At 55.7% G+C, this 66209-nt stretch overlaps 2 protein-coding genes and 1 non-coding gene across 6 annotated transcripts; 1 reads left to right on the top strand and 2 right to left on the bottom strand.

Annotated features, from left to right (window-relative positions):
• Nucleotides 1-6704: 6704 nt before the first annotated feature.
• TTYH2 (tweety family member 2) lies at nt 6705-45548 on the bottom strand. 3 transcript variants are annotated; one of them, XM_059907890.1, is made up of 14 exons: nt 45380-45548; nt 37668-37840; nt 32171-32282; nt 27629-27849; nt 22872-22967; nt 22305-22377; nt 17689-17758; nt 17365-17420; nt 16781-16873; nt 16471-16563; nt 14740-14882; nt 13913-14095; nt 13369-13447; nt 6705-8492 (listed from the first exon to the last, which is right to left on the bottom strand). In XM_059907890.1, the coding sequence occupies exons 1-14, from the start codon at nt 45506-45508 to the stop codon at nt 8412-8414; spliced, it is 1602 nt and encodes a 533-aa protein (XP_059763873.1). In that variant the 5' UTR covers nt 45509-45548; the 3' UTR covers nt 6705-8411. The 3 variants fall into 3 exon arrangements, with proteins under 3 accessions (XP_059763873.1, XP_059763875.1, XP_059763874.1); XM_059907891.1 differs by lacking the exon at nt 6705-8492 and adding an exon at nt 8517-10529; XM_059907892.1 differs by lacking the exons at nt 27629-27849; nt 32171-32282.
• On the top strand, nt 9152-9280 carry LOC132356270 (small nucleolar RNA SNORA35). The gene has a single exon (XR_009499794.1). It is a non-coding gene; the product is annotated as a small nucleolar RNA SNORA35 (small nucleolar RNA).
• Nucleotides 45549-50886: 5338 nt separating the features above from the next.
• RPL38 (ribosomal protein L38) lies at nt 50887-55257 on the bottom strand. Of its 2 annotated transcripts, none has more exons than XM_059906886.1 (5): nt 55190-55257; nt 54945-54978; nt 54728-54788; nt 51709-51831; nt 50887-50961 (listed from the first exon to the last, which is right to left on the bottom strand). In XM_059906886.1, exons 2-5 carry the CDS (start codon nt 54945-54947, stop codon nt 50936-50938), a joined length of 213 nt encoding a protein of 70 aa, XP_059762869.1. In that variant the 5' UTR covers nt 54948-54978; nt 55190-55257; the 3' UTR covers nt 50887-50935. The 2 variants fall into 2 exon arrangements, with proteins under 2 accessions (XP_059762869.1, XP_059762870.1); XM_059906887.1 differs by lacking the exon at nt 55190-55257 and adding an exon at nt 55096-55149.
• Nucleotides 55258-66209: the final 10952 nt, after the last annotated feature.

Here is a 66209-nt window from a genome sequence, read left to right as displayed (position 1 = left end):
CTCCTAGGGGACACGAGGGGTCCTAAGAGCATGAGGAAACCCCAGGAAGACAAAAATATCCTCTGTAGCCCAGGTCACATCTTTAACAGCTTTGCTTTCCTTCTGGGTGCTTCCTAAGCCAAGCTAGGAGCGAGAACAGAGGCATTGTTTTCTATCTGGAGGCAGACAGAGGGGACATTTAAAGGCTGGCTGGGTGACGGGAAGACAGCTCATTCAAGGACCCAGAGCGGGCTCTTTCTCGCAAGCTGGTGGAGTATGAAGATGAATGGTGAGGTCAGAGCTGGGGGTCTCAGGAGGTCTCTTCCCGCCCTGGTGAGACAAGTCTCATAGGCTGGGCTGCCCCAAGCAGCGCCTGAACGGGGCTGTCTGCAGAGGGGGCTTCCAAGGAAGGCAGGACCAGCATCGCTGCCCTCTGGGAGTTCAGGGGGGGAGATCGTCCACCCGTGGGAACCTCAGACCCAGACCCACAGGCATCTCAAACACAAGAACGCGCGGGATTGGAGACGTGCTGATCTGAATGTCAAATATGCAACCGCCTCCTGCATCCTGGGGCAGTCAGATCAGAACCTTAACCAAACATAAAAACAAAACTTGTCTTGTGCAGTGATAGCGAGCAAAGTAATTCCTGGAAAAGAACTTCCTCTGGCTTAAGAGAAGGAGTGTTTCCCAAGCAGGGAGACCAGGGAGCGGAGGGTAGCTCAGAAGTTCAGTGTGGGGTTTTCGCAGGCAGGCAGGTGGGGGGCGGCACCTTCCCTCACCACGGGACTCCCTGGTGGTACGAAGGACACAAGGTCTCCTCTTCCTCGTGTCCCTGGGGCAGCCCCCAGTCTTTGTGCTGTGTCCGGCTGGACAAAGGACTGCAGGGGGAGGGGCTTCTTGCCTTCTTTCTTCTGTATGTTCACCTTCTGGAATTTGCAGTCCTAAGGGGCTCACTCGCCTTCAAAAGAAGCTGATCTCCCTGAATCCCTTCCTCTGCTTCCCACTGGGTCGACCAGCAGTGATCTCCAAGAGGTGGAGGATGGGGCTTCCCGGGTGACGCAGTGGTTGAGAATCCGTCTGCCAACGCAGGGACACTGGTTCGAGCCCTGGTCCGGGAAGATCTCACATACATGCCGCGGAGCAACTAAGCCCGTGCGCCACAACTACTGAGCCTGCGCTCTAGAGCCTGCGAGCCACAACTACTGAGCCCACGTGGCTAGAGCCCGTGCTCTGCAACAAGAGAAGCCACGACAATGAGAAGCCCGCCCACCGCAACGTAGAGTAGCCCCCCGCTCGCTGCAACTAGAGAAAGCCCGCGCGCAGCAACGAAGACTGAACACAGCCAAAAATAAAAACAAATAAATAAATAAATTTATTAAAAAAAAAAAAAAAAGGTGGAGGCTGAGGATAGCCAGAGGTGGGAGGAGGTCCCCAGAACCGGAGGGTGAGGCGGGACCCTGTCTACATCCTCTGCCCACCAGTGCTGGCCCCTTGAATGAAGACTGAGGTCTTTTATTCATCCCTATCCCCAGTGCCTGGCGCAGAGAGGGGCTCCCTACTCCCTTTGTCACGTGCTGAATGTGTGATGTGACCCCAATCCCCCAGGGCTCTCCCCTAGAGCTCTCCTCCCTCCACTCCTCCTCTTCTGGCTTGAAAAACAAAGCACAGCAAAGGTAACAATTTAAGAGGGGAAAGCACTGGTTCTGAAAGCTTGGAGAAGAGTGCACTTCTGTGGTTCAAGAGACCATGATAATGTTTGAACTTGTTGCAGGAAGAAGGAACTAACGGTGTGACCTTGAGCGTGATACCCTAAGGGGCATAAGTATGCCCTCTCCCGGGTTGAGGAATAAATGAACTGATGCAGAGGGCCTGTCCCCTAGTAGGGGCTCAATCACTATAATTCCCTGCCCTCCGTTCTTACCAGAAAGCTCTCCTCTTCACGGGCTTAGCCTCCCGGCACCCCAGCCCCAGGCTGTATTTTCTATCCATTCAGCTGTAAACCCTTCAGAGGTCTCCCGTCCCCTCCAGGAGACCGATCACATCAGGACCCGACTGGCAGCTAGGGGTGCAGGAAGCAGGGTGTTTAGAACTTGCTGGGTCCCGTGACTCGGGAAGCATCGAGGGCAGCGAGGACTGATGGGGCGGGGGACCCTAGGAGCGCTAGGCCAGGAATCCACCATCCGGCAGAGCTAGTCCCGAAGGACGCCCCTCGAGGAGTTTCTTGCACTAGCGGTGGTTCTCACACTTGGGGGCTCCCCCCCTTCACTCTCCACTCTCCTGTTCAGCCGTGGACGTCCTCCCCGCACCCGCCCTTACCCTCGGTCCGTTCCTGTTGCCTCTGGGCCGCTGGGGAAGCACCCGAGCGGCGGTGCCGGCTTCCCGGCTTCTCAAACGGCTCGGAGCCTTGGCGTTTACCCGTTGCCTAGCAACCCTGGCTGGCCCCGGGCGCGGGGCGGCGCTGCGCAGCGCTGCGCGAAAGGAGATCCCGAGCACGTGACCCCCCCATCCCGCTACGTTGGAAGCGCCTCCGGTCCCTCCCAAGTTAGTCAAGCACCGGTAATGATAAACGTGTGTAGAGTCTTTGCCAAGGCGCTTATCCGAGTCTACAAATATGCATTTGGCAAGATCCTGAGAAAATGCAAATTGTTCTCAGCGCGCCTCCGGGTCCTGCGCCCTGGTTGGGGCTCTGCTATTTATTTGCTCGTGATCCGGCGGGTCGTTTTACCACCCCTTCCTTCAGCTTCCTCGTCTGCTACATGGGAATTATAACCCCCAGCCTCCTTTCTGCCACCATATGTCCTACTCGTTGTATAATAAGCTTAAGTCTGACTACAGCACCAGAATGGAAACTCCTGGAAAGTAGGGACAGGGTGTTTCCACAACTTAGCTCTTGGTTGCCGCGTTGTAAACGTGCTGTTTATTGAATGGATGAATGAATGAATAAAATGAATTTCTCATGGGTTAAGGCAATGAGGGGAAATAATGTAAACTGAAAGAAGGGGATTTGGGGCTAGAAAACATGGGTTTGAATCCCAGTTTGGCCATTTACTAATCGCATGATCTTGGGCTAGTCGCTTTCCTTTTCTGACTCAGCCATCCTCGTTGGCAAAGGGAGGGGACAGTGGCAGTACTTAGCATAATTGGGAGGGCCAGCTGAGCTGACGCGTCAGGGTGCCCAGGCTGGAGCTGACCGCAGAGCCGGCATCGGAAGGCAGGCCAGCTCTGTACCTCCGACGGCAGGGAATCTAATCGGAGTTCAGGGATGGGCGCTGGAGATTTGGAGTGGGGCGGACCATGTGTCATCCAAGAAGTGGCATTTGAGGTTGGAACCAAGCCTTGAAAAACGGTTATGAGCTGCAGGGGGGAAGGAGTGGGGAGAGGATTCCAGATTGGGGGGAGGGCGGGGCTTGTGTGAGCAAAGGAGGGGCGGTTGTCATGGAAGAAAGGCATTTGGGGGGCTGGAGTCCCTGCAGGGGGACAATGAGAGATGAATTTGCAAAGGTCAGCTGGGGCCAGTTTGTGGGAGATCTGAGAGGCAGTTAAGGCGCCTGGCCAGCTTCCCGGGGGTTTTGTGAAAGTACAGGAAGAAAGCAAACATTCCCTCCCTCAGGCTCCCCATCTCCTCCATAAATATGCTTTCACCACTACCGGGCAGGTGCAACAAAATTGCCATTGAGATGGCACTTTGCCCAACTGCACTAACCAAAGGCGAGCCCATAAGTGACTGCTGCCATCAACCGCCCCCTCGACTCCCGCCACCAGTTTCTCTGAGTCAAGGAGTCCCTCAGGGTGGATGCTGAGGGGGGTGATGGGGGCTGGGTGCAGGAGCGTCTGAAAGCCCCACTGAACCGGCTTTGTGTGGTCAGATATGAATCAGACCCGGACAAAACGTCAAGAAGATCGGCTCCACCCTGGAGCCCTGGCTGGTTGGGGCTGCGATCACTGGTGCCCTCCTCACCCCACCCCCAGCTTTGGGAAGCTGAGGCTCCCTACACACACACGTTATGCCCCGGGCAGGGAAGTGAGGCGGAGGAGGTGGAAAAGGGGGAAATGGGAAAAGCTGAAAGGAAAACTGCCGCCTCCTTTCTCCTATTATTGCAATGATTTATTACAGGCTCCCGATCCCCACCCCCCACCCCCCACGCAGAAAGCCTGCATGCTGCCAACCACCAACCTGCGGCTGTGTTCACTGGGAAGACAGGTGGCACCCATGTGCAAGCCCGTCTCGGCCACCCTGGCAAGCCAGCAATGGAGCATATAATTAGAAGTAGGCACAAGGATCCAGTTTAAAAAATGCAGGGTCTCTCAGATCTCTGCTCAATCACAGCAGAATTGGCAACTGAAATTCTTTGCTGAGAGCGGCCCCTGGCCCTGGACATCCCCAAGGTCAGTCCGCAATCCACTGCACTGCTATCCCCCCAACCTCTTTTTCCAATTTTTTATTGTGGTCAAGTACACATAAAATCTACCACCTTAACCATTTTTAAGTGCACAGTTCAGTGGTATTAAGTACATTCATATTGTTATGCAACTGTCACCACCATCCATCTCCAGAGCTGTTTTCATCATGCAAATCTGAGACTCTACTCCGGTTAAACAATAAGACCCCACGCCCCTCCTCCAGCTCCTGGCAAGCACAATCCTACTTTCTGTCTCTATGATTTCGACTACTCTAAGTACATCGTAGAAGTGGAATCACACAGTATTTGTTTCTTTTTTGTAATTGGCTTATTTCACTTGGGCATAATGTCTTCAAGGTTCATTCACGTTGTAGCAAGTGTCAGGATTTCCTTCCTTTTTGAGACTGAGTGATATTCCATTGTATGGATAGAGCGCATTTTGTTTACCCATTCATCTATTGGTGGACTCTAGGGTTGCTTCCACTTTTTACTATTGTGACTAATGGTGCTATGAACATGGGGGTACAAATATTGAGACCATGCTTTCAATTCTTTTGGGAAATGGAATTGCTGGATCATATGGTAATTCTATTTACTTAATAGAATTTATCCATTTTTAACTTTTAAAAAAATTTATTATTTATTTATTTTTGGCTGCATTGGGTCTTCGTTGCTGCACGTGGGCCTTCTCTAGTTGCAGCGAGAGGGGGCTACTCTTCGTTGCGGTGCGCGGGCTTCTCATTGCGGTGGCTTCTCTTGTTGCGGAGCACGGGCTCTACGTGCATGGGCTTCAGTAGCTGTGGCATGTGGGCTCAATAGTTGTGGCTCATGGGCTTAGCTGCTCTGCGGCATGTGGGATCTTCCCGGAGCAGGGCTTGAACCCGTGTCCCCTGCCTTGGCAGGCGGATTCTTAACCACTGCGCCACCAGGGAAGTCCCAAGTTTTAATTTTTTTGAAGAACCTCCATCCTGTTATCCACAGCAGCTGTACCATTCCACATTCCTACCAACAGTGCACAAGGGACCACTCTGTCTGCCGCTCCATAGGGATAAGCGTGAATGACAGCCTCAAACACACGCCTGTTCCCGGCAAAGGCTTGAAACGCGGTCGATTCTGGGAGCACAGCCGCTGCCTGGAAGTCAACAGTAGCTGAGGCCCATGGGCGGGGAGCTGGGGTCGGCCTGCCCAGCCCTCCCAGGCTGGCCCGGGTGTTCAGCGAACAAATGAGATGCTGCAAAGAAAGCTGGAAAGGCGCCTCCCAGGCGCCCAGGCCCAGAGAAGCACCCCGTGCAGGTGAGGAGTTTAGGAAGAGAATGCAGCAAGGCCCCGCTGCGAAGCTGGGAGAGGTGGCCCGCCACACGACACCCGCCCCAAGCCCATGTAATGGCACAGAGGTGCCCAGCCGGGGCTCTGGGTTACACACTCCTGGCTCTGACACTCTCTCTGTTATCGACCAGGGTTCTTGGCCTTACCCAACCAGTAGAAATTGATTAGAGGTCAGACAAGAAATTCAGGCAAGGCTTTATTGGAGCCCCTGCTGCAGCAGGAGAGAGCGAAAACAGGTAACAGGTTCCCTTGCTCGCTCCCCGAAGGGGGGGGGGGGCGAGCTGGTTCCTTATATGGGGTGAGGGTGGGGATGTGTCCGGGGGTCCGGCTGGAAGGGCGGCTGAGGTGGTCTGTCCACCCCACTGGTGGTGCTGTGTGCAGGGGGCATGCGCAGTGCCCTGCTTTTGCTCCTGACACGGTTTTTGCTCCCAGCCCCTCAGAAGTGGCGGTTGGGTTTTTGGGGGTCTTTTTGTCCAGAATTTGCCCCAACTGCACATGCACGCAGTTATTTTTAGTCCCTTATAGTTTCTTTGTATTTTGTTGCTTGAGGAGACGTGTGTCCAGGTGTAAGCACTGCAGCAAAGGGCCCCAGGTCCAGCCTGTCTCAGCTCCAACTAAGTCCTTACTCTCTCTCTGCACCTCTGTTCTTTTATTTACAAAATGACCTCATAAGGTTATTATGAGGTTTAACAATTAATGAATACTTGGGACAGTCCTTGGTACACTGGAGATACTCAATAAATGCCACTCATTATCAGCAACCTTAGAAGCGATGACCTTTAAAGGGAACTTTGGAGACTCGAGCAGAAAGGCCTGTCCTTGGTCCCCAAGAGCAGCAAGGTCACCCGCCGGAGAGGCCCTGTGACATGCATTCAACAGCCCTGTCTTTCAATCCTTCATACTGAAACCTGCTCTGGAGCCCTCCCCGCGCATAACCCAGCCAGAAGGTGCTGTCAGGTACCCTCGTCATTCCCAAAGTTGAGGAAGTTGGAGACAGTGTGCATTTTAGTACCAGTGGTTTATTTCTCCCCCAGGTGAGGGCACACATGTATCAAGCAGAGGTGTGCCCACATGGTCCCTTCAGGAACCACCCAGGGATTCTAGTTTAGTTTACATGCATTAAAAACAACTCTAGTCGCCAACAACAAGTGTTAAGAAGCATCACCCTGATGTCGCCAAGTCCTGTCTGCACGTGACAGGGCCTCACGAAGGTGGGTTCGTGGTGCACGTATGTACAGGTGAATGGGGGGAGACAGAGTCCCGGCGGCCCCGTGGCCCCGCTGTCGTGGAGGCTTGGCTGGGGGCTGAGAACCACTCTGCTGTCGGTGTTCTGACCAGAAGGCGGCGCTTCCAAAATGGAAATGGAGCCCTTGTCCACAGCCACACTACCCTGCGCCCCTGCTTCGGTGTGCAGGGCTGCGGAGGCTCCCGGGCCGTGCACTCTTCGTCGGCAGGAGGTTGGAAGCACCAAAGACCCTAACCCTGGATCCTCAGCGGGAAGGATCGTGGGTCATTATTTCCTCCTGGTCTACAAGCTCCCAGCAGGTGTTGGTCAGGGGCTGGGGGACAATGGGGTGGGGACGGGATGGTGGGAGAGGTAGGGAAGACACCTGTCTTCACATCAAGACATAGTCAGCCCATTCTGCTAAAACCTTTTATGACAAACTTTCCTGAAGACAAAAGGGAGGGGGGAGAGTTGACCTGGGCGTTCAGCCAGTCTCCTGGACCAGACTCTGTTCATGTTCAGACTTGCCTCTTAGAGACTTTGTTCTCTCACAATGCCTCCCTCGGGGTGGGATGAACCCACATCCCCATCAATCAGCATCTTGGGACAGGATGTCTCACTGGTCTTTATTTTGGTAGACAAATCAGGTGGGAGGGATGAACCCCACATCTATAGTAAAAACCGGCTGTGCTGTGAGTTTCAATTCTTTGGATAATCAAAAATCTTTAAAACACTGGCAATAAAGAGTTAGAATTGCTTTCAAAGTGTCTGTGAATACCTGAGACTGTCCCTATCCGCAGTGAGCAAACTCACAGCAGCGATTCTGGAATGGAGGTGAGGCGACAGAGGGTTGCAGAAAGACAGGCCCACCCCTGCCACCTGGAAGCCCACCAGGCACGAGGCTCTGGTCCCCCAGCCTCCTATGCAGAGCCTGCCAATGCCTTCCCTTGGTGGCACAGGAAGAGTCCACCTGTCCCCGGGAGACTGCTTTGGACAGTGTCGGGTCTCATCAGGGATGTCATCTCCTGATCAGCCCTTCCACCTTTACCTGTGGGGAAATGGCACCCATCCAAGCAGCCAGGAGGAGGCACAGTCCAGGCAAGGGGACCCTCAAGCCTGACCTGGTCCCTCCTCACTGTCATTCACCACCTGGTGAGGGTGGGATGCAGGGGCAAACTGAACCAGGCTCCCAGCTTAGGGACGGCCAAGCACCTGGAGGGCATTTCCGGTGTGGAGGGGAGGTCAAAGGAGGGAGAGGCTGGTCCAAGTCATGGGTCTTCTGTCTGCCTGGGAATCTCAGCCAACCCCAGGCCGATTCTCCCTGAATCTCAGCCACTCCCTTGCGCCAGCAGAAGCCTTCCAATCCTGTAGGTCCACTCACAGTCTCTAGATGCCTTTGGTTTCTATGAAAGAAACACGCTTGCATTTGCCTTAGATAAAAACCAAAACGGATCAAGGAGGCAGGAACTCCCGAAAGTGTGTTAGGCTGGAAACTCATTCCCATAGGGCCTCAGGTGTTCATCTGCCACGGACAGGTAGGTGGCCCTCATGCTGGGAGAGTACTGTGGGAGAGAGGGGAGGGGACGGTCAGAACAGGGTCACACATCACCCGTTAAACCAGACACCGCACTAGCAAAAATGCTGGAACTTCTGAGGAAGTGCGAGCTGGGCCAGCCACAGCGGCCGGGCACCAAGTTTCAATGTCAAGGCCTCGTGGGGCTTATCAGAGGATAGTCGAGTGGCCCGGGCAGGCTTCGTGTTTGCCAATGCTGTCAACCCTGGGGCCGTCAGGACATCTGGGTCCCAGCCTCAAACTCAAGATGCACACGCCGACCAGCCACCGTAATGCACCACTGTGCTTAGGAGCCCGCCTAGCGGGCAGGCTGAGGGCACAGGCCCACTGACTCAGAGCTCAAATCCCAGCTGTGCACCGTGCTCATCCCATGACCTCGGCGGAGGTTCTCCTGTCACTCCAGGCCTCCGTTGCCCCACCTGCACGATGGACCTAAGAGCACTCAGCTTTTCCACTGAAAGGATGGAATGATATGAAGCAGGCAAGACCCCTAACACAGGGGTTCTCAAACTTGGCTGTGCATCAGAGACACTGCGGGGGCGGGGGTGGGTCTAAAAGCATCCTGAAACCTAGGCCACACCCACCAGTACTTTTTTTATGTGATAAAACACACATAACATAAAATTAAGCCTTTTGAAGTGCCGCCACCAGCACTGGCAAGTGACCCATTAGGTTCCTCCTTGACCAACGGGGCATCGAGTAGTGCAAAAGCAAATCCCTCCATAAAGCTGGGAGAGTCGTGCTGTGGGCTACACCTGCATGCAGGTGGGTACATATCTCCTGGGTCCTGGGACCCTGCCTAAGACAAGTAAGGAGGTGGAGAGCAAATCGAGCAGCTCAGTATCTGCTACTACTAGATAAAAGTGACGATGTCTGAATCAGCTTAATAGCAGGTGCTCCATAAACGTTATCACTATTATTGCTTATTATCATCATTATTACTAGCTGTGTAGCTCTTAGCAATTCACATTAACCCTCTTAGACTCAGTGTCCTAGTTCGTAAAACAAGCTTGACACTACTGGAATGATCTAAGATCGTCAGGGTGATTATATTACAAGATAAATTCATTTAAATTCGCTGGCAAACTGCTCATTAAATGTTAGGACAGGAGAGATAAGTTGTTTTCTCCTTTTGATGTGAGAAAAATGAGACTATAATTATCTTACAGAAAAAAAAAATAAATTAAGTGCCACCAATATTTTTTTGTAAGTTCTTCCAAGTGCAGCCAAGTCGGAGAAACACAAAGTTTAAGCGTTCATTCACAGGAGATGTTAGCCAGCCTCTGCTCGGAAGTAGAGACGCGGCTTCTTAGGTTAGCACATCCCACATCACACGTAGGACCTGAGATTCTGCATTTCTAGCAAGCTCCAGGTGCTGCTGGGCAGCTAACTCCAAGTAGCAATGCTCCACAGGACCCTGACTGTCTCCTAGCGCCAGGGATGTTTCCGGGGTCCAGGTCTAGGCCGTTCACGCCAGAGATGGACGAAGGCTTCCAGCTGGGGGGCAGGGAGTAGGGGCCTGAGACTCCTTAACCCAGTGGGTCTCAACCAGGGGCAATTTTGCCCCTGCCCAGGGGACATCTGGTTAATGTCTGGAGGCATTTTCAGTTGTCATGGCTGCGGGCTATGGAGTGGGGGTGCTACTGGCATCGCGTGGGTGGAGGCCAGGGACGCAGCTAAACCTCCGGCAGCGCACAGGACAGCTCCCGTGACACGCAAGGACCTGGCTCAAGTGTTGGTACGCCGAGTGAGGAAGCCTGCCCCTGAGCAGGCTTCAGGCTTTACCTGGGAACAGGTCAGAAATGCAAACCCCCGAGCCCCGCCCCAGATATCCAGCGGCCTGTGTTGTCACGAGTCTTCCAGGTGATGGATGTTCAAGAGTGAGACCCTCCTCCTTGAAGCAGTATTTTCCAAACTTGCTTGATGACGAGGTTCACCCGGGCTACGTCTGCAGTGAAGTCCCTGGCCTGGTATTTTTAAACAAGTGCCTGGGTCATTTTTGTCCATCGGGCCCAGGATACGGTGCCTGGAAAGACAGGAGGTGATTCCTAGAAAGCAGAGCTAAGGGAAAACACATTTCTAGCCGACGAGGGAGGAGTCTGTAGGTTCCGATGGCCTGGCTTGATATCACCCACCTTAGTGAAATCCCCAGTGTCCCAGAGATGAAGCTGGCAGGGGGAGGGATTTTCCGTACACCGAATGCACTGGGCACTGATGAATAATATTTAGAGCAGGTGCAGGGGGAGAGTGGGGAGCAGTCAGCTGTGTCCTCTTTATTGGGGCTCACGTCCGTATCCTCCACGCTGTGGCTTCCTTGGTCAGCAGGCTCAGCTGTCTCTTCATGCCTCTTGCATGTTAGGAGGGGAGGGGGGTCATCTCTGGGGCAGGTTGAGCTGGGTAGGGCAGGGCAGTCAACTCTGCCAAAGCAACTGGAGTTTCTGGGCTGGTCTCCATTATAGCGGGGGAAGGTTTAGTCTGTCCTTGTCCTTGCAAATAAGGTCAGTTCTTGATTATCTCTGCTAATGTCAGGGAGAGTGGCCTGGATCTTTCAAAACAGAAGGTAATCCGAAATTCATTTTTATTTGGCATCCCAGTGCCTCGAGTAATTTATTTTTCACAGCAGCGGATCTCCCCTAATTATGTTGTACTGAGATTAATATTAAAATCAATCTGCATTCCTGGGGTCACAGTAGCTGGCGGGAGGAAAAAAGGAACCCAAGAGGCTTCTGGTTTAGAGAGAAGCCAGCTTGGGATTTCAAAGGTGCCAACTCTGGAAGCAGGCTTGGACCAGCCGCTCTCCCTGCCTCAGGCCCCCAGGGAGCAAGGGCAAGGCCTGGGTCTAGTGCTGTTTGTAAAAGGACAGCAGGGAGGCGCTCTGGGCAAAACCCAGAAAGGTGGGGAGAGCCAGAGGGTCGGTCTGGGCACGACACTGCACACATTTGGGGCCGATCATCCTGCATGGTGGGCGGTGCCCTGGGCTCAGCAGCACCCCTGGCCTCCACCCACTAGATGCCAGTACCAGCGACTCCCCCGGTGTGACAACCAAAGATGCCTCAAGACATGGCCAAACGTCCCCTGGGGGAGCAAAACTCCCTCCTGGGTGAGACCCAGTGCTCCAAGGTAAGGCTCAAATGTCACCTCCTTAGACCGCGAAGGAGCAGTTCCTCCCTCTAGGTCCTAAAGCACCGTATGGCACTTGTTACAACAGCTTTCTGAGTCTCTCCCCCCCCCCCCCCGCCCCTGCAGACGATCCACGTCCTGAAGATGGGGGCTGGGTCCCCATCTCTCTTTCCGGGGTCCGGCACTGTGGTTTTCCCCAGGAGCACTTGCTGGATTCCCTGAGTGCACGTGAACATCGTGGTTCTCAGGGCCAAGGTCTATTTCATTAGTCCCCCGTCCTTGGGGCTCCAGGGCTCCTAGTTCACCAACTGGACGGCTCCTTCCAAACTACCTGGATGGGGCAGGTGAAACACCTCGCCCAGCCCAGTGAAGGCAGGGGCTCCTTCCCCGACAGACCCCTGGCTCAAGAATGCAGACTTCAACCTGGTCTTAGAGCCCCCTCTTTCTTACAAAGGCCACGCGTGGAGGAGGTGGGGTGGGAGGAGGTGGGGTGGGAGGAAGCTTGAGTGACAGCAGAAGGAGGGGGTAAAATAAATAGGCGGCTCAGTCTTACGGCACTTACTGCTTCACACAAACATGCTTTTGTAAGGATCAGTTTCTCCAATGCTCCAACCACCTATGTGGTGTGCTATTACATCCCCATTCTACAGATGGGGAAACTGAGGCACAGAAAGGTTAAAGTACTCGCCCAAAGCCACAGAGGTCATAAGCAATGAGCTGGCATTGGAACCCAGGCATTTGGTACTGGAGTCTGTTTTTTTTTCTCTTTTGGCCGTGCCACGATGCTTGCAGGATCTTAGTTCCCCGACCAGGGATGGAACCTGGGCCGCGGCAGTGGAAGAGTGGACTCTGTGTTTTTGAACCTCAGCTGTCTCTATTTGCAGCTCTGTCTCAGCCAGTAGTATGAGGCGACCCTCATACTTCTCCAGGGGCAGACAGCCGGCACACCCCTCACACCCTGATGTTGTGTCTAGGTCCCCTGGCTGGGGTGGAGGGTGGGTGGGAAGTGCGGACCCCACTTGGGCACAGCCTGGGGACGTCAGGAGCTGCGGGGAGGACTTGGGGCAGGCAGGTCTGGTATTAGCCCTCCCAGACCTGGCACCACAGGGGCCCCTGACCCTCTAGCCCAGGGTGTCAAGGTAAACGTAAATCTAAAAAGAAAAAATTTCCCCGGTGCAAAAAGGGAAAGAAATGCTTCTTTGAGCAGCATTTCCTTTAGAAAGCTGATCATCATAAATTACTCCTCTGTCCCTTTGAGAGGTGTATAAACCTTTTAAAGGCCAACGAAGGCTCTCAGCAGTTTTACAATCCAGGAACGTTTTCTTCCGGGGCTGGGAGCCATCTCTGAAATGGTAGCATCAGGAAGACTGTTCCCCATCTCCCTGGCAGTTAGTGAGCCCTGATGGCCACACAATTACCAGGTGGATTTAGGATGAACCAGTGTGACAAATGGTGCTGCCGAGTCCTATTGTTGGCGGACAGGAACCGTTTATCTTGAGGACAGGTATGGAATGCGGTGCGTCTACCTACCTGGGTGTGGAGGATGAGCTCTGACTTTACAGTCCCCTTAGCAGATAGCCTGCGACGTGCATGGCAGTCTGGTCTAATGCTTATCTGGTAACAAGACTGTTTCATTCTTTTCTACCTCTGTGGCGGGGAGTCACTGAGTCCGCAGGAGGTTTTTTCCTTCAATTATTCCCCCCTCCCCACAAGGGCAGTGCCTTTGCCCCGGGAGCCCAGGTTACCGTGGGCGGAGGGGAGCCTCTTCCAATGAGTGGCACGTTCTCGTAGCGTGGGTTCCCACCGAAGAGCACAGCTTGGTTCCTGCAGGGCCGAAAGGAGCGGGGAGTGCTCAGGCTGGGGAGGCCGGGTGGGGGGGTGTCTGCTCAGATTTCTACAGGAGGGTCCCGGGGGTGTGCAGATGGGAGATGGAAAAGGACCACGGATAGACGGGAGGGAGTGAGGGCAGGAAGACAGGGAGGCCTGGGGAGAAGGAGCAGATGGGGTGACGGCGCCAGGAGCAGTGTGGCCTGGAGAAATGCAGCTTCTCGGGCCTTCAACCTGCCCTGCAAGCTTGAGGCAAAAGACCTGACACCTGCAGGGGCTCTTCCTCCAGCACTAGATGCTCCCCGGGGGCCTTCCCACTGGCATCCTGGCTGCAGTGAGGGGACAGCGCTGGCCTCGGATGCCTCCTCCCCACCCGGCTCTCTGGACCCAAACGTGCTGCCCGCAGATCCAGCCCGATGTGCCGGGGGAGGTACCGGGGAGGCCCTGGGAACCCTGCCGTACATGTACTCCGAGACGGGGGCATTGGAGATAGTCTGGGCCGGGGGCTGCAGGCTGGTCTGGCTGCCCAGGCCGCTGCTGTAGCTGCAGAAGCTGCGAAGCTGCCCGCGAGGGGGGTTGTGGGCGGCGATGCGCCGGGCCTGGGGGTTGAAGGGGTCATCGTCGATGTCGTCGTAGTCTCTATCCCTGGAATGACACGTAGGACATGGCCAGCTGTGAGGGGCGAGGCAGGCTCCAGGCAGTGGGGTCCCGGCCCGCTTCCCAATCTTGCCTCTCAGGACTCTCCCTCTGGCCACAGGTGTCTCCTTGAGGTTCTTTGATATTACTCTGCTCCATTCCCAACTGCACATCCACCTCCTCCAGGCAGTCCACCATGCTGACCACAGGCACACGGACCCTCCCTACCCTGCTTCCTTTTCTCATCTACTCTCAAGACACTGAAATACCATCTTGTCTCTGTCTATCTCCTCAGTGAGACTATAGGCGCCCTGGTGCTACAATGTGTCCTTCTGGTATTCTGAGGCACCCCTCCCAGCAGCAGCATCACGCCACAAAGTCCTGCAGAGGAAGAGGCGATAAGCAAAGGATGCCAGGCTGTGGCATGACGCTGTCACCATCCTCGGCCCTGCTCCTGCCCTGGCCCCCTCCAACCTCCTTTTGGGGTTCTGTCTGGACTTTCAGGGATGCTTGGGCAGAAATCCAGCCAGCCTGTTGGGGCTGAATGCCTGGTCCCCCTGCTGCCCTTCTCCATCCCAGGTTATCAGCTCTCGGTTCAGTCACAGAGCTGAGCCTCCCGCCTCCTCCCCCAGGAAGCCGCCCAGGCAGCCCACCTGGTGGCAAAGTGCTTCCAGGCCCCTGGCCCCATGCAGATCATGGTGGAGAAGGCGAGGGCGGCCAGGAGGGAGAAGAGGCCGAGGTACAGCAGGCCCTTGAGGCCGTCGTAGCAGATGCCAGTGAGGGCGTCCAGGTAGTCCTGGCGGAGGAAGAGGGACACATAGCTGGAGGGGGAGTGGGACACAGCCTGGGGTCTGAGCTGGTCTCTGAAAGCCCCTCTCCCCCAGCCTGGACTCGGGATCTCTGCCCCTCCCCCATCCCAAGCACCTAGAACAGCCACTCAGGGTCCATGCTCGGGACCCCAACACCACGGGGCTTCTCGGGTTCTCTCTACAAGCCTTTGCTGAATACCTACTGTGTGCTGGGCTCTGAACAGGACAGATGAGCTTGCGGGGTGGGGGAGCCAGGGGGCGGGGGGCATTTAATCTGAGGCCAGGATGGCAAGGAGTGGAGTGTGCCTTGAGCACCTGAGGCAAAGCAGACAAGCTTGGTGTGCTCAGGAAAGAGGAAAAAGGCCAGCAGGGGACGGGTGAGATGGTACCAGGTCATGCTGGGCCTCGCAGGACAGGCGAGGAGTTTGAACTTTACACAAGGTGATGGGAAGACATGGGCAGGTTTGGGGATGGAAGGGATGTGATCCTATCCATTTTTAAAAGACCGCTCTGGCTCCCTGGCTGCCATATATGAAAGGTAAGGGGGCAGGAGAAAGTGGGGACCGGTTGGGAGGTCACGGTTGTCACCCAGGGGAGCGGGAGGGCGCTCGGACCAAGGCGGGAGCTGTGGAGGGAGAGAGAAGTGGACGGAGCAGGATATATCGGAGAGTATAGTTGTGAGGACTTGCTGAGGGATTGGATGTGGACGGGGAGGGAGGGTACTGGGGCGACTCCCATGTTCTCAGCTCTGAAGTCAGACTGCTGGGGTCGGAAACCCAAGCCCTTGAATTGATAGCTCTGGGATCTTCGGTAAGCTACTTTTTAGGTATACATATAGATAGATAGATAGGTAGATAGATACATCTGTCTATCTGCCTATCTATCTATCCATCTATCCATCCACATACATAGACACACACACGCATGTTGCTTATCTATAAAATTTCCCATGAAATAACATGTATCTCACAGTAAAACTGTGAGGACTCAATGACATGTTGGATATAAACTGCACAGAACAAGGCTGAACACAGAACCAAGGACTCAGTAAATGGCAGCTGTGAACATTATTACGAATATTTGCTCGAAATCCACACGGGATGTGAAAGCCATCGACGTGCACTGGCTTTCTGCTTTAGGGGAGAGAGGGCCTCACATACTCCCAGTGTGTTCCCTGCACGATCGTCTGATATTCCAAACTCCTAGAGATGACGCTGGCAATGAGAATGGGATGTCCACTTGCAATTCAGGAATTGGTCAGGTGACCAGATGGCTGGGAGTCTGGGCAACGGGGAACAGCCTCCTTCATACAGCTCAGGGCCCCCCAGCGTTCTAGAGGTAAACGGATCCAACTCTCCTACCCGCACCCCCTGGTACCTTTCACTGAGGCTCCCCGGCTCGGCTACTGGAGAGAATCCAGAAGCCAGGCACCTCTTCTACCCCATTCCCTGAGCCTGAAGGGAGCCCAGGCAATCACTCTCCCAGCCTCGGCAGTCTTCTCTCTGGGAAGATGTGGCCTGCTGGGGTGTCCCACCCCCCCGCCTTCCACCCGCACCCCCAGGGCCACCCCGGCACCTTGTGCAGCCCCCGGCAATCCAACATGGCCATCAGCTGGTGGAGGCTGGACTCGGATGAATTCAACAGGAGCTGGATTCTGAGCAGATCTTTCTGAAGCCGGAAGAAAGAAAGAGGCGAACATGCAGACAGACGGAGAGGCAGAGCATGAGCGCTGGGGGCAGGGCTTGTGGATAAAACCGCAAACCGCGGCTTTTGCAGAGAGGCCTTTAAAGCCGAAGGAAGCGGCTAGATTGCCGGGAGGGGACACTTTCTTTCCATAGCCTGGTCTGCGAAGCCCGGCCCTGTGGGAGGTGGCCGGCCGCCTTACCTCTGCCGTGGGGAAGAGCGGGACCGCAAACTGCAGCAGCCCCGCCACCTGGGTCTGCATACTGCTCAGCGAGCGCTGGAAGACGGTCAGTGCCTGGGCCAGGAGAGACCGAGGTCCCGCGTGAGCTTGGTTCCCAGGAGCCCCCGCAGCCACCTGATTCCCCGGCAGCCCCTCCCCCGCCTGCAGCCGCAGTCGCTGCCCGGATCCTGGCCCTTCCGGCTTACAGGAGGTCTTCCCCTCAGCCCTCAGGCTTCTCGAGAGCCGCACCATTCTCTTGCTTCCTGCTACTCTAAATGTCCTGCTGGGACAGCCTTGGGTGGGGGGGGGCTTGTGAGAAACGCAGAATCTTGGGCCCCAACCCAGATCTACTACACAGCCTCTGCCTGGTAACCAGCATTCAGGGTGACGGATGGACAAGCCCACTGACCAAGAGCACTGTCCCCTGCAGAGGACCCCAAAGAAGCAAAGAACACCCAGCCACTGCCACCTTATTGGTCAGTGCTGGGGCTTGGGGTCAAGAAGGAGCGAGCTGACCACCGAGGGGGCCTGGGGGCAGGGTGAGGGCTGGGCTGGGCGGGCCGTACCTGCTGGAAGGGGCTGCTTGTACTCTGACTGCAATACAGGTAATAACGGGTCACCTCTGCAAGGCAAAGACACTGGGTCAGGCAGGCGCTCACATGTGACCGGGTGCTCATCCATCCTCAGCGGCCAAGCCGGTACCTGAGCTCCCAAAGGAGGTAGCTTCTAAGAAATGACCCAGCGGTCCAGCTGGACCTGAAGTACAGGGGTGGGAGGCACTGGGTGACTACAGTGCTGAAAGGGGTACGTAGAGGCACAGTCTGGCTGACCACGGGCCTGGACTGAGCATCCTGAGTGGTTCTGACCACAAAGGCCCCAGAGCTTGTTACCTGTGCGGAGCTGGCCCTCCGTGATGTTCAGAATGAAGGCGTCGGGAGCCGCGCAGAAGTCGCCGGTGCCCTGAGCCGTGGAGAGACGGGAGGGGTGGAGAAAAGTCACATACCAGGGCCCTGGGAGGAACCGGGTGCCCTTGGCCCCAGGCACGGGGACCCCGCAGCTCAGACCTCGGTGGGCAAGAACAGTCAACAGCCATCCTCCCTGCGCTCGAATCCTGGCTCTGCCCCTGCCCAGCTCTGTAACTTTACAGACAAATGCCTTATCCTGTGTCTCAGCGGCCTCGTCAGTCACATGGAGAGAAAAACGCTATTCACCTAATGAATTAATCTACATAAAGTACTCAGAAAAGTGGCCAACAGCAGGCACTACCGTTAACTCTTATTTCCAAATGCCTCTTCTGGGATGGACCAGGGTCAAGGGTAAGCTGTGGGACGGACCTGGGTCAAGGGTAAGCTGCGGGATGGACCAGGGTCAAGGGTAAGCTGCGGGATGGACGTGGGTCAAGGGTAAGCTGTGGGATGGACGTGGGTCAAGGGTAAGCTGCGGGATGGACGTGGGTCAAGGGTAAGCTGCGGGATGGACCAGGGTCAAGGGTAAGCTGCGGAATGAGTTCTGTAGAGTTATTTGCACCATGGCCTCGTTTGCTCATCTCTATTTTATTTTTTGTCTCGCTGTTACCAAGTCCACCCCTGCTCTGGGGCTGTCCATCTATGAACCCTCCCTCAGAATCTCTTTCTAAAGAACTACATTGGTGCTGAATCCATCTTTGAGCTTTTGGGTGCAGGTCCTGTCATGATGAGATGGGGGACCAGGAAGAGCACGGGGCTGAGAGGACACGGGTTCCAGGCTCTGCCACTGCCGCGCTGGGGGATTGGGACACGGCAGTGCGGCCTGGCTAGGTGACCACCAAGGGCCCACAGGGCTGAGTGGAAGCACATCTGGGCCCTGGAAGAGGCAGCGGCAAGGAGGCCATCCTCTGAGCCAGGCCCTCCCCAGATCTGGCCTGGGGGGTGCAGTGGGACACTGGGTAGAGGGGGGACATCCACCTTTCAGAGCAGCCAGGGGAAGCTCTGGTCCTCTGGCCCGTTCCCAGGGGCACCCCTGCTCCAGTGCGTGCTCTCCAAGCCGGGGACTCCTCTCCACGGCCCTTTCCTGCCCGTGCCCTGTCCTCCTTCAGGAAGGGCTGCCTCAGGGGGCAATGCTGGAGCATCGCTCATTCATTCACCGAGTTGACAAATATTTATTGAGTACCTACTAGGTGCCACATGATGTTCTAGGCATGAGACACAGTGGCAAGCTGTACTATGGCACTTACGGTCTAGAAAGTGTGTGTCTGGGTGGGATTGGGGAATCAAATTCCCCTCCAGATACAGAGCTTCCACAGAGCCACATCAGTACATGCACACATGCACACATATACATGTTCACACAACCACATGCCTCAGGACCCTGGGAGAACCGTTTTATACTCAAATCACTAGGGTCCATCATCAGACTGGTTTATTATTATAAATCAGAGCTGCTGCACCAGCGGGTCCAGGGGTGCACCCTCACCCCCGTTACAGGAGTGGCAGAGAGAGGGGAGCCAGAGCCAAGCAGGGGGATGGGGAGGCCTTGGGAAACATGAAGAGTGAGGCCGCCATCTTGGTCTGGGTCACCCCCAACAAGTTTGGGATCCAAAGAACAGGAGGCCGCTGGCAGAGGCTCCACCAGGGATGCGCCCCTCACCCCCCCTCCTCAGGCCGGGCCTGCTCTTCAGACCCTCAGTGAGGATTCAGCCTTCCTATCAGTGAAGACAAGGGCCCGTATGTGCGTGTGCACGCGTGTGCTTTCTTCACGCAACGGGGATGGGGATGGGGGCGGGGGAGTGGGAGGGTGCGCCGAGCACAGTTGAAGTCACCCTGTGACCCTCCTAGAAAGGGAGTAAATGTGCAGTAAAGCAATGGATCCTTACTATGTGCCTCCCAGGGGTCAACCAACCCATCTCGTCCCAACAACAACCCTTCAAGGAGATTGCTGTTCTCCCCATTTTACACAAGAGGAGACAAGGAGACCAGAGGCCTGGGGAACTTCAGTTATGTTCCCAGGGCCCCCTGCTGGGGAGGGGGGGAGGGGATGAGGACCCAGCCAGGGGGTTCCAGAGGCCAGGCTCCTTGGGCTTGGAGCATATAATTGTAATATTTACCTAGTTATTTGCTTTTGTATTTGTTCAAAGTACTGGCTATTTTTATAAAATTCTCTGGAAGTTTTTCCTTTATTGATTGGAAGCAGATTATCTTTTGCACTATTAAAATAAGCTTATTATATGAAATATTTAAAAAAAAGAACCCTCACTGGGTTAGGGCCCAGTGAGGTGGGCCCACCGTCCCTCCGTGGCCGATTCCCAGGGAGACCTCGGCTCAGTCAGTGGTGCCCTGCGGCCAAAGCACCTGGGTGACCCTTTCCTCCTTCCTCTCCCGGAATCCACTTCTCCCCCTTCCTTCTCCTTGGGCGCCTTCTCTCCTCTCTGCCCCTCACCCTTCACCTCTGCCTTACACTCCTGACTGCACAGGGGGTGGTCGAGCAGATAAGGCTCAGCTCCCCAGCTCCCAGCTCCCTCCCCGTCACATTCTTAGGGGCAACGCTCCTGTCTCATGGAGGCCCTTTCTGGGGGACGGGGAAGGCACAGGGTGAGGCCACCCCTGCAGTGGGAAGGCAGTGCTGGAGCTCTGGTTCCACAGATCTCAAAAACAAAAACACCCCCCAAAAAACAGGCTCAGACAGCAGGGGCAGTGGCCGCACAAAAGCTCCCCACAATAGCCTTTGCGGGCCTCGCTCCTTCTCCCCCCACTTCCTATTAAAATGCAGCAGGATGTGCAGCCCCATCAAAGCCCCATTCACTCCCTGGCCCTCTCTCTCTCTCACACAAGGGCCTGACTAATCGAATCAGGGAAACGGCCTTTCTCTCCAGCTCCCTGTCATCCCGGGGCTCTCAGCTGGGAGTTGAAGTCCCCTCTGGGACGGAGCTGTCTCCCAAAAGGCAGCCCGCGGTGGCCAGCTGGAGGCCATCGCTGCTTTGAGAAGGCAGACGGGGGAAGGGCCCACCATATGCAAGCTTCTCTGGGCCCACGCTTGTCCCTGGAGGAGAGGCTGTCGCCAGGCAGCTGTGCGAGGGGCTCCGGCCAGCAGCCGCTCCCCCCAGACCGTGTACAGCCCGCCCAGCTCCAGATGACGGCAGGATGCATTTGAGCATGACCTGCGCTCTCCTACTCTGCTCTTGCCCGTATCTGGAGCGGCCTCAGCCCTGGGGATGTAGGATCCTGCCTGTCCAGTGCGCCCTCCTGCCCAAAGCGGACACTGAATGGGGGGAGGGGAGACAAAACAGGAGATGCCCACCTTCTCCCACTTCCGGACAAGCTTTGCCCAAAGCTACTCTGAGCCAAGCTGCACCAGGGTCTACTCATTCTGGGGGCCTCATGGATGCAAAGTGGTCAAGGCCAGAGCCACCAGCCAGCCCTCAAGTCACTGGGCCAGGCACGCATTTGGGTAGAGGGGTTCCAGTGAGCCCTTTTCTTTTCTCCCCAGGTTGAAAGGGCAGAACGGATGCAGGTCACGGGGTTACTCTGTGGCCCTTAAGTCAGCTAGGGGTTACCGGAAATCCCTCGGTACATCCTGCCCCCTGTGCCACACACACACACACACACACACACACACACACACACACACACACCGTGCACCGCCATGTGTCGATTCACATGGGATTGCAATGATCTGCCTGCATGTCTTTCTTCTGCGGGCTGTAGTCAGGAGCAAACATCACGCCCTCCTGTTTCTGCATCCCCAGGCCCCCGCACCATTGAGTGCCACACAGCCAAACATCAGCTGAACGAACGAACGAATGAATGAATGACACACACACAGCTTCTCTAGAGCATTAGGTCTATTAAAGACCAAACATACTTGCATAGGAAGCTTCCCCCTTACACTCCTGACCTACTTGTGTGTGTGTGTGTGTGTGTGTGTGTGCGCACGCGCGCTTGGTTTTGCTCTTTTCACATCTTGAGGCACCCCATCGGGAAACATACACCACTGCGTTCTAGATGGTGTGTGTGAGTCCAAGGGCAAGGGGACGGGAAGCAGGTGAAATGCCACCTTCCCTGTTCCTGACACCGGGGAAGTCGGCTCAGGAGTGTGCTTCTGAAGCTGGAGGGCTCCTCCAGCCTGAGGTTCAAACCCCGCCCACACCCACCAGACCTGGTTAGCTCTTTATACCCAGAGAGAAGGCACCTGGTCATCTGTGCCCGTCCTCACAAGCCATGGCTGGGAATGGGCCAGCGGGGCGGGAAAGGGATCAGGCTTCAGGGGTCTCATCTTGGCTCTGCCCCCAAATGCCTCGTGACCCTGGGCAAGCCCCTTCCTTTCCCCGGGCCTGTGTCCCCATCTGAAGGGGGAGGGGGCTGGCACAGATGAGCCCAGCCCCTTTAGTCCTGAGACTCTGGGGTTCTAGGTTAGGGAATGAGACTGGCAGGTGGCCCTGCCCCGGGGATGCTGGACGGGACACATCGATGCACCACTAGACAGACGGTCCACCTGGTCAGACCACCCAGCACCCCCAGGCCCCCCAACTCACCACTGCCGCAGCAGTGTCAGCGGCCAGGGACGTCCAGCTGAGGAGCAGGGCCAGCACCCCACAGCACAGCACCCTAGGAGAGAGGCAGCTGCCGGTGGGATCCAGGCCAAGGCCGGCAGGCGGGGGACCCCGTGATGGCTGTCACCCCACCAACCTTCAGCGCCCTTCCTCTCGGCTACGATCTTGTCCCCCCGACCCCCAGACTCTTGCGGTGGCCCTGAGGGCAGCCTCAGCCCCTGCCCTGACATCGCCCCGCTGACTGCCGGCAGAGGGATAGGGACCGATGCCTGGGGCACAGGTCCCTGAGCCGAAGAGACACAGCAGTGAGGGCGCAAGCTGAGGCGGCGAGTGGCTCTAACGCCTCAGCTGCTCAACAGTCAGGCCCAGGAGGGCGGGGACACGTGGGAGAAAGCCTGGAGCTGGCTTAGTGTCCAGATGGTGAGTCGGCGGCTGCTGCCCCCACGACATCCTCCCAGCCCAGCCAGGCCCTCATCTCTCTCATGGTGGCACTGTCACCCTACACCCTTGGCCAGCTCCTGTCCCAGGCCCAGAGGCGGGGCTACTCACGAGGCCAGGAGGCACCTGGAGCTCTTGGCCAGTCCCAGGCAGGCGAGGAGGCAAAGGACCAGGTCCAGGACGAAGAACAGGAGGTAGGAGAGCCACCTGAGCAGACGGGAAGGGATGGTCAGGGGGAGCATCTGCCCACCTGGGGCCCACCAGGGAGGCCTGGACCACTGTCCGAGGCCCGCTGGACCCTTCGTGATACAAACTGCCCACAGCCAGTGGCTAAGCAAACTAGACCAGGGGAGCGTCCCTGCCCCGGACAGGAGAAGCCGGCGTGCACGGCCGACAGCTCCTCTGGGCTCCGGGAGCTGCACCCGCTTCTGCCCGGACAGAGGAGTCACCTTTCCCTGCCCCGGCTGAAGGTCTGGACCAGCACGGGCCCCTGAACTTTCTGCAGTGATGGAAGTGGACCACCTCTGCACTGTCCACTCTCTCTGCCACTACCCACGTGTGGCCACGAGAATGTGAAACATGGCTGGTGCAACCGAGGAAATACATTTCTCCTTTCATTTACTTTTTTTTCCCTTTTTTAAAACTTTCTTTTTAAATTGAAGTATAGTTGCTGTACAATATTACATAAGTTACAGGTGTACAATACACTGGCTCACAAGTTTTGAAGGTGATACTACGTTTATAGTTATTATAAAATATTGGCTACATTGTACACTATATCCTTGTAGCTTATTTTATTTTTTTTAATTTAAATTTTATTTTATATTGGAGTATAGTTTTTTTTCTTTCTTTTTTGGCTACACCCGGCGGCATGTGGGATCTTAGCTCCCCGACCAGGGATCGAACCCACGCCCCCTGCAGTGGAAGCGCGGAGTCTTAACCACTGGACCGCCAGGGAAGTCCTGGAGTATATGTAGTTGACTTACAATGTTGGTTTCAGGTGTACAGCAAAATGATTCAGTTATACATATACATATATCCTTTTAATTAGGTTTTGATTTCAAGCACCTTTTGTGCCAGGCACCGAGCTTAGCGCCAGGGGATTCTCGGATGAGTGGATTCATCCCCAGACCATCAGGAGCTCGGGGTGGGGCAAGGGAGCCCAGACCAGGCCATCCCAGGGCACCAAGAACCTCCAGGCCTCCCAGCCCCTCACTCCTCTGGCCTTTTGCTGCCCACCCAGGGCTGAGGTGATGGGGAAAGGCGGTCACACACCAGCTGGAGAACTTGGCAAGTTGCACCCCCCTCCCCCTTGAGCCTCAGTTTGCAAACCTGTGAAGGAGGCCGGAACTCTGTGAGGATTAAGTGCTCGCTAAATGAAAAGGGAAACAAAGAAAGGCAGAGGGATTCCGGGGTCCCTGCTTTTCTGCTTCTGCAAAGCACGGGCTGCAGAGCCCAGGGTACCCAAGTCCAAGGGCGCTGAGAAGACCCCAAGCAAAGCGCCCTGGTTCGTTCCCTTCCAAACAGGATCCCAAGGCGCCCGCACAGCTCAGCTCCAGCCTCGCTGAGCAGCCGCTTCCGTCGGCCCTGCGCTGGGGGACCAATGTGAGCGTTGGCAACTGGTGGCCGGAGAAGGCAGGGAGCAGAGAGAAGGGGCTTCTCCTAGTCCCAGAAGAGGGGAGTCTTCTGATCATTATGTCTCCTGATGCAAAAGCCAAGTAAATTCGTTGACTTCTCTCCAGCAAAGGTTTTCTGCTTCACTAATACCACAAGGAGGGTAAGAAAGAGCCTGGAGTGTGGGTAGGGAGTGGGGTGGAGCTGGAAGAAAGTGACAAAGAAGCTCCAAGTCGGGGAGAGCACGCTGGAAGCCGCCTGGCAGCCAAACGAGGTTCCTTCCCCCTTTACGAATGGAGGCTAAACGCCTCAAAAAGGGGACTAATCAAAATCCTCGATTCCCTGCCTGGAGCGGAGCTGGGGCAGCCACTGTAGTCTCTGGAGCTCCCAGGAATGGATCTAGCGGCTCTGGCGAAGTGCAGAGCCCGCCCCGCCCTCCACTAGGACGAGGCCACCAAGAGCCAGTCTTCTTAGAATCAGAGTCGGAGCTTGAAAGAACCTCAGGAACATCTAGCATTAGAATCTCATTCTACAGGGCCTCCCTGGTGATGCAGTGGTTAAGAATCCGCCTGCCAATGCAGGGGACACGGGTTCGAGCCCTGGTCTGGGAAGATCCCACATGCCGCGGAGCAACTAAGCCCGTGCGCCACAACTACTGAGTCCGCGCGCCACAGCTACTGAAGCCCACGTGCCTAGAGCCCGTGCTCCGCAACAAGAGAAGCCACCACAATGAGAAGCCCGCATGCCGCAAGGAAGAATAGCCCCCACTCGTCGCAACTAGAGAAAGCCTGCACGCAGCAACGAAGACCCAACGCAGCCAAAAATAAAATCAATTAAATAAATTTTTTAAAAAAGAACCTCGTTCTACAGATTGTTAAACTGAGGCCCGTGGTAGAAGAGCCTGGCCCAGGAATTCCAGACTCTCCATGTCTCGGAGCCTTCCTACAAGAGACAGAGCCAGCCGCCAGGCGCCTCTCAAAGTCTTGGTTTCACGTTTCCTACCTAAAGGTTTCTTGTTACCTCCCTCTCCTCTCCTCTGCACATTAGCAGGAAATCAGTTAGGACCTGCTTCTAATCGACTCTCCACAACGACTGTGTTTCAAGGCATCCACGGCTCCTTGTGCAGTAAAGGGTTCCTGGAAACAGCTCTGCGAGGCGGATGCATTTTCCCAGAGGAGCCCGGGGATGACCTGGGGATGTGTTTCTAACCAAGAACTTGGCTCTCGCAGGAGCAGCTCAGGCCCCTACTCTCTCAGCTCCTCCCATATCCGGTGTTGATGCGCTTGCTGTTACACCCTTTGTAAATCTCCGGAGAGGAGTCTCGTGGCTTTTTAAGTGCCTCCAATACTTAGCCAGGCCTTGTGTAAAAGTACTAAAAAGAATTTGCTTAGCTGGATGGCTGTGCTCTAGAGCCATATGGAAAGCAAAGATGAGGAGGCCGCCCAAAGGCGACCCAGCCCCTAAGGCTGGTTAGGTCATGAAGAATAAAATAAGGCTTTTGTTTTAGGGCAGCTCAGGCAAGAGGCGGGAGTAAACAGCAGATGAGGGGAAGGGGCAGAACATCACTAACGTTCAAGAGCCACAGGTGCTAACCTTGAACTAGACCTGAACAAGGGGTGGAAGTCGGGGATGGGGGTTCCAGGGGACGCTCTCAGTCGCCCACATTGAAATAGATACTGTGCAGCGGTCACCACACTTACCCCATTTTTTCATAAAATCATCTTAAACATAAGTCCCGGTTGATACATACATTCTGACTTATTTCACCATAGTCATTCTCAAAATGCCCGCATTAGGCCCTTCAGTGTACATGGGCCCAGGTTAGGTCCACTCAGAGAGAATGGCAGGGTCAAAACGGATACCTACTTTCCACGACAAAAAGATTTAGGAGGCTCAGGCAATGACTGTCCCTCATGTCACAGGACTAATCAGATGCCACTGTATTGGGTCACAAGTCAGTGAGTTGGCAGTCCTTAGAGTTGCAGTTTCTTTTTGGTCACTTGGGAGAAAGGTGCTTTTGCACGTGAGCAAAAAAAAAATCTGGTGGGAAGCTGCATTGGTGACGTCTGGAAAGGCAGGGGCTGGATGGGCGGGGAGGGGAGGGACGAGGAGCGTTGTCCAGGGCCAGGGGACCTAATGAGCTTCCCCTGGTTGGGGCCCGGCCATCTCCTACCCCGGGGAAAGGAGAGCCCTGGATGGGGAGGTCTCTGGCCAGAGGCCACCAGAAGCATTTTCTCTGGGTCAGTTCAGCCTGGGATGGGGCTTTCTCATAAAGGGGAAATGAATCCAGAGTAAACTGTGCAATGTTGTGGTAAAGACTCTGACCTTTGCTAATGGCTTGAAGGGGAGGTAACAAATTGGGGAGGGGGGAGGCGGGGCGGGAGGGGCATCCAAAGAGCGGATACTTCCTCTTCAGGGCTCCCGTGTCCATTGCTCCCCAGCACTGCCTCCGTGCCAGGCGCCCTGCCCTGGGTGCGCAAGGATGTGTATGCCATGAGTGGGTGTCACCCTTCGGCTGGGAGCCCCCCAAAGCCGGGACTGCCGCCTCCTTTCTTGGCTGTCCCCAGAGTGACCTTCACCAGACCCTGTGCGTGGAGGGAGGGCAGCCGGTCCCTGGTCAGCTGGCCTGTGTCCAGTGCCTTCACCTGGGATGGGGTTTGGGTGATGGGGAGGCAGGGGGGACGTAAGTGAAACCCCAAAGGCTCGATGACACAGGTATGAACCTGCATACCTGATACGGCAAAGGTGGGGTGGCGCCCCGCAGCCCACATCACTCAGGCTGGAGACATCTCTGAGCTTGCTAAGCAGCTGCCATCGGGGGGAGGCAAAGAGGCTGCCATCTCCCCGACCCCCTGCACCTCTGTGGCTGAGAATGCAGGTGCAGGGAACCCTGTCCCACAAACCCGGGCAGGTGAGGAACCCATAAACCACCAGCACTTCACCCAGCGCCAGCCACAGAGGATGCTGGTCCCGGAGGAGCCCGCTGCTGTGTGCGGGGTGGGAGGCCAGGTCCAGCCTCCTGCGCTGAGATCTGGGCACATCACTGCCCCTCCCGGGGGCCCAGCGCCTGCCTGCACAAGCAGGCTGTACTACATGCCCACCGCTCGGCCCCCACCAGCTCTCATGCCCTAGGGATTTCACTCATTAAGGGTTATTAAGACCTTCTGGTGGCACTTCCCAGCCCAAGCCCCAAGACGCTGGCTTGGATGAAGGAAGCTGGTGCAGCCCCACCACCCCTCCCCGGGGCCCCTCACCGGTAGTACTCCACGTAGCCAGTCTGGCTGGCCAGTTCGGTCAGCTCCTCAGTGATCTCTGTCCACACGGGCACCCCTGCCAACTGCACGATGACGTTGCCCGCCATCTGCTGCATGAACTTCAGCGTCTGGAGGTAATCTCCCCGGGTGGCAAAGATCTCACTGAGCCGGGCCAGGTGCTGCTCGAGGTCCACCTTCATCTTCTGGGTGGTTCCAGACACCTGGGGAGGGGCGGGGCTTCTGAGTCTGGCCTCGGGTCGGGGGGGAAGCCAGAGAGGTAAACCCTCTGCCTCAAACTCTGGAGGAGAAGAGCTTGGCCTTGAATGAGTGCCCTACGGGCGCCACCCCCAGCCCTGAAGAGTCATGAGGCTGTGGTCCAGACGGAGGATGGGCAGCGGAGGCTCCCACTACCCGCCCAGCCCGTGGGTCCCTCCATCCAGGGGACAGGCTCGATCTGGCCCTACCTAACCAGGACCTGGGCTCCAAGACACAGTGCTTTCCTAGAAAGACAGACCCAGATGGGGAAACAAACAAGAGAAGCCATTTTTCTTCCTTGAAGATTCTCTTCAAAGTTGAAACACTTTGGGTGATGAATTCTTTTGGGGGGTGAGGAATGAAATGTTTAAACTGAAGGGTCCCTCTGTTGCTACCTGACCTTTTGTTCCCACAATAGGCTTTCTCAGCGTCTCACAAGAGAAAGGCTTTGTTGTAGAGCAAACGACAGCCCACAGCGTCAGAACAATGGAACTTTGAAATAATACAGGCAGACGGGATCCTGCCTCCGAGCAGCCGGGACACGTGACAGGAGGAGGAAATCGGCGCCTTCTCTGTGCTTGTCCCCCTCCCCACCACATTTGTCCTGCCTGGAGCTGAGCAGACCCTGAAGGAAGCATCTCTCTGCTCACAAGTAGAGAGGGACGGTCAATGGAGGTGACTCTCCTGGGCCTGCAAACAAGGACCACAAGAATTAGAAAGGTGCCTCTCGATAGCCCAGATGCAGGGTCCCGGCAGGGGCTGGAGACCCAGCCTGGGACCCCCAAGCACCTCCCTGCCAAGCCCGTTCTGAGCCTGGGTGTCAGCACGAGGGGAAGAAGGGCTTCGTGGCTCTGAAGCTGTCAGGCTACAGCAACAAGCACAGCTGGTTGGAAGCGGGAAGTGTGTGCTATTCGTCCAGGCAGCCTTCAGCTCCCCCAGGTCTGGAAGGGAGAGAAAAATGACCCAGAATGGGAGTTCCCTGGCGGTCCAGTGGTTAGGACTCTGCGCTTTCACTGCCGAGGGCCGTGGGTTCAATCCCTGGTCGGGGAACTAAGATCCCGCAAGCCTTGTGGTACTGCCAAAAAAAAAAAAAAAAAGACCCAGAAAAAGCTTTAGGAGCGTCCCATGGGGAGAGCTCTGCAGAGAGGTGATCAGACCCCACTCTTGGCAGCAAACGCTGTTTCTCCGCATTAGGGGGGACTTGACAGCAACTTTGTGGCCTTTCACATCTGCGCTAGGCTAGGAGTTCCTGGTTCCGGAAGAGAGAATGGCCCCCTTTGTTGCATTTTATTTCTTTCAGTGTCAGCGGCTTGTTCCTTTTCCCGGCTTGTTGCTGGTTCTTATAAACATCCCAGAGGATGGAGCAGTGGTTCTCCAGCTGTGGCCCCTGGGCCAGCAGATCGGTGTTATCAGCTGGGAACTCATTATAAATGCAAATTCTCAGCCTGGTCCCAGACCTACAGAATTGGAAAGTCTTGGGGGGGGGGGCCCATCTGTGTTTATCAAGCCCTCCAGGGGATTCTGATGCAAGCTCAAGTTTGAAAATCTCTGAGAAAGGAGGAAGCTCCCTCTTAGAGAGGTAGTTAATGAGGTTTTCTAGACGAGCAGGGGATGAAGTGCCAGGAGATGAAGGGGTGGAGCCTTGTCAGGCCGGGGGCAGGGCCCCCATCTCAGAGCCTTGAAGGGAAGGGCTAAGACCAGACCCCTGGGTTCCAGTACTTGCTCTAACACATACCAGCTCCCTACCCTGGAGCAGCAATACGACCTCTCTGTGCCCAGTTCCTTCCCCAGGGCTGCCCACAGGCCTGATGCCAACTCAGAGGAGAACCCCCAGGAGCCTCAGTGGCCCCCAGAACACGTGGCTCAAACTCGAGCCAGCTGAGCTCCCGGGGGCTGTAGAGCCCAAGGCCCTGGTTTTAAGCTGAGACGCCAGTGGGTTAGAGGTGTGCAACATGCCCTGAGTGAGTCACTGGGGCCCAGATGGGGGGCGCTGGATCCAGAGAAAGGACCCACCTGGCACTCCCAAATGACCCTTTGTGACCCCCCAAATCAGAGTGTGCAGCTGATCCAGGACCCTGCCGCCGCCCACCGAGGCACAGGGCTCCCTCAGGGAGGAAGGGTGCAGTGCCTGGGGCTTCTGGTCTGGGAGCCTGGGAGGGCCCACCTGGCTCTGGCCCAGGTCTTAGTCGCCTGACTTGTCTCCCGAGTGCCGCCGCCCCCCAATCCAAGCCTCCTCTCTCTTTCGTGGTGATTACAGTAATATACACAATTACAGTAATTATAATAATGGCACCATTAGCAAAGGTTCCCCTCTCCCAATGTGGAGCGTTTTTTGTAGATTACCAGGCACTTTCATGGGCTTTATCTCATCTAACATCATTTATCTGATATTTGGCCTTCACCCCTCCAATATGGGGAGCCCTCTAAGATCTGCTGCCTCCCCTGGAGCCCTCGGGACTGGGAGTGTTGCGTGCCCACCCGAGGCCCAAACCAGCCCCACAGGCCCAGCCAAGGACGCAGGTCAACACAGGAGGTGGCCATCAGGACCCAAGCAGCTCCTGGCCGGCTGGACCATCACCAGAGCCTGGGACGCCTGCCTTCACTTTTCAGAAATGGTGGAGAGAAGATGAGGGGCTGACCGTCAGAGACACACGGAACCCTTCCCTTCAGGAACACGGGGGCATTTAGAGACCTGGGGTCTGCTGCAGAATGTCCACCCCTGGCCCTGGGGAGCTCTCAGCTGGGGTGGACGGGCCCAGCCTGGGGGTCTCAGGCCCAGCTCATCTACGGGGGATAAGGACATGAAAAACTTGAATCTTCCCATCAGGACGGCTCTGGGACTTTCTTCCTCAGCCCTGGGGAGTCACGGGTCATTCCTTACAATGGTCACAAGTCAGCCAGTGAAGGTCATGGCTCTGGGGCTTCCCGGGGAAGGGATTCTCCTTCAGGGGCTGGCTCTTCCTCCAGTGGTTCTGGTGCTGGTGGGTGGAGCCCCTTCCCCACCAGGGCAGAGGGGAGGGCGGGGGTCCCCAGGGAGTGAGCTCTCCCCAGGGCAGGTCATACCCAGGCCCCACCCAGTGCTGGTCAGGCGGCGTTCGGCCTCTCAGCTCCCCCATCCCAGCCGCCCCATCCTCGCCCCATTAGAGCTGCTCCAGCCCAGTGTCCAGACAGCTCTCAGTCCCCAGGGATGGGTCCCAGTCGACACAGGGGGTGGTTGGATGAGCTCAGCAGGAGAGCTGGGCCCCTGCTCTGGCGTGTGACCCTCGGCTCCCCAGAAGGACTTTCTCTGAGGCCAGAGCCATGGCACCCAGCACCCAGCCGTACCCCCAAGGAACAGCACAGCTGTCTCTTTAAGGGAGTCCCTCCTGGGAGGAGCCGGGCTGGGGGATTAAGGCCTGAGAGGCGCTTAAGGGAGAGGAGGGGCAATGAGGTCGAATCCTCCTCCAGCGGCACCGGGATGAAGCCCACAGGCTCCGGCCGGGGCTGGATTGTGTGGCTGAGGCTGCCTGACACAACTGCTCATTTGCTGAGGTCACCCCTCTACTGCGGAACTGGCCCAGAGGTGACGGGGGACAGGACTGGCATTTCTGAAAACTGCCCTGGCGCCTGGCTCCTAGGGCACCAGGGGCTGTTGGGAAATCAGCTGGAAAGAGCCAGCGCTTCCAGAGAGAAAGTGACAAGCACTGGGGGCCATGGGCTACCTTTTGTTGAAGACCCTGACTCTCCCCGCCCTCGAGGCTCAGCAAGTGGACCTCTTCCTTGGGCGAAAACTCCTACCTCTCCTCTGGCCAGCCCAGCACATCCTTCACCCTTAGCCCCCAGCTGGAGTCACGGAGCATGGAATCCAGAGCCCGGAGGACACCTTGCGGGGTTTGGGGCTCTTCACTTGTTTCTGAAGAGTGTTGACATCTCCTGGATGCCACCCACCATACTCTACACCCAGCACTGAAAGGGAACACAGAAAACACCGCGGGGCTGACTTCCCACATTCAGGGGCCTCTTGAACAAATGGCACACTGCTCAGCTCTGCCGAAGATGGACGGGCTTTGGTCCCACAGCCGTCCTGCCCCCCAGGACCCCGCAGCCTTTCTCCTTCGGTCCTCACTCCTACCCCTGCCGCGCCCCCCGCCCCCCAGCCTGGGGAGCAGAAATCGCCGGTTGGCTCCTGGCGGGACCACCTGGCAGCCCCCCAAGGGGAGTCCGGCCCCCTTGGAGCCGAGCTGGCTGGGCTCTGACTGGGGCTCTCGTTCCCACCACGCTGACCTCACCGGCTGCCCGCGACCTTACCAGCACATCGATCCCAGAGAAGGTGTGGTTGGCATTGTGCAGGGAGTAGATCAGCTGGTACACCCCGTCGTTGACCTCGCTGTTTCCATAGAAACCAACGCCCACCGCAGCACTAGGGGCAAGACCCCAAAGTTAGAGGTGACACCCAGAGGAGAAACTTTGTTAGTATACTATTTTTTAGCGCCGTTTTGACTTCACAATGAAATTGAATGGAAAGTACAGCAATTTCCCATATACCCTGTGGCGCCTCACATGCCCAGACCACCTCCCCAACCATCAACAGTCCCCGCCAGAATGGGACAATTGTTACAACTGATGAACCTACATGGACACATCATTATCACCCAAAGTCCACAGTTTACATTAGGGTCACTCTTGGTGTCGTAATACAATCTTATGGGTTTGGACAAATGTATCCGCCATTACAGTATCATACAGAGTAATTTCACTGCCCTTAAAATCCTCTGTGCTCTGCCCGTCCATCCCTCCCTCATCCCTCATGCCAACCACTGATCTTTTTACTGTCTCCATAGTTTTGCCTTTTCCAGAATGTCATATGGTTGGAATCATACAGTATGTAGCCTTTTCAGACGGGCTTCTTTCACTTAGTAATATGTATTTAAGATTCCTCCATGTTTTTTCATGGCTTGATAGCTCATTTTTCTTTCTTTAAGCGCTGAATAATACTCCATTGTTTGGATGAACACAATTTAGCCATTCACCTACTGAAGGACTTCTCGGTCGCTTCTAGGCTTTGGCAATTATGATGAAAGCGCCTTTAAACATCCATGAGAGCAGGTTTTTGACTTTAGCTGAGGAATTCTTTCCTGGGGGTAGGGGAGAGGGGGTGGTCTAGAGTTCTGGCAGGTGGGCTGGCCGGGGGAGGGAGGAAGGTTCTGGGGCAGCGGTCTCTGGCCTGGCCAACTAGCTCTGAAGCACATTTCATTCAGCCAACAAGAAAATACTCCTGTTCTCCAGTCCCGGGGCTCTGAAGGGTGGAAGATTGCTGGCCGGGCCCTAGGGATTTTGATGCTACAGTAGGTCTGGGAGGGGCTCAGGAACTTGTACCTTTGCCAGCTCCCCAGGTGACTCTGACACACGTGGGCTTGGGGACCACTGAGGTCTCATGAAATCACACTCACCTCTCCCAAACCCTCCAAGGGCTGGGGGTGCCCCCTCCATTCTCTATCCTTTCCCCTCCACTTCCCCACACCACCCAAGAGGCATCTGTCCTACTGAAAAGTTCCGGCTTCTAGAAAGTCCCTTGTTAGGTTGAGTTAGGTTGAGCTGAAGCCTACCACCTTCAATCACGTACCTGCTGGTTCCTGGCTGTCCTCGGGGCCAGACTGGAATCAGCCTCCAGTTCTGCAAGGCACCCTGTCAGACATCTGAATGGGGCTCCGTGTCACCCCTTTTCTGCTCTACGAGTCAGATGTGTCCTCCAGACCCCGGTCTACACCATCCTCTCGTTCAACTCTCTCTAATCAGTCCATGTCACCCTTAAACGTGGCCTCTGAGTGAAGCACCCAAGCCCAGCTGGTCCCTCCAGCTCCGAGCACTGGGGGCTAATGCCCTGGGGTCCTCCCTCCCTGTCACTGACCTTGTGGTCCATTAATATCCCTGGATTTCTCCCCAGGAACTGCCGCTAAGCCCAGGCGTCCCTTCTTCCTCTATTGCCATATTGCTTTTTGTTTGTTTTAAACAAAAGCGGAACTTTAAATCCATCCCTGTGAAATTTCATCTAGTTGGTTTTAGCCCAACATTCCAGCCTGAACAAATCATCCAAAGTCTTGCCTCTGTCACTGATCATACTTTATCTGACTCACACCATTGGCGGTCCTCTCAAGATTCATTAAACAGCTTCCTTGAGTTTTCATCCAAAACGCTGATTTTGCAAGGGGGAAAGATGAAGGCACGTGTGCAAACGCTTACCCTTTTTCTTTAAACAGGGCAGGACCTGGGATGGAATCCCCTGGGAGACTGTTATAGAAACCTCCTTCCAGGGTGCCCTTGACCCCTAATTCAGGGTTTCTCAGGAAGTGGTCCATGGACCACAGGACAGAATCACCTGTTAAAAGCGCAGGTGGGGGTGGGGGGGCACACCGCACCCATTTGTTACCAGTATGGTCTGAGAATGTGCCTTTTAAAACAAGGTTCCTATCTGCTTCACGTGTCTGACGCACGCACGCATGCACGCACCAGCTACAGTTTGGTGAACTCATGAGTAAATCAGTATTCTTTGCATTCAACCAGAACTGTTCAACCAGCTTTGAATCCACTTAACCGCACCACCACACAATCTGTAAATACAGCATCCGCAGGGAGACTGGGAGGACCTTGATCAAATGCAGAAATATTCATACATTAAACGTATTGTATTTCCATGAGCTTCTATTTAGTCACTCCATCTTTTAAATTTCAGTATGTTCTGAAAAATACCTTTCGTTTGCTCCTTGTGTTTCTAACTTTCTCTGCTGGTTCTCTGTGTCATGATCCAGTGTTTTCTGGGGACTCGGCCTCAAGCCAATGCTCTCCCATCCTTTTAAATCTCCCTTTCCCTGTTTTCAACGACGGAGGATTCTACTTTTGCGTCTTCTCATAGTCTATGGATTTATCGGAGATGATGGCTCAGGAGGGGCTGTATAATTGCACCTGGTCTTCTGAGACAAGTTTGTGGTTCTGCCCCCTCTCTGGTATAACAGCACCACTCTCTCAAATATTAAACCACTGTTCCCCCCAAAGAGAGGAGCAACGGGAGCTCTCCTCATATCGCTTTTGCCTTGTTCATTCTTTCTTCTACGGATTGAATCTCCCCTCTTCTCCGGGATCCTTGCTGTCAGAGCTCAGCAAGACCTCCCCCTCCTAATCCCCCCAACCTCACCTCGTATCCCTTCTCCTTCTGCTTTTGTTGACCCCCTTCCCCGCTTGTCTCCCTCAACTCACTCCAACTGGGCTCCAATGTGAGCACAGCTCCAGTGAAGGTAACTGTGGACCTCCGCTGCACTTACTGCTGATACCCCCACCCTGCTGCACCCCTACCCCAGCCCCCTCGCCCGCCCCTCTGCTCCAGCCACACTGGCTTCTCTCAGTGCCTTAAAAGCTTTGTGCATCCCACTCCTGGGCATATTCCCGGACAAAACTATAATTCAAAAAGACACATGCATCCCTATGTTCATAGCAGCACTATTCACAATAGTCCAGACACAGAAACAACCTAAATGTCCATCGACAGATGAATGGATAAAGAAGATGTGGTACATATACACAATGGAATATTACTCAGCCATAAAATAGAATGAAATAATGCCGTTTGCAGCAACATGGATGGACCTAGAGATTATCATACTAACTGAAGTAAGTCAGACAGAGAAAGACAAATACCATATGATATCGCTTATATGTGGAATAATCTAAACTATGACACAAATGAACTTATCTACGAAACAGAAACAGACTCACAGAGAACAGACTTGCGGTTGCCAAGGGTGAGGCGGGGTGGGGGAAGGATGGATTGGGAGCTTGGGGTTAGCAGATGCAAAGTATTATATACAGAATGGATAAACAACAAGGTCCAACTGTGTAGCACAGGGAACTCTATTCAATATCCTGGGATAAACCATAATGGAAAAGAATATGAAAAAGGATAACTGAATCACTTTGTCGTACGGCAGAAATTAATACAACATTGTAAATCAACTATACTTCAATAACATAAGTTAAAAACAAAAAGCTTTGCTCCCCCTCTCCCCCCCACCACAGGGCCTTTGCACACACTCCAATTCCCTCTGCATGGAAGTATCTCCTCCCAGCCTGCCCCCACCTTTGCCTAGTTCACGCCTTCTCATCCCGTGGGTCTTGGTGCCCTTGTCACCCAGTTAACGCCCGACTCGAGTGGGCCATCCGACTTCACGCCTATGCCTTGCCTCCAAAATTACCCTTTAATTCATAAGTACTCAAATCAGACAAGCATACGATCCTCTGTCTCTCCCAACAGACCAAGAGCTACAAGAAGGCAGAACTGGTGGCTGTTTTTCTTATCGCCGGCTCCCTCGTGCCTGGCACAGGTAGCCTGGAGAATTCTGAAGAAGGAGCTGTGCCACATACACTCCCGTTTTGAGTCTTCCTTAAGCGGCAGGTAATGATTACTTATGGGAATTGACCTCCCGAAGTCATTCTTACTGTTCCAAAGTATTCTTCTGTCATCTGCAGTATTTTTTTCAGAAAAATCTGAGTTCGTAGGAGAGAGGGCCGCCTGAGTAGCAAAAGCACTGCTGGTTTCTTTGGCGTCTCCATCCTGTCTCTCCTTGCCCGCCCTGCACACCTTACTCTCAGGAGGGGGCTGTTTACTACCAGGTACTTTGCACGAGGCTCCTTTCTGCTGGGAGTCATACTTGTCTTTGAACTTGTGACCGTGGCTCAATCTCTCTCCTTTAAGTTTATGACTTAAGCCCCGGCCGCATGTCTCACCCAGCCCTGGTCCCCTTCCACGTGCTTGGTGCTTTGTCACCCCTGCAAAGCTGTTTTGAGTTCTTGCCTATCTTTTGGCTTAGACGCTCCTGACTACTGCAGGCAGGACGGGACCTTGAACGTGATCTAACGGAGAAGACAGCCCTGGGGATGAGGTGAGCCGCTAGGGATGAGCCCCATCTGCCTCTTGTCCTGCTGCCGAGACAGTGCTGTGGGTTCTTGGATACAATGGACAATTAGCCACGAGGCATTCCACCCCTTGAGCGGGACCACCCCCTGGAGCGTTTCAGGAGGAACTGGGGCTTTTGGAAAAACCTCTGTAGATACAAAAACAAGACAAATAGAACTGGTGAACACAAGGCCCGTGTGTGTGTGTGTGTGTGTGTGTGTGTGTGTGTGTGTGTGTGTGTGTGTACATGGCCTGGGCAGCGTGGCTCTGACACAAAGTTAGAAAGCCTCACTTCACCATCCGAAGCAAAGAAGACCCAGCTGATGGCGCTAAGAGCTATTGATCTTGTGAGAAGATGGCATTGATCCGGACTGGAGTCAGACTTTGATCGCAGACCCCGGGCGGCCGCTGGGAGGGGACAGGACGCAGAGAGCAGAGACGTCGCTGGTCAACTGCTCAGGGAGCTCGCTGCCAGGCTGGAGAGGCCCGCCCCGGGGCAGGGGCTAGGGTTGCTCGGGAACCTCCCCTCGCCATCCAGGGCATCTGATTCCCACTGTTCGGCGAGAAAAGGCACAGCTTTCACCCTGGAGACAGGCCCTCCCATCCGGGTACCCGGAGCTCAGGCAGGAGAACGTGGCCAGACAGTTGATGAGCCACTTGGGGTTTGCCGGCGGCGGGGTGGGGGGGGTGCGGGAAGTGGAGGGCGAGGAAGGGGTGTCCTGGTCATCAGGCTGACCACTGGCAAGACCCAGATGGTCAGGCCCACTTTTCTTCCGCTGTGTCCGCCTCGCAGCCTCACACGGAGACCCCCCCACCCCGCCCGAGCCGCACACGCCGGGCCCGGCGCGGAGGGACACTCACCAGCAGACGAGCCCAGCCACCACGGCCGTCCAGGTGATGCAGCAGGGGTGGCGACGCTTGGTCTGCACCGCACTGGTCTGCAGGGAGCAGCACACGCACACCAGGTAAGCCGCGAGGAAGACGAGGTTCAGGCCCAGCCCGACGGCGGCCACCAGCCCCAGGAAGAGCAGCGACTGAGGAGGGAGAGGCCTGGGGTCAGCACTCGCTCCCATGGGTGGCAGCGGTGTTGGGAAGCGCCCTGTCCTCGGGCTGGGTGGGGAGCGGGGGGCAGAGGAGCTCAGGTGTGGGTGGGGGAGGACACGAGACAAGTGGCGTTAGGAGGAGTGGCTCAAGCCTGGCCCCCAGGTCCGGGGCTTACACACCTGGATGCAGGTGCGGACCAGGCCCTGTCTGATGATGGATGCTCTGAGCTGCTCAAGAGACAAGGCAGGAATCATCCCCGGACAGTGAGGTCTGTGGGCAGTGCTCTGTGTGACCGAGGGAGACAAGGAGACGGACGTCCATGGGATCAGAGCATCCAAGGCCTCCTGGAGGACACGGGACTGGGCGGGGTGTCTCAGAAGCTGAGTGGGGCCTGTCGCAGGCAGGGAAGGGATGCCCTGGCGGATCTGCCCCACCGAGCCTCGTTCCAGGTATCGGGGTACATCCTCAACCAGAGGCCAACTCTGCGCTGGGGGAGGGGGGAGACGTCAGGAGATGCACCTGGGGCGTCCCTCTCATCACATCTTGAAAGGGACGGCGACCCCCAGATGCCAATTGTGGCAGCAAAGCCCAGAATTCTGAAGGGGGGAGGAAATGCCATCTCAGGCCCGCCGAGCAACTCAGGGTCCTACAGAAGGAGCCGCTATCTGTCAGGAGGCCCAGAGCCCCCCACTCCTTGCCTTCCAATCTCCTGATTCAGCCAGATGGACACCAGATGGCACCAGGACTGGTGGCCGCCCGCCAGGACTGGGCCTGGCTCTAAGTCAGGCTCCTGAGCTGACAGCCTCGCCCAGCTGCCCACGTGCCCCGAGTCGTTCCCAGCCCAGAGCCCCCAGCGCTCCAGTCTGGGCTGTCAGGGCAGGGTGAGCAGCAGAGTTGGGGAGACACTGGGACCCTTCTGGTCTAAGGGGGAGACAAGACTCAGGCAGGAGCATGCGCACACCAGGGGACAACCCTGAACACAGAGGCTGGGGCCTGCAGTCCCGAGGCCCGGGGTCGTCTTGGAGGTGGGTGGGCAGAGCCTCACAGGGGAGAGGGTATCTGCTGAGCCCACTCAGCCGCTCGGGCCCGTGAGGGCTTGGGCCGGCCTGCGGACCCCTGACTTGACCTGCTCTGCTGGTCACCTGGACCGACAGGTTTCTGAGCCTCACGGACAAATGGCCAAAGCAGTGGGGACAGCCCAGAAGAGGACAGGAGAGGTGGCTCAGGGTGGATGTGACGAAGTGTGGCTTTCACCTCCACCTGGGATAAATATGTCTTAGGTACTGCCAGGAACTTGCTCTCCGACCACCGACTCAGCAGCATGGGTCGTAAGCCCTCCTCCTCCAGGTAGCTGGGAAGGCCCAGTGGACCTGACCACACCCCCCCTGCGGAAGTCCTCCTGGGTGGCAGGCGCTGGGGCTCCCGGGCCAGGGCCACTGGGCCTGTCCCATGGACTGTGCCAGGAGGCTGGCCTGGTGAGACGGTGGAAGAAGCTGCCACTAGCCGGCCCCCAGCCCATGCCCCTCACTGGAGGCCCTGTAGCCCCAGGCCAAGGGGAAGAAGGCAAGGATGGGGGTTTAGAGCCTTGCTATTCAAAGTGAAGTTCACCAACCCTGCGGCATTGACATCTTCTGAAATGCAGAACTGCAGCATCTCAAGCCCCACCCTGGACCCAGTGAATCAGAACTGCACCAAGAGATGATCCCAAGAGATCTGTATCTCGTTGAAGTTGGGGAAGCACTGATTAGTATCAACAGACTTTCTCAAACTGTTTATAGTAGCTAAACCTTTTCTTCAGACTTGCTTAGCAGAGCGCTGATATACAGAGCACCCCTGGCTGCGGGTGGACGTAAATGCCAAGCTTTGTCCTGGCCACCCCCTCGCAGGCCTGAGGCCCCTCTGCTAAAGCCCAGGACCCCCTTCACAAGTTGTAAACCACTGTGCAGTGTGCATATACCGCAAGAGCCAGCAACCCCACTCCTGGATACTCACCTGGCAGAAAGGAGGGCTCATGTCCCCCACAAGATACGTGCACGAATGTTCACAGCAGCCTAACACTGCGGTAATAGCCAAACACCAGAAACAACTTAAATGTCTACCAACAAGAGATCAGATAGATAACAGGGATTGGAGCCACACAATGGAATACGACGCAGTTATGAAAAGTAAACTGCGGCGACAGCCAGTGATACGGGAGAATCTCACAGATGTAATGGTGGAGGAAACAAGCCAGATGACAGCAGAGACTGTGTGGTTTAACTGACGTAAGATGCGAAGTCAGAGAAACTCATCTGTAGTGACAGAGGTCCAAATAGTAACTACCTTTGGGAGGGAATCAAGTGGGATGGAGCCTCCTGGGGGGTCAGGAATACACTTTGACTGGGATGGTGTCACACACACTCACACACACACACACACACACACACACACACACACGTATTGAGGTGTACACTTAAGGATGTGCACTTCCCTATAAGTTAATCCTAATTAAAAAGAAAGTAACAAAAAGCTGGATAAAGCTTTTGTATAGATTAGAGACTGGTTAACCGCCAGACTTCCTCCCAGCTGCCCTGGACAGCCTCACCCTCAATCTCCCCCCAAACAGGAAAACCCACTGACTCTATCATGGGTCCCCATCCACCAAGGAAGGACCTCCAGGAAGTAATCTCGACTTGGGTTGGTGCCCTTTCAATCTCTCCAAACCACAGCCCGTCCCCACCCCCCGAGCCCCTGCCCTGGCTCTCCCGTTTCACGCCTCACAGCCCACTCCGGCCTCCTGACCTCCTGCAAGCCCCGTCTCGTGTGCAGGGCCCTGGGATTCCGAGGCCGGGGGGCGGGTGGGGGGGCTCCCCAAGCTGGGCGTCTGGCCTCAGTTCGATTACCCTTGATGCAGCCCAGCCCTGGGGAGGCCCTGTCTGGGAAACCCAAATGCGGAGGCCCTTTTGTTAGCAGTTCCCCTCCAGAACTTTCCTCGGGCGCTGGGAGCACGAGGGCAGGGGCAGAGGGGTTAGGGTTAGGGTTAGGGTTAGAGGAAGGAGGAGTTGGAGGGGGGAGGGAAGAGGAGCCTGGAGAGCCATCTCCCACGGCCACCTTGATGTCACCGGCCACCGGCCAACGGGCAATTATTTTCCAGCCCCTAATTAACACTGCAGGCCCCCATGTGCCTGGGTGGGGGGAGGGCGTTACAGGGAGGACCTCCCGTCCAGAGGAAGCCAGGAGCTCTGCTCACACGGCCTCCTGCTCCGACAGAGCCGAGAAAGGAGCTTTCCAGGTCATCTCCTGTGGCCACCACCGCGCCGTCCCGCCCAGCACCCGGCCCCTAGCCCCCGTGTCAGGGCTCGGGCCTCTCCCCTCATCGCAGTGACTTCCATTAGCTCTGGTTTGTCACTCTGTGATGAGAAACCAGAGCACAAACCCAGGACCCGAGCTGGGGGCAGCAGTGACCGACTGGCATTCTGGGAACGCCGAGGCTGCAGCTGCACCCCGAGGGGCTCCTGCACTGGGGTGAGGGGAGTGGGCAACAGCCCGAGCGCCCCTTGCCCCGAGACCCCAGGAGACAGAGAGTGAGCCAGCCTAGGGGTGAGGCCAGGGGGCGAGGAGCTGGAGGGAGAGGCAGTGACTGGATAAGGGTGAAGTCCCTCCACCCCTGGGGGCAGGGGGCAGCGTGACTGTCCCGCTGACTGTGACTCAGGGCTCAGACTGGGCGAAGGCGGCTTCCTCTTCCCAAGCTCGGCTCCTCTCAAATCCTGCCGGCAGGCCTCCCCGCCTGGCCTCTCCTCCTGAGGACTGCCCCCCAAGTTGGGGGAGCCCTATAGTTCTGGGTCTAGCCCCTCCCCCGCCGCCTCCCCCGGCCTAAGGACACACACTTGGGACTCTCTGGGGAGTCTATGAGCGGAACCACCTAAGGTCAACACACGGAAATCCGTGCCTCCGTGTAAAAAATTAAGAGTGTCTCCTCTACTTCCTCATGCGCGTCCCAAGAGAACGGCTGGGCTATGGATGCGGGACTAGGAAAGACGGAACAGGGAGCACACAGGAGGCTCCTGCACATCGGCAGAAGCAACAGTCAACCTTTGCGCAGCATTTTGGAGCTTCCAGACCTCTCAAGGACAGTAGACCCTCAGTGTCTGGTCTCCCACCTCTCCGGGGAGGTGGGTGCGTGGTGACGGTGGCAACTGAAGGAGGAAACTGAAGTGGCTTGTTCTGGGAGTCACTGCTGGGGGCAGTGCCAGGGGCCCTTTCTGTTGTCCCCAACTCTGTCCAATGGGCACCTGGCCAGCTGGGGCTTCCTCCTTGCCAAGCAGGGCTTGTGACAACTTAGGAAGTGCCGGGTGCTGGCCACATGCTTTACACCCACTAACTGATCGGGTCCCTTTAGTAGCCCTTCGAAGCAGGGATCTGCTCCATCTCCACTCCTTCTCCCCGGGTAGAGGTCAGCAGACTCAGGCTGAGAGGTCTGGGCTGCTTCCCTGGATGGGGCTGGGGGCCCAGCGGGGCCAGGGCGCCCTCCTCCACCTGGGGCTCGCCTCACCTGCCTCTGCAGACAGACCGGGCACGACCTCCCCGAGAGCCTGGTGGATGGAGCCCAGGTAGCCTGAGCGAGGACTCAGGGTCAAGTCCACTGGCAGGGAGGGATGGAAGGACAGCCATCAGGGGGTTTCCATGGCTCCCCAAGACCCCAGAAAGTGACTGGGAGCTCTGCTTCCTCAAGGAAGTTCTGGGAACTGACTTTGCTCAGGATGTCCCAGTCACCAGGCGACCTGCTTTTCACTCCTAGACCTCCTTGCCTTCCAGATCCCCTGCACGGCTTGTCCCCACCCCGGAGCTTTCCAGGACGCACTGCCTGTTCCCAGTTCCATTTAATCTTTGTGTACACACACACACACACACACACACACACATACACACACACACACACACACACACACAGTACCACAGGACAGTACTGTTCACTTGGACATTTGGGGCATGAGCTGAAGCCCCCTCTGCATGAGTCTTTCAGTCCTTCCTGATCTGTGTAGACACAGATCTTCCGTCTGTGTTCTCCATGGGTTATTGTACTTGGACACGTTTCTGAACCTCAAGGAGTCTCCCGGTCTGCGTAATGATTTGCGTCACTGGGTCCTATCACGTGCTATAGGACCCTCTACGTACTAAGCATGTTTCAAGGGACATCTCATTTAATACTTGCAGAGGAGGAAAGTGAGGCTCAGAGAGGTACAGACACCTGCCATGGTCAACAGCAAGTGACAAAACTGGGATTCCAACGCAGATAGCTGGATGGCACAGCCCCCGTCCCAGCTACTCAGCTGCTGTAGCGCTGGGCCTAGAAGGCCTTGGTTATCACGTGACCTCCCTGCCCCCCCGCACCCCCCCCCCCCCCCCGCCCGCCCAGCACTGGGCTTCTCCCCAGGCAAGTGTGCTGAGTACTGAGATGACTGACAGCAGAAAGTGTCCAATCCAGGGCATTAACTGACGTGGTGCTCTGACTCGGGCGGTGATCGCCGCTCAGGAGAAAGGGGACGAAGATGGGGACGTCCAGGAGAGACCCACGGTCAGACAACAGGGGAACTTACCAAAATAGGAGCCGCCTTAAATAAATACCCAGAGCCAGACTTCCCATCCAGGCTCACCAGACTCATCTCCCACTCAGAGCCCTCAGGCGGCCTAAGCAGGACATAGAGGGTAGGGGTGGGGCTGGGTGTTAGGCGGCCGGGGAGCAGCGGCCCTGGGGATGCCAGCAGTGTGCCAGGGTCTGAACCCGGGGAGGAGAGGGGCAGGGGCTGTGAGTGGGTCCCTCTGGCTCGTCTGCCACCTCTCCAGGGGACCGAGGGGGGTGGCCCAGGCTCAGGCCCTGCCAACCACAGCTGCTGGCCAGACGGGAGCTGTCTCTGGCGGGGGGAGTGCCCTACCACCCCTCCCCACACACCAAGGTCCTCTCCACCCAGGCCGAGAGTTTACTTTTCCTCCGGGGGAAAGGGGAAAGCTATGGTTGGAGACCCCAGGGGCAGGATCTGGGACGCGGGGTTTGGGACACACGGACGTGGGGTCGGACACACACACAGTACGCAAGCAACACAGCTGTCTCTGAAATCATATCCGCCTCTTTTCATGCATTCATCGGGAGCGGAAGATTCCCTGGAGCTCTCCCCAGGTGGCTACATTCTCAGGGAACTGCCTTCCCCAGGCAGGGCTTGGGGACAGGGAGGGGCAGGCGGACAGGGAAGGAAACGAACTCGGGAAGCCAAACCGGGCGACGGATCCCTGCCTAAGAGCAGGAAGGGGTCCTGATTCTCTCCTCCTTCTGGAAGGGCAGGCACCATCTGCCTGGGGCCCGAGGGTGACGGGGACACTCGGGGTTATTATTAGACTCCCTGTCGCTGGCGCCCCGCACCCCCTACTGGATCAGGATCCCCGGCGCCCTGCAGGAGAGAGTCCTGGCAGCGGAGAGGTGAACAGCCGACTCCCTGCTCAGCCTCCCCGGAGGCCCCGCTCTGCCCTGGCTGGCCTCACACCGGGAGGCCGCGGGGAGCCTGACACGCAGGCAGAGGCCGCCGGGGGTCAAAGTCCTGAGACGGGCGCTTAGTGCTGAACAAATGGGCCCCATCTTGGACTTCCAGGCCCCGGAATCTTTGCCCCAAGCTGAGAAAACTGCTCAGCCTGGCCACAGGGGCTGGAGGGGGCTGGGCCACACCTGGGAAGGCTGGGAGATTCCGCAGTTCGTCTGGGCGGGGAAGCCTGGCGAGCACCCCTTCTCCCCAGGGGTGCAGAAACTGCGGAGGCCAGCAGAGCAGGGCAAGGCGAGGAGAATTGCAGGGATGAGGCGAGTGGCTGGCCAAGCCGCTAAGACCCCAGGAATCCAGGGCCTACAAGGTGTGTCTGTACAGAGAAGGAGGGTGCGCCGGTGTGAGATGGGGCTGATGGGGGCCACCTTCCTTCCCCCAAATATCCACACGTAGCTGAGGGTCCACACCCCTCTCCCCCAGCTCTGTCGCCTTCCAGGGGGGCCCAAGTAGAGGTGCTGGCAGCGGCTTCCACGCTGCAAGCAGGGGCTGGGGAGGAGGGTTGCTGCGGAGACGAACCGGGAGACTCCGGTCAGTTTCTGCCCAAACTTCTCCCAGAGAGCGCGCGTCGCGTAACCGCAGGAGGAAAACGGCGCGGCGCTCCTCAGCATCGCCGCAGCCGGCGCGGCGGAATCCCCGGGTACGGGCACAAATGCCCCTACGCCCGCGGCGCTGCCCTCCCCCTCGGCGCTCGGCCTCCCCGCCCCCCCGCAGGCAGCCTCTGCGCCCTTCCCCCCCGTGTCCCTCGGCCGGCTTAACTCCCATCTTTCCAGTTGTCCCGGCCCATGAGGTTCCCAGACGGGAGGGCCGTGGGCCAAGGACTCGCGGCGAAAGGGGAGAGGGGCGAAGAGGCTGCGGGGAGAGTGGGGGGCGGGGTCTGGACGCCTGTGGAGAGCGGCGGGCTGGGAGGGCGGAAGGGGTGGCGCGGGGACTTGGGGCGCCGGGTCGGGGGCGGCGCGGACTCACCTCCTGGTAACTCTCATCGCGGGGCCTGAAGGTGCTGTCCACCGGCTGCAGGCGCAAGCCGACGTGCGGGACGCGGTGCAGCCACGCCACCCACCAGGGCGCGATATACTCCACGCGCGCCGCCAGCATGGCTCTGCCGGAGTGCGCCCGCCCGCTGCGGCCGCCGCCCGCCGCCCGCCGCCCGCCGCCCGGCCCGGGACGCGCGCCCGCCCGCCCCGGGCCCCGCCCCGGGCCCCGCCCCGGACTAGGCCCCGCCCCCTGAGCGCGCGCGCCCGCCCCGCCCCCTCCGTGGTTGGGGGTGCTCCTCGCCCTGTGCTCACCCTCCGGCTGCAAGGGGTCACGCCGAAGAGCCTGAAGCGTGTTTTTGGTCTGGAATCTGTCCTGGCCCCACGGGCGAGAGAGGCGGAAGGAGCAGTGGAAACAGCCCCCAGAAGGCTTCTGAATCTGTCTCTGAACAGCACTCTCTAGGTCCCCGGGCTTCTGGTCACTTAGCATCAAAGCAAGCATGTAGGGGGTCTTTGAGTGCCGCGGGCAGTCACGGCGTGAGAGGCGAGGCCGGCCGTTCCTAGCGCTCTTAGAGGGTAGCGAACTGACTGATTGGGGAAGGAAGGGACCCAGTCCTGGGTCACTAGTTCCGAATTCACTCTCAACCGTGATTGAGCATTCACTCTGTAAGCCACGTGGGTTCAAAGACCTGGTCCTGCCCTGGGAGCGCCCAGCCCATCTGCCCAAACAACTAACGGGTGCCGCCTGGAAAGCCCCGGGGATTAAGAGAAGCAGCTGATTCTTACCAGCCGGCGGGACGGGGCGGGACCGGGCGGGTCCCCTGGGGAGAGACCCTGGAATTGTCCTGAGGGGAGGGGAGGGGAGGGAGCACTGGGAGTGCCAGGAAGGGCCGGACATCCCAGGGAGACGCCAGAACCGTCGAGAACACAAGTTTACTGGGCGCCTACTACGTGCCAGGCACTGTTCCGTCCGTGAACAAAAGAGGATGGAAGCTCTGGCTGGGAGGGGATCGCAGTTGAGCGGCAGGTGGTAGCAGTGCCCACGTGAAGACGGACAGCGTGCTAGGTTAGCGATGTTCTGGAGGAAAGCAGAGCAGGGTCAGCGCGTCAGGATGCGGGGGATGCGGTGGGGGCAGTCCCGGATCCGACAGAGCCTCGCGGAGGGACGCGCCGTCCTGCGACCCAAACAGCGTGTCGTGACTGCGGGACGCACGGGGCTGGAAGGAGGGGGAAGGCTTGGGACAAGGTCCAGGGCAGGGTAAAGGGCCGCCTGAGGTCGGTGAGGTGGGTGTGGGGCGGTTAAGGGGTCCTGAAGGGATCAGGCTTGAGTTGCAGACAGTCTGAGAGGTGGTAGCGAGGGGGTAGAGACACCGGTGAGAAAAGAGACCTGGGAGAAACTTCTAGGTTTCTGGCTTGGGGAACGGGGTGGATGCGGGTGAAACTCCAGCGTGGCTGCTAGAGGGGGAGAGACCACACACGCCCCTTCCCCTATCAGGGATCCAGGGCTGGGAGATGGGAGTCCTGTTCTGTGGTCGAGACCTCTCCCTCCTCCGGGAGGTCGCGGTCCAGGTCAAGGTTCCCTGAGCCTGACTGCGGCCGTCCGATCTGCGCAGGCCCAAAGCTGAGGCACAGAAGCTGGAGAGCACCGTTCCTGTCATTGGGGTTTCCTTTCATTAATTCAACAGATTTTGATTGAGCACCTTCTCCGTTCTAGGGAATACAGTGATGAGAAAAACACACGTTCCTGCCTGCATGGAAAGTTTAATAGGTGAGGGGAGGCAGCCTTTATCCCACACAGTGATTAACTACAACCCCAGCCCCGCCCAGCGCCCCCCGCCCCCCCCCCCCCCCACGCCAAAGTGCTTTCAAGAGCCCGGTGTCAGTGTGTGAATCGGGACAGAGTCTTGGGAGGGTGGGACATTTCCTGAAGAAAGACGCGTGAGGTGAGAGCTGAAGGATGAGGAGGGGTTAACTCCCAGCGTCCTGGGGGAGGATGGATCCGGAGCAGGGGGACAGTACACTGTGAGGTCAGGGACCAAGGTCCACAGGGGACGGAGTGGAATCAGTAAATGCAAACCCCGGAGTGAGGGGAGTGGCAAGAAGGAGAGACTGGCACACTGCACCGACAGAAACAGATCAGTGGCAGGCTGCCAGGGGCTGGGGTGCAAGAGGGAACTTTGGGGTGGTGGGAATATTCTCTCTGGATTGCAGGGTTGGTTACACAACTGTACATGTTTGTCAAAGTACAGAGAACTGCACACCAAGAAGGGTGAATTTCACTGTAAATTATATCTCAGCCTTACTTTAAAAAAAAAAAAAAAAAATATATATATTTTTAGTTCTCCAACCAGGGATCAAACCCGGCCCCTGGCAGTGAAAGCTCTGAGTCCTAACCACTGGACTGCCAGGGAATTTCCCAAAATAAAGGTATTTTTAAAAAGAGAGAGAAAGAAGTTGTCAAGGTAGGCCCGGGCCAGACCACACATGGCCCCAGAGGCCCTGGTCAGGGTCTTGGTCTTGAACCGGCCGTGTTGGTAGCTGAGGAAGACGGACCTGAAGCGGTTTCGTAGGGCCCTTGGTGGCGCCGATAACCAGCGTGACCACGCAGCCCCCACGCAGCCCCGGGACCTCCGGGATAGGCACCGCCTGGTGCCACATACACGTTCCCCTCCCCCGCCCCCCCCTTGTCAACAGCTCTGGCTGCAGCTGCAGATCCCCGCCACAATGACCCGGAAGTTAGGAGGATTTGGCATTCCTCTAGGAAGATTAGAGTCTCTACTGCGAACTGCAAGTGCCTTAGGGGAGAAGGGAGGGGGAGGGCATGGAGTGAACCCTGAGCATCGACTTTGCTGGAGCTGGGGCTGGGCCCAGAAACAGAACGGGGGGGGGGCAGGGGGGGGGAAGGACGGGCCCACAGCCCACACTTGAAGACGCTCACTGCACAAGCCCACCCTCAGGGCCATCGCCGCAGCCACGGGGTGCAGCCTGGAACACACAAACCTGCTGGGCCGGTCTGCACCCAGCTAGACGGTGACCTTTCTAGCTGCTTCCCCGGAGGCCTGCTGACCTAGACAGGACGCCAGTGAAGCAGAGAAGCAGAAGAGAAACGTGAGACCTCCCAGGGCCTCGTTAAGGGGGTCGAAGAGCCCTCTTGCCCACGCAGCTCCCCGTTCATCTGGCGTGGCGGGAACCAGCTCACCCAAGCTGACCGGCTGACCTCAGCAAGGCAGTGTCGGCCCTGGGCACCAGAGGGCTTGAACACAGACCGATGCATTAAACCAACTTACACAGAATCTCTGGAATCAGCCCTGGCCTCAGCAAACTTTTAAAAAGTGCCCTAAATGACTGGCAGGCACAGGCCGGGGCTGAGAACCACAGCCTGAAAGGACACCTTCTCTAGACAAATGCCTGCGGGGTTTGTATCCTAGGAACTGGGGCTGGTCTCTGCAAAATGTGCTGGGACAAAGGGAGCCCAAGTGGTAAACCCGCCCTCTTCCTGGGAAGCTGGACCAATGAAAGGGCGGGCAAGACGGGGAGCCGCTGAAGGCACCCCATCTAGGTCTGTCGCCAACCACTGAGCACCCGAGGACCCCTGTGCCGGAGGAAACAAAACCCGAACTCTTCAGGACTAGATTGAAAAAGGACCTCACATGCCTCGAACTCTTATAGAAAAAAGCCTACAAACGATCTCAGGCACTTGGCTACTTGGGCGTAGATCTCAGTGTAAACCACGGCCAGACCTTCTCTTCCCGCGGCCCGGGAAGGTCTGGCCGTGGGCGCTCATTTGCCGTAGTTTGGCGCCACCTCGTGGTGCACCTGCACATCCGTGCCAAGAAAGACCCTAACCTCGACTGTAGCTCACTGGACTCTGAAACCACTGAAACGGGTATTGCCATAACCTGATGGCAACTGAGTGCTGGAAAGTACCCTGGCGACCCCCACTCAGCTGCCTGAGGCTGGTCCTCGGGCTGGGGAATACTTCCTGGCCAGAGGGTAATGAGCCCACAGGACCTGTGCTGGGCTCGTCATTGTCACCGGTGTGGAAACCTTCCTTATTTCAAGCTCAATGACTTTCCCTGCTTAGAAATGTGTGCCTCCTAAAACACTTGGCCCTCTATACTGCTCTCTGTGGGGAAGGGATGGGGGTCCTTCCATGAGGCAGGAGGGGTGCATGCAAGCGAACTGCCCTGCCACCGTGCACTCGCTGGCCACAGGGGACCGACGGCCACTGCTGAAGGCGATTCTGCCTTCTAAGTCTTGCCCCATCTGTGCTTGACTGTCTCCTGTTTGGAGTCCTCCCCGGGATTGGTAACTGGCGCAGGGGGAGCGGAGGTAGTTTCTCAAGATCATTCAAGTCAGCAAGTAGTGGAAGCAGGACTGAATCCCCAAGGAGCCAGGCCTGGCTGGGACCTACACCCCTTACGTGGGGATCTGGGCCTTCACACACCTGAGCAGCATGTCCTATCCTCACACCCACCACTGCACTGCCTCAAGGTCCGGGGTCAGATCTTTGGCTCCTCCCTTTAAATGTCAACTGGGTTTCACACCGGGTCTTTGGGTTCCAGGGGTTCCTTTCGCTGGGCTAACATCCACTCATCTCCATGCTTAGCTCACAGGCTTCTTCTCAGAGCCCCTCATCTAAACCGTCCTCTCATCTGCGTTCATCTCATGGCACCAAGTACCACTCCCGAGCTCCACTTAATCCTGAGTAGCACTTAGGAAACACAAGAGTGAATTTTCATTCCTGTGCCTGAGAACACAAGTGTCTTAGTCAAGGGAGGGGAGGGAATCACACATCCACCTCCGCATCAAGAAACATTTCAGGGCTTCCCTGGTGGCGCAGTGGTTGATAATCTGCCTGCCAATGCAGGGGACACGGGTTCGAGCTCTGGTCTGGGAAGATCCCACATGCCGTGGAGCAGCTGGGCCCGTGAGCCACAATTACTGAGCCTGCGCGTCTGGAGCCTGTGCTCCGCAACAAGAGAGGCCGCGATAGTGAGTGGCCCCCGCTTGCCGCAACTAGAGAAAGCCCTTGCACAGAAACGAAGACCCAACACAGCCATAAATAAATAAAGAAAGAAAGAAAGAAAGAAAGAAAGAAAGAAAGAAAGATTTCAACATGGCAGACACAAAAGCGCCACCACCTTCTGAGGAAGAGACGGCTTCATTTACTGCCATTTCCAAGAAGGCTAATCAACTCCTCCTTTTAACTATCATTTTCATGACCACGGAGCTTGTTTTACCTAAATGACGTTTACATCTCATGAGTGCAGACTGGCTTCACTTCCACCAATAATTGGCTCTTTTAACTGCCTATTTCCATCTACTTATTTTCAAACTTAGGCTTAAAAAAAAAAAAAAAAAAGATGGCTCTATTTGTCCGCTGGGATCACAGCCCAAGATTAGGGATGCAACAAGGGAGCCACCAGGACCCCCATCCTATTCCCACCAGAAGCCATTCCAAGTAACACCCACACCCCCCATCCTCAAAGACAAAGGCCATTTTGAGAACTAAAAAAATTTTAATACAGTTCAAATCGGTGTGCGTGATTCATTTCAGCTCCTTCACTGCCAAACCTAGAGGAAAAGAGACACCAAAAGTAAGCCATTCAGAAGATTATTCATTTTATTTGAGTTACTACTGCTTGTCTGGATTTTGTACTTAAGCTAAAGAGGGCTCGCAAAGCTCAGAAATTAAGCCCACCAGGATGGTTTTGCTTAAAACATCAACAGTTAGTGTTTGATAATAAAAACGTTCCCTCTCTCAGCCTTTCTAAAGATGTTCCAGTTAGTCTTACAAAGGCAAGTGGTGCTGGCTGACTTCTCACTGTGAAGAAGCAGCCTTTAGAACCCCCTCTGGGCTCCTGGGGCAGTTTCCTCCCAGCTGCCCTTTTGAGCCTTCCACCACCAGGACAGGCCCCTATGCTTTAACCTATGCGCATGGCCTGTTGCATTTAATAAGTCTCTCAACCTATAAAAATGGGGGTCATCAATATACCCGCACCTACCTACCTTGTAGGGCTGTGGTGAGGATGAAATGAGTGACACAGAATAAGCATCAGCTGTTATGATGCTGCATTAGGAAAGCACTGAAGCGGGTGAAACAAACTTTCCTCTGGCCACGGAAGCGATTTCTGGTATGGGATCTAACCTCTGAGAACCATGCATGTTCCTTGCACTACACCCACAGCAAGAGCAGATACTCAGACAAACCACAGAATGGACTTTCCTCATTCTGGGGACAAGTCAAGAAACAAGATGGTGACACAGGGACCCTCCACATTCCGGGTTGTTCCCCCTCCCCGGGGTTTCCGCCTCACTCACCTGGGGGCAGGGACTGCTTCAGCTTCTCTGCCTTCTCTTTGTCTGTGATGACCAAGGTGTACAGGTACCTGCTACATCGAACTTTAAACTTCACATTATCCTTATTTTTCTTGATCTTGACCGCTATCAGAGACCAGAATTAACAATTAAATTGTATCACAGAAAAGAGAGGGCGCAAAGTCCACCTGTTTTATAGTTCTGCAGGAAGTGGCACGTGTGACAGCTGTGCCTGCCTCCCTCCACTGTCACTCTGTTGAAACAGAAAACAAGACCCCCCCCCCCAGCCTCCTCTGAGCTCAGTATTTAAAAATAATGTCAGAAATCTTCATTTCCCTTACATTAATACTCAAGTACCTGGAGCTTAATGTTTATATTTAAAACACAGGTAGTATCTGGTACACTGAACACATCCTAGAAAGTCCTGTGTCCATCTTATTAGTATTATTATTTTTTTAAGGGATGAAAGTAGTTCATAAAGTAAGGAGATGGATTATCTGCTGAGATCAAGAACTTTCCACCACCCTTCTAGAAATAACTCTGCATATGAGATGCCATCGGGGGCGATGCGGAGGCTCTTCCTTCAGGACCGCCCCCGCCATGATGAGCACGTACTGAAGCTTTTCCTCAAATTTGAGCAGAACACATTTTCTGGGCTCTTTATTGCTTTAAAATTCTATCTGAGGAACACAGCTCAGACAATAAAGAGCCCCAAGTGTGCTCAAAATTCAACAGTGCAAGGTTTGAAATTTAGCAAACAGTCTGGTTATGTACAAGCGTCAATGCATTTCTATGAGGCCGGCACCTATTCTGGCGGCAGGAAGACATCCGCTTCGTCAAGTTCCTCGTTCCGACTTCTACAGCACAGTTAACTTGGACTCAACCCACAGCTCCATCTCTGCCGATAACTGCTAAAGCGGTAGAACATGTCACAGGAAGCAGAAGCTCTGTGGCCCTGCCCAAGGCACTGGCTGCCTTGGCTCAGGTTTTAATAAATCAGGCACGTGGATATTTACTCAAACCAACCTATTCTGCTATCTTAACATTCCTCCCAAAGCGAAGTATACTGCGTCGTCCCTAGTAGCTGCTGTACATCTATAAACTAACTGAACCCTCGCAAGATAAGGCAGATGCATCTCTTAAAAATGTTTATTCAACATCATATGATGCAGCAATTCTACTTACAGGAATACACTCAAAATTACAGAAAGCAGCAACAAGAGATATTTGTACAACGTTCACAGCAACATTATTCACAAGAGCCAAAGGCAGAAACCACCCAAATGTCCATGGATGGATGGATAAACAAAATGTGGCATGTCCACACAATGGATTATTTAGTCTTAAGGAGGAAATCCTGACAAATTCTCCTACATGGATGAATTTTGAAGATATCATGCTAAATGAAGTAATAAGCCAGTCATGAAAGGACAAATACCAGATGATTTCACTTACATGAGGCACCTAGAAGAGTCAAATTGATAGAGACAAAGTAGAATGGTGGTGGCCAGGGCTTGGAGGGAGAGAATGGACACCTATTGTTTTAATGGGTTACAGAGTTTCAGTTTTGCAAGATGAAAATTTCTGGAAAAGGATGGTTGCACTACAATGTGAACGTACTCAAAGCCAGTAAACTGCACACCAAAAATTTTATTTTTATTTTACAATTAAAACTATAAAGAAAAATTTAAAGGTTTATTCAAAAAACACTCACTGGCCACCCTATCATATCCAGGGGAACGTGACCCCTGCTCTCACAGGTCACTGTCTAAAATCAAGCTCCCAAACAGAATTCAAATGCAAAGCAATCTGATGGATTTGGTGTCACTTGCTCAAGGTGCTAAAGTCTCTAACAGATCGTCTGATCTGATCCTTGCACGAATCCTAGGAGACAGATGTCATCAACCCCTCTTCAACAGAAGGGAAACAGTGGGGTTGTGTTTACCTTGCTAAGGACAGCTAGCTGCTGGTAGAGCTGGGATCTGAACCCAGGCAGTGACAGCAAATTCCCTGGCCTGGACTAAGGCTGACCTGACACATTTCCTTTGTGCACCACAGTATATACAAAAACACAAGCGCACTGTCACCCGTGGTCCCCACCACCCGGCAGGACAGACATTCCCACCAGATGCTACCTGTTCCCACAGGTGGTCACCAGTTCACACGGCACCAGGGGATCAAAGGCAACAAGCTGTTTCAGGTAAAGGGGACACAAACATGACTCTTCCTGAAGCCCCGTGAACTCCCTAAAAAGCTCTCCTGCATGCCACTGCTTCACCCTACCACTGACACAGGGCGTCAGAGACGGCTGGTGCCTTAGCCCACCTTAAAGTAAGTCAGCCCGAGAGTACTCCCTTTCACGAGTTACCCGATTTTCTCTTTAGCACAAATCTGGGAGGGAAAGAAAGCTATAAGGAGCAGCACAAAAAAGATGACTCCAGGTTAAAGCAGTTCAAGATCTAGTATAAAGCACAAGCTCCCCAAACCTCCTTCAACTACAACAAAGGCACACCCGCAGAACTCCCTCCCACAGTGTAGAGAGAACACGCTGGCAGCTGGGGCTGGCACACGTCCCTCAAAAACTCGCTGTTTTATGTTTTTGATGCATCAATTACTTTTCCCTTCGTTTACAAGCTAGGACACCAGCACACGTAGAAGGGAAATGACTTAGTTCCTTGTGAGCAGGGCCTGTTCTCAGCCCAGAGCTTAACATGCAGCACTAAGTCGGGGTTTATGAAACGCGCATTTCCAGATTTTCACCCAGTACGGGTTCCGTTCAGAGCACCTACCATATACAGGAGGACACACACGAACAAAACACCTTAGGACGTTTCTTAAACGTCCACGGTTAGCTAAGGAAGAGAACACACTGGCCAACCAGCTTCTCTTACGCGAGACCCGCTAAAACCACTGCTCCCCGACAGCACGCACAGGCTTAAACAGCCGCCCGGCCCGAGCCCGTGCAGGGCCGGCTCCGCACCCGCGCGACCCTTTCCCCTCGCTCGTCTAGACCCTCACTTACATTTGGCGTCCTTTCGTCTGGCTGTGAGCAGAAAGTCCTTGATTTCCTCAATTTTGCGAGGCTGCAACACAAAGCAAAAAGAATCAACTATAGAGACACGCTTTTCTGGGAATGGCCGAGCCCACCAGCCCCTCTCGGGGCTCCGGAGACCCTCGCACAGGCGCCCCTGCCCTCGCCCCGCAACCCCGGAAAGGCCCCGGGCAGGGGTCGTACTCACCATGGCGACGAGGTGCGGAGAGCGCGGCCGGAACCTGCGGGAAAACAAGCGTCAGCGTCCATGGGACGCAGGAACCGGCGGCTACCCCGCTTCCCCTCCCCGCACCCCCGAAATGCCGGCCCCATCGCACTCCATCCTCCTCCCCCCGCACCTCTGATCCAGGCCCGGGGTCCCCAGACGTCACCCGGCCGTGGATTACTACGGATTACCCCCCACTCCCCACGTAGGGCCCGAGAAACACTCACCGCGAGCAGCCAGAAGCGAGGAGAACGGAAAAGAACGAGACTTCCGCTTCCGGTCAGTGAAACCCTCCCCCAGAGGAAGCTGGGTACGGTGTCTGCAACGGGTCAAGAATGATACAGGCGTTCGCCCTTTCCATCGCTGCGTCTCTCCCTAGATTAACAGCGCGGCTCCCAGAAAGCAATGGGCCACCTCCCTCCACCGCTCCCTACCTCCTCTATCCTCCGGTCCAAACCCCACCTTGGCTTTGCTAGGTTTTATTTCAGATCCGGTTTGAAGACCTGTGTTAGGACTTATTATCTACTACTTTCATTAGACCTGTGTATTGGGCATCTACGCAGAGATTTTTTCTTCTTTTAAATGGAGGGACCCTCCTACTTACATTTTATAACCTCTTTCTAGGGGTTCCTCCCTTTTCCTTCTGGTCTCCTTTTCCACGGACATCTAATCTGTCATGGGCAGGGCCCTCTTGCTCGCCTATTTTTATTTAACGGAGCTTTTCCACTGGCTGCTTCCAATTCCTTTAAGAACTGGTACCATAAAAGCAAGTGAAAACTTGGAATAGCTAACGTTTGTGGAACACTCACACCGGACATCTCCTGTACGAAGCACTTTACCCATAGGGCCTCTGTGATCCTCGGGCGTGCTTGTGACGGGTGGCTCTGGTCGTTTACCCCAGTCTTACCCGCAGAGAATGAAGGCGTGTCAGTTGCTGGGAGAGGTGAAGTCAGGACTCGAACCCACGCTCCCAGACTCTTGACCACCTCCTTACTAGGCTGCCCACCTGAAACGGGCCGGCAGCTCTGGGAAGGCAGCGTTCCCTTTGCCCCTTTGGTTCCTCGCAGCCTCCATCCCATCCCTGGCATTATTTTCTCGGCACAAATTTACCCTCAGCTCTTCCAGAACGTCTTTGCAGGCAGGCTCCGGGAAACCTGAGGTTATCGATTTTATTTTCATCCTCCACTTTAATTTTATTTTTAACCTCCTTACAAAAGTCTACATTTTATTATATTTGTTTCCTCCCCAATTTAATAACTGCACAACAGAATGTAATTGCCCTGTGTGCATTATTACGGAGCAGCTCACCTGAAAAGAGTCCTTTACCATGAACTTCGCTTTGAACCCACTCCCCTCCCCCCTTCCCTTCCATTAGACAAGCCCAGGTCGAGCATTTTCCTAGAGATGCTGGAGATACAGGGAAGGATAAACCCACAGTCCTTGCCCCTGGGAGATCACGAAATCCTCTAATTGTGCTAGACAGCCTTTTAAAAGAAGCCAAACTATGTTTCTGTGACTACTGATGCTTTTGGGTGTTAACAAAGAGAAAAGTTAATTGGTAGGGGCTTAATGTGAGATTATCTGAAGGTCAGGATGCCTCAGCTCTGACCTGAGAAAGACACTCTCAAATCCCCCAGCCTGACCTGACAGCACCCCTCCATCTCAGGCTGATGCCTTTCTGGTCTTTTCTCCCCCACTGCACCGCCAAAAGCAACGACCTTTTCAGCCCAGCCAACCGGTTTCTTAAGGGCATTTCCTGACCCCAGGCATCTGCCTGTGCCCTCCCCTCTGACACTAAGTCCTGCTCATTCTCAGAGCTCAGCTCCGCCCTCTCCTCTGGGCAGGACCCTGCACCTCTGCCTCCTGTCACTCGTCACTCATGCAGTAGTTACTCCCACGTGCCTTTCCATAGACTCTGCGGCAATGTTAAACTTCTCATACATTTGCACCGACTTTTTTTTATAAAGGCAAGAACGAGGTTCTGCATTCTGTTGATAACTCTCAAAATGCAGAGCTCATACATATACAGAGGTGCTCAGTGCTGACATGCAGGATCCTCGAGATGGTTGCAGCATCCGAGATCACTCACTATATGAAGGGTGGATAGATTGATGGAGGGATGGTTGGATGAATGAACGAAGGGATGAAGAGAAGGAGGGAGGGAGGGATGGAGTGATTAATTCGGACAAAGCAGTGCCTGGCACATAACAGGTCCACAAAAATATCTGTTGAGTGAATGCCTGGTGCTTCTCCCCACTGGGACCTACAGGACAGGGACAGGGTGAGGGGCTGCACCTTCCTTTTGGCAGTGATCCCAGAGACAGATGTTTGCCTCTTGAACTGCATAAGAAGAGAACATAGATGTCTAGTAACAAAACACAGAGACATATTTTTTCAGGTACCAACGGCTTTCTCCGGCTCCCCCAGGGCGACAAATAGCAAAATAAACTGCAGCCACTGAAAGGTGAAGCAAGGAGCCTGGAGGGAAGGCTTCCCTCCTTTGTGGGAAGATGAGCCCCACATGTCACAGTGGAAACAAGGGCCAAAGCCCTGGCCCTGAGTGAGACAGCCTGCGTCTCTGGGTGGAGCCCAGGATGCCGCATTCGACAGAAGCTTCCCTGGTGATGCTGATATACATGAAAGAGAGCAAACTCTGCAAGGAGCCCAGGGTGGACCCCATAGGAGATGAAGACCCCCAGACTTGAGAGCAGGACATAGCATGGACCAGTTTGCCGTTACAGGTCAGCCGTGAAGCGTGGAGGATGGGTGGAAATGTCCAAGACTGGTGACCATAGGAATGGTGAGGGCTACTGTCACTGTCTAAGGATCACGGAGGAGGGTCTCAACCAGGGTGGCGTCTGTGTGGTCAGAGAGCTGGAGATGGACGGAGGGCACGTCTAGAGTTGTGGGAAGCGTCCATCCTCTCTCCTTTCCTTCCATCACCCTGCCGGGCCCAGGGCTGCCCGACTGGGCCCCTAGAAGCTAAGGCACACGGCCTCTGGCCCCCCCAGCAGGTACCTGGCCACCCCTGAATTTAGATTCCTCTTCAGCTTTTGGGGCATCTTGGAAGTAGGACCAGGAGTGGCCAAAAAAACTAGCACTGACTTCATGGGGCCGGGGGGGAAGGAACGTAGGATGGTCCCTTCCTACGTTCATGGTCTGAACGCTTACTCTGTGCCAGGCCCCGGGCTGGGAATAACCAGGCTGGGGTTTGGTGTTTCATCCAAGCCAAGTCCCGAGCAGCAAGGACTGTGCCTGGGGGTACGACGGGCCTCCTGGGGGTGCCAGTGGGGGAGCTCGAGGGAGGCAGTGGGAGAGGAGCGGCTCCCCGAGTTGCCTTTCCCACTTTAAGCTGCTCTGCAGGGCTGGGCTTGTCCACGGCAGGCATCATCCTGCAAAAACCCATGGCTGGCTCCAGGGGTTTTCCGGGGGAGGTCATACTACCTCTCTCTCTCCTCCCTCGGGTGCTGCTGTGAAGCCCAAATGGGACAACGAGAAAAGCCATAGTCGGAGCCATCCTGCCTGCCCCGCCCCGGGTCTGAAAATCCCTGCCCGGACCTGGGTGTAGTTTCCATCAGTGACCACACGAGGGCGCTGAGACCGTGACTGGAAATGTAAAGTGAAGATTCTGGCCCCTTTCTGCCTTGCATCCTAAAACCCCCGGCTGAGAGCACTTACATAAATTAGAGGTAATATTTGTATGGTATTTCATACCTGACGGGGTGCTCTCATATCTACCATCTCATATAATTTCCAAAAGGCACCTAAGAGGCCCACGCCTTTGTCTGGCGGCAGGGCTGTCCTTTAAACCATCTTGGAAGGGGGATGTTTATTAAACCTTACAGGTTTTCAGCTGGGGAGAGTGAGTCCCTCTGGCTGAATCTGGTTACTTGGGAAAAGGTTGACGAGGGAGGGAAGGAGGCAGGGTGCGGGCACGGGGGCTGGTGCTTTTTGGGGGGGCCCAAGAGGGCTAAAGGAACGCAGGTTTCTCCCCTCCTCCAGCCCCCAAGGAGTCCAGGAGAATCTCAGGTGCTCCCGAGGGATGCAGGTTCAATATTCTCCCAGCTGCTGTGCTAAAAGCCACAAGGCATGGCTGGTCGGACTGGAACAGGGTTTCTCAAACTCGGCACTGCTGGCTTTTGGGATCGTGCTGTTTTTTGGGGGGAGGGGTGTTCTGAACATTGTAGGATGTTCAGCTCTCCCTGGCCTCTACCCACCAGATGCTGGACCCGCACAACTGTGACAGACAAACGCATCTCCAGACATTGCCACGCGTCCCTGGGGGGCAAAATCACTCCACGTTGAGAGCCACTGGACCAGAAGGACAAAACCAAGAGGATATTCTTTATTATAATGACGTCTATCCTGCACCTGTGGCCAGGTACTCATGGGCCCAGGCCTCTGTCTTTGCACCCCACAGCCATTGCTCATATTGGTACCCAGCCCTTGCTCTGGGATGCTCAAAGTTTCAGCATCCTTTTCTGGTGCTTCTCTGTGGGTCTCTGGCTGGCTGGCAAGATGGGTGTGGCCAGGTGGTCAGTCACCAGGAGCACATGCAGCCCCATCGGCCAGAAGCCCTGAACCTTAGGAATGGTGCTCTCCTCCTCAGCAGCTGGAGGACCGTTTCCAGTGGGAGGCCTTGTGTGGGGATGGGGGTTGGGTGAGGGGGGGTGGAGGGGAGAAGGCAGAAAAAGCTCCTGCAGAGCCTGCCTTTAAGGGGCCTCTAAGAGAGCAAACACCCACCCGCCCAGACGGCCCATTGACTGATTAAACGGATTCAACCCATTTTTAGAGAGCTCCTTCTGTCGGCCAGGCGGTGAAGATGCAGAAATAAGATCCGGTCTGCATCTCTGTCCCCATCTCCAGAGACTCACAGACTAGCAGGAGAGGCACTGATAAGGCAGTAAGTGCTTCTCACTGTGGGACCAGATGGGGACCGTGGGAGATTGATCTGGGCTGGGGACAGGCTGGGCGCAGGGAAACCCGCCAAGAGGAAGTAACAATGATGCTGATTCACAACAGAGAGAACCCACCCAACACACTCAGCAGCCAGCTGGCAAGAGCAAACCTTCAAAGCAAATATGTTCCAGGGGGGACAAGAATAAAGAAGCAATCGGATTAGGTGGCCTCAGTCCAGGAGGTCTTCCTGGAGGAGGTGTTGTGATAGGACTTGAGGAAAACTGACCCTGGAGACAGATAGTCTTGGATTCAAATCCTGTGTCTGGCTGGGAGAACTTGAACCAGTCTCCTGGCATCTCTGAGCCTCAGCCTCCGTTGAGGAGGGATATTAATCCCTCCTTCCAAGCCTTCCAGACCCCTATGCCAATTGGGTATAGCCCACATGACTGTCTGCCACTTCCCTGCCTTGCTTAGCAGAAACCACAACAGAAAACGCTTAGCCCAGCAACTGGCTCTGGGACTGTGAACCGAATGTAAGTCAAGAGTTGCCAGTGGGGGGCTTCCCTGGTGGCGCAGTGGTTGAGAATCTGCCTGCCAATGCAGGGGACACGGGTTCGAGCCCTGGTCTGGGAGGATCCCACATGCCACGGAGCAACTAGGCCCATGAGCCACAACTACTGAGCCTGCGCATCTGGAGCCTGTGCCCCACAACAAGAGAGGCTGTGACAGTGAGAGGCCCACGCACCGTGATGCAGAGTGGCCCCCACTCGCCGCAACTAGAGAAAGCCCTCGCGCAGAAATGAAGACCCAACACAGCCAAAAATAAAAAAAATTAATTAATTAATTAATTAAAAAAAAAAAAAGAGCAGAGAACTTGTTCTTTAAAAAAAAAAAAAAAAGAGTTGCCAGTGGATTTGGAGAACTACAACCCAGAGAAGAGGAGGTGGGCTGGGGTGGCCCTAGACTTGGTGAGGCAGGCAGAGGGGTCCCCTGGGAAAGTCTGCCTGGTCTTGTCCAGAGGGGACACAGCCAGTTCTGACAGATGCCACCTCCTCAACTCCCCTGCTTCCACCAACCCCTTTGCACCGTGAACGGCTTCCACGGTGTCCAACCTGCTACCGTAAAAAGGATGGATTAGACAGCGTCCACCAGAAGAGAGGAAAATAATATCGGGGCAGAGGAGAATCCATCTTGAGCGTAAGGGACAAACACCCCTCCTATATATCAAAGTATGCCAGGCTGAGGGGGACATGAGAGAGAGAAAGAAAAAGGGCACGGTCCCTTCAAATCAAGGGACAGGGGTCAGCCTATCGGCTTGTATATATCTTGCATTATGCAGCGGGAGAGAGAAAATCAATAGAGCTGTCAGCAGTGTAATGCATTCAGTATTGCAGACGGTCCCATCTCAGGATGCTCCAGATAGATGCTTCAAATTAAAAAACAGGGAAGGGGGAGAAGGGCTGCAGGGGTGGGAGATAAACGCCCTGACAGACCAGAGGGAAAGAGGTGACACGACTGAGGATCTGGGAAAATTAAAGTCCATAAATCATGCGCCTTGGAGAGCATCCTGGGTGTGGCTGACAGGAGACCTTCATCAGCAGTGATGTCGGGTCTTGGACCCCCCTCTGCCAGATGGGGGTCCCAGGGAGGGAAGGGAGAGTGTGGAGAGGCCTCTAGTATTAATGGTGTTTTAAATTATTTATTTATTTATTTAATTATTTTGGCCGCAATGCGCGGTTTGCAGGATCTTAGTTCCCCGACCAGGGAGCGAACCCGGGCCCATGGCAACGGCAGCGCAGAGTACTAACCACTGGACCGCCAGGGAAGCCCCTATTAAAGGTGTTAATGCCGGGGCCTTGGGAGTCGGGCTAGACTGGGGTATGAGGGGTGGAAGAGGTGGGGAAGCAAGATGAAGTGAATGACAGCCTCGTAACCTGGGCCGTGTGGGTCCTTTGGGGGGGGGCAGGCTGGTGGGTGCAGCATCTCCCTCAGCCTCAGAGGCTTTGGCCTCCTGCTTCCCTCACAGTGGCCCCCAGGGCTGCATCCCCCCTCCCTCGGAGGGAGTCGGGGAGCCTGGATGGCCCACGTGTCCTTCCCGGAGCTGGCCGGCCCTGGCTTAAGACCTAGGAATGCTGGGAAAGACCCGTGCATAGGGTGAAGAGCCTGCCCCCCTCGCCCGTCCCCTCCCCCCCACCCCCGCAGGAAGCCACGTGCCCCTCCCCCCCCCAAGGGGCCACCTGCCCAGGGTGGGCCAACAGAGAAGAAAACCAGCCCCCCCGCCCCGCCCCCATCAAGGTGTCAAGGGCAGGACGGTGCTGGCTCCGGGAGAGAGCCACTGCCCACGAACACCGCCGCCCACCGCCCTCTGGAGCCGCCCAGATCCTGACCGGAAACAGCACAGCAAGACTGAGTGATTGCAGGATAATTTTTTTTTTTGAATTTTATTTTATTTATTTTTTATACAGCAGGTTCTTATTGGTTATCTATTCATACATATTGGTGTATACATGTCAATCCCAATCTCCCAATTCGTCCCACCACCGCCACTTTGATTGGAGGATCATTTTAACCACGGGACTGGTTTTGCAGGCTCGGGCAGCAGGTACATGGAAGCAGGAGGGAGACCTGCCCCTGGCCTGGGGGTGGCAGGGGGCGTCACCTGGACCCGGGACAGCAAAGCTGTATGGGAGGAGGGGCCGCCTCACTGACCAGGGCTGAGACCTTCCGCCAAGGACACGCTCAGACCTCCTGCAGCCTGTCCGGGAGAGAGCTTGGATGAGTGCCCCCAGCTCACTGTCTTTCTTCCCTCCATCCCTCCTTCTCTCCAGCTCTCCTTCTTTCCCTCCCTCCCATCTCCTGCCAGGGCACCCCATTGGCTGAACTCCACAGGGTCGTGGCGGCCACCCGCGGCACACGGACCAGGTTGGAGGCTCCGACCTGGAGGGACCAGCCATCGTATATTCACAGAGCAGGGAGCCCATCGACAACAGCCCTCGGGGTGGCCTCTTGACCTAATGTGGCCGTGTCACCGCCTGGCTCCTTCGCGGTCCCGAGGCAGAGGAGTCCCCAGGGCTCAGCGGGCTCCCTTCCGTCCCGTCCATCATCCCAGCGTACCCCACGCTCCCTGATCCCCGGAACCCCGGCCACGTCTGCAGGCTCACGTGCCGGCAACAGGCACAGACGAGCTCTGCGCTCTGGCCGGCGCACATCCTACGACGCGCAGGGGAGCCGCGCGCCCGGCACAGCGACACACTGGCCGCGCTTCCCGAGAAGCAGGTAGGCCCAAGGTTGCTTCACTAGGTTATATCAACCAGGACAAGTTCTACCAATTAAACTGGTGACCGCATTTCCAGGAGCAATTATGGAGTGCTGCATTGCCTCGCAAGGTGAGGAGATTAAGGAGAGCGCTCAAGGCTGCGGCGGCTGGAAGCACGGCCTCGAGGGGTCTGCGGACCGCAGAGGAGGGAGGCTCCGCGTCTACCTGCCTCTGAGCACGTGCGCCCTTGGAGAGGGAGAGAGTCCCGCGGAGGAAGCCGGAGCTGGGGGGAAGGAGGCCGGCGGCCCTACGGGTTCAGGGTGGGAACTGGGTCTCTGTTCCCCTGTCCTTCCTGTTTCCTTCTCTGGTGTGTACAAGCAGGGAAAAACAATTTGTGCGAATCTAGACTCCATCCCAGGGGGACAGGGGGGCGCGTTGCCTGCTTGTGCGGGAGGAGGCGCGAACGGGCCGGGGCCTCCATGGTGAGAAACCTTTGCCACCGCCTCCTCCCAAAGGCTCGCGCGAAGTCGGATCCCTCCCACGTGGCGGAAATCGCAGCATCTTTGGAGATGGAAGGATGGAGACAGAAGTGGCCCCGACCAGCCTCCTGCTTGGCTGAGTCTCGGGGAAGGCGGGTGTGCACGGGGCGGGGGGGGGGGGCGGGGGGGCAGTTGGGTCAACGTCCCCCCTCCCCTACTCTGCTTCCTTCTTACCTGTTCAGAATTTCCCCCTCAGCCCTTGCGGGGCAGGCTGATCTCCTATTAATGAGCAAGACAGATGCAGTTGGCTTTGTTTTTTTTAATTTAATTAATTAATTAATTTTTGGCTGCGTTGGGTCTTCATTGCTGCCCGCAGGCTTTCTCCAGTTGCGGCGAGCGGGGGCTACTTTTTGTTGCGGTGCGTGGGCTTCTCATTGCGGTGGCTTCTCTTGTGGAGCACGGGCTCTAGGCGCGCAGGCTTCAATAGTTGTGGCACACGGGCTCAGTAGTTGTGGCTCGCGGGCTCTAGAGCACAGGCTCAGTAGTTGTGGCACACGGGCTTCGCTGCTCCCCGGCATGTGGGATCTTCCCGGACCAGGTCTCGAACCTGTGTCCCCTGCCTTGGCAGGCGGATTGTTAACCACTGCGCCACCAGAGGAGTCCAAGGATGCCTTGTTACTTGGGCATGGAGTGTTTCCCTGGTGAAATACTCAAAGCCTTTTGCCTCCCTCTCCAGTGACCAACTGGGTCAGAGGTTGCTGAGAGAAGGCCCAAACTGAGGTGATTCCTTCAATTTACAAATACGTATTGAGCCCTTGCTCTATGCTGGGACTGGGGGTCTCGACATGAATAAACACGTTTTCTGTCCTCATGGAGCTTGTCCTCCAGCTGTGAGGTGGGCCAGTTTCTCAGCTCTTTGGGGGAAGCCACAATGGGTACATGTAAGCAGGATTCAGGGACTAGGGCTTCAGAGAAAGAGCAGCTGTTGGACACCTTCCTAGCGACTGTGACAGCAGCTAAACTTTCTGCCCCAGGTCCCGTGAAGTTCACCTCCCCCTTCCATTCCCGCATATTTCTACCTTTTCCTGAAGCTGCTTTGAATTGGTTTTCATTTGGGGAAACAAATGACCCCTGGGGTAGAAGACAAGGTGAAAGTCCAGGTTGGGTGCACAGAGGAGGGGGCTGGGCTCCTTCCGGGGCCTCAGCAAATGACTGGGGCAGAGAAGGGAGACAGAAGGGACATCCCAGGGAGTGGGGGGAGAGCCCGGCAGAGGGAACAGCCCACACAAAGATGGGCAGATACGCAAGTGGGTGACATGCTCGGGGACCTTTCAACAGGGGTATGCTGGCAAATGTTTAAAATCTGGCTTTCTGACCTAAATAAATAAATAAATAAATAAATTCCTCATCTGTAGCATGTGCTGATTCCCATGGTGTAAATCCTCCCACCGTGATCAATTTCAGGTTGCCAATGTGATGTCAACTTTTGAATGCGGAACAAGCGGCTCCCATGAGCTGGTAGGGCCAATTCCAGGAGACCACCCATCAGGTCAGCAGGTCAGCGCCTAGATGCAGGGGCCACGTGGGGAGGACAGGAGGTGGGAGAGGAGGGTGGAGATGGGATTGGGAGGGGTTTCGAATGTCACGTTTGGGAGTTTGAGCTTCAGTCTGAACTGGCAGAAACCCAGGCCTTGATTGGGTGCTTTGGGTGGACGTGTGAATCAGCAGATCTAGGCTCTTTGTGGTCTGCTGTGGCCTGACCTCCCCTTCAGCTGGTCCCCTGAGCAACCCCAAGGAGTCTGTTGGAGCCTGGTATTGGACCTGGAGAGGGGTGCACAGAATGCGAGGTGCACTGTTTCCACATAGAGAGGGAGAAGAGGACTGACCCGCAGCCAGCTGTGCCGCGGGGCCATCCCTCATCCTAATAAGTCCATCCAAATCTCATTTGCTAATGAGGATTTTAATGGTCACAGGCTGCCAAGCGAGACTGAGAGGGGAGACGGGAAGGTCGTTACGAAAATGAAGTATGTAGCTATGTGGCACGCCATTGCTGCCCCACCTGCCCACCCAGAATGGGTGAGACGTGGGGAGCAGGGACTGGCTTGACCACACCTCGTGCGCTCCTGTCTGGGCCTGGGGGTCAGCACCACGGACAGGGGACAGCTTGGCTCTGTGTTCCCAGAAGTCAGGAATGCAGGCTCCTGCTCCCTAATAAAGTTCGCTTTTCCAAACCTCAGACGGGACGTCACCTCCCTTTGGAAAGCTTGAGTGTAGCCCCAGATGGTGTCAGCATGGCAACCTTTGCACAATCTCTTAGCACCTACGTCAGGGTGCTTAAATGCTTCATTTCCTTGGCTGTTTTCCCTACTAATTTGTAAGCAACTTGAATGCAGGGTCTGTATTATCCTCTCCATATCCTGAATCCTGACCACATGCCCAGCACTGTGCAAGGCATAGGGAGAGAATTTGTTGAGAAATGAATGAGCGAATGAATGAACCAGTGAATAAATGAGTAGATGGGAGAGTGAGGGAAAGAATGCATGAATAATGTGTTCAATGAAACAATCAATGGATATAGAATCACAGCCAGGCTATTGAAGGAGTGGGTAAAGA

This window comes from Balaenoptera ricei, chromosome 20 (genome assembly GCF_028023285.1).
Source record: "Balaenoptera ricei isolate mBalRic1 chromosome 20, mBalRic1.hap2, whole genome shotgun sequence".
Classification (NCBI taxonomy): Eukaryota; Metazoa; Chordata; class Mammalia; order Artiodactyla; family Balaenopteridae; genus Balaenoptera; species Balaenoptera ricei.
This window is presented reverse-complemented; position numbering and strand designations above follow the sequence as displayed.

Bases quoted from the DNA above. Each gene is read 5' to 3' on its own strand.
- TTYH2 (XM_059907890.1), bottom strand. From the start codon at position 45,508: ATGCTGGCGGCGCGCGTGGAGTATATCGCGCCCTGGTGGGTGGCGTGG. The intron at 22,968-27,628 runs GTGAGGGGCCCC...CCGTCTGCTCAG, and splicing joins GGCTACGTGGAGTACTACCG to GTGGCTCTCCTACCTCCTGT. The intron at 17,759-22,304 runs GTGAGTTGGGGG...TCCACGGCTCAG, and splicing joins CTGACACTGCTGCGGCAGTG to GGCACCGGCGACTTCTGCGC.
- RPL38 (XM_059906886.1), bottom strand. The intron at 51,832-54,727 runs GTAAGTGAGGGT...GGTCTCTGATAG, and splicing joins CAGACGAAAGGACGCCAAAT to CGGTCAAGATCAAGAAAAAT. The intron at 50,962-51,708 runs GTGAGTGAGGCG...CTTTTCCTCTAG, and splicing joins GAAGCAGTCCCTGCCCCCAG to GTTTGGCAGTGAAGGAGCTG.